The following is a 72,089-nucleotide window of genomic DNA, read 5'->3' as shown; positions in this document are numbered from 1 at the left end:
CTGACGTGAGAAATAAGGTCAGATTGGGGTCCTGGTGCTCAGGGGCTCAAGTGGAGAGAATCCCCAGGCCACGTGGCGGACTGAGCCTTGGGTTCTGTAGAACCGTCTGCCGTGGTCATCTTTGGCTGGAAGCTGAGAGAAGAGCATGGGGCCACCAGTGGCCACTTTGAGCTCATCCTCCCACAAAGAGAGCGTCACCACTCAGGGCCACCCCAGCAGGTCTGCACACTTGTCTCATTGTGCACGATAAGCAGGAAAGGCTCAGTGGAGAAGCAGGAAGGACAGGAGGGTGTGTGTTAGTGAGTGTGGACGTGTGAGTGTGTGGCTGTGGGCCAGCGATAGGCGACTAACACAAGTGCAATCTTATATTCTGGCAGCTTCTCTGGAGCCTAAAGGACATTTGAAATGAGTGCTCAGAGCAGCAGAAAGGAATCCGTTTCCCCGCTCTCCCAAAGCCCTGCCAGGGTGTGAGGGCTGGTCTTCCCAGTGCACGTGGCCAGGAAGCTCCATCCGTTCCTGCTCAAACCATGGGGTTTCCTAAAAGGACCAGCTGAGGTCAGCATGCAGTTCAGACCAGACTGCTGAGTTTCTCAGGCAAACATAGGGTCGGCGGCGAGTGTTAAGTAGAAATGACAGTTCAAAAAAAAAGCAAAAAACTCCCCAAACCAAAAATCTTCTTGGGCGTTGCCAGGCAGAATAGGTGCTCAGCAAAGCTTCCCTCCCTTCTTGCCTCCAGGACCCGTCCTCTCCCCTTGCTTCTCTGCTGTGCACAGAGCAGGGACATTGAAGGGCGCTGGGCGCTGCCTCGAGGACCCGCAACACTGGGAAGCTTCCAGCAAAGTTGCAGCTGGCGTGAGAAGGGTGCGCACTGGCTGGCAGGCTGTCTGAGTGAGGCTCCCTCCAGGGCATTCCCCCGACCCAAGTCCCAGGACAAGCAAGAAGGCAGCCAGGGTCTAGCAAGAGCTCCGGGGGCCCACGGCAGCCAGCCGGCAGCTGGGCAGGAGACGGGCATTTCCCAGCCTCCTCCCGGAATGCACTTCGCCAGACCTTGGGCAACCATGCTTTAAAGAGGAGTGCGTATAGACAAAGTAGAGAAACCTTCAACATACTCTCGGTTGGATTTTTTTTTTTCCTAATGCTTATTTCTAAATGAACACAATCTACTCCAGAACTCTTTAATGTAATAAAAATATAGCTCAGGGTCAGGTATGAAATTAATGACACAAATTCAAAGTATTAATGCTCAGTGGGATGAATCAACTTCAATGAAGAAATAATCAAGCTCTGTAACCAGACCCAAATGGAAAAAGATAGAAGCACATGAACAATTTCAACAGCAATTTGTTACGAAGGAAATTATGAAAACATGTATAAAATATTTATTTTTAATAAGATGAATGTCCTATTTCTTAAAACTAAAATAAGATTAGACTCAACGTATCAAAGCAGAGCGATGATTGCAAATGCCGCCTCTTCATGTGGATGGAAATGCTAATTTTATTATCTTAATTTGTACAACTGTGTTTCTTGTCTATTTTATTCTTTTTAAAGTTAAACAAGTAGCAATAAGAAGGCTTTGGGGTTTCATTTATACCAAATGAAATCTATGGTACCCAATATCCAAAGGAGGACATTTGAGGGATCCAGTAATTTTGAGGCCACTACAATTTCTACATCGCAAGGACACCTCTCAGACCAGGGGAGGCTTACAGGAGGGCACGTCTTTCACAATGAGAAATGCGTATCTATTATGCATATCACAACCTATTTGTCACTTAGCAGGTGACACCTGTCAGGAAAATGAAACTGACTATTGCATCACCTGGAGGTGATTCATGTAGAGAAGGATGAAAACCAGCATCATTCTTTGCAAAGCCCTGTCCTCATGTAGGAGCTTGGCCCATAGTAGGCGTATGAAAGGCAGGGCAGGCGGGTGAGCCCTGCAGGCCATTTGCACGTCATGGTCATGCGTGATGGTGCAGGGAGCTTGGCGACTCAGCCCCTTGGCCCGGGTACTGGGGTTGAGCCACTGGAGCCAGCAGAAGCACATCAGGTGGTGGTCTGAGATGTGCCCAGGGCGCACGGTCAAGGTCACTGTGCAGAGCAGTCCTCCACGGTGAAGTCTCTGTAAGCACCTGAGCAGACGACACGAGAGGAGGAGTGATTAGGATGTGCTTACCATGTAGACGGCGTGAAGCCCTGAAAGGTGCATTTTGGAGGACATGTAAAGAAATTGCAAAAGTGATAATTGTACACTGCTAAGTAAAAAAGGCAAGATAGAAGCAATGTATCCAATATATCTGTATTTACTATATTTCTCTGTGTATACACAGGGTGTATACGAACACATAAGTGTATGTATTTTATATAAGCATAAATATGAATGTGAACACACACTCCCTCGTGCCCTGAAATGGCTGGTAGGAAGAGTAAATACAAACAGTTCACCTGCGATTGATTGATTGATTCATTGATTTTTTTAGAGAGAGAAGAGAGGAGGGGCAGAGGGAGTGAGAAAATCTTTTTTTTTTTATTAAAGATTTTTATTTATTTATTGGAGGGCGAGAGAGCATAAGCAGGGGGAGGAGGGGCAGAGGCAGACGGAGAAGCAGACTCCCCTGCTGAGCAGGGAGCCTGATGCGGGGCTCGATCGCAGGATTCATGACTTGAGCCAAAACCAAGAGTTGGACCCTTAACTGAGTGAGTCACCCAGGCACCTGAACTGTGACTTATTTTTATCTTTGTCATTTTACCTTTTCCCAAAGAAAATTTCTACAATGAATTTAGGTTTATTCTATAATTTGAAAAATCATTAATCTTTTAAAAAAATTTTTTATTACGTAAGGTTAATACATATTATGAAATGTTACATGATCGCAGAATGAAGGGGTCACTTAGCATCTCTAGGCTCCATCAGTATTTTCATTTTTTAAAAAATACACAAGTTAAACAGATAAAAACGCTATTTCTTGATTGTTTATTTTTTATTGACTTGATTACCTAAGAGCCTGCTTTTGCTCTGCTCTCTTGACCGGCTCTCTCTGTGCTGCACACGACTGGACCCTCTCCTCTGCTGAGGGCTTAGTATTTTGTCTTACTAGTTCATAAGATTTTTTTTAATCGTATCTGATTCAATATTTTCTCAGTGTGTCTGCCACTTACTATTATTTTTTAAATGGGTAAATGGGTTACTTGTTTATATGGTCAAATGTATCAATAAGTATTTGCATATTTCTTCAAAATCTTATATATTTGGAAAGTCCTTTTTCATCAAGAGATGGGTGACCCCATTTCTTTCTAGTATGCATGTGTTTGCATGTTTTTGTGTTTAGCTTTTAAACTATCTTGTTATTATAATCACTAATGCCCCACTTATTTGTAAGGCCTAACCATCATGTATTAAATGCTAATATTCATATCCTGGTAAGTGTGTCTGTTTTCTTCATTTGTATATTTTGGCATCAAAGCCAAACTTTAATGATAACTCTAACCTTAAAACATGTTTTACAATCTTCTAGATTGCGTGACCTTTTTTTACAAAAACAGAGAGAGAGAGAGAGAGTGGGAGGGGGAGGGAGGGAGGAAGAGGAAGGAAGGAAAGCTGTGTGCGGTGGCTTTGTTATTTCACATACATTTTTGGAAACATTTTGTCACGTTTACTTCCAACATAGTTCCCATGCTAATTTGTTAAATTAAAACTACATATTTTCTGTTTCTTCCTTGACCCAATTTCTTCTGTATCCTTCAATTTATAAAAATACTTTTCTTTACGTGGGTCCCACTCATTTCTTTATAGATCTGTATGTATGTATATTTGTTTGGTTTGACAAATTGAATTATCTTTTCCCCATCACGTGTTCTAAGTGATCGTTTCAGTTTGACAGAAAAGTCACTGATCTGGTAACATTATATGCACATGTCTCCGCCCGTGCTCTGCTCTTCCATGTAATTTTGTTATTTTTGGTTGATTCTTTGGCTTGGTACGCAAGCAAAAGTCACAAGATCTGCAAACAAAGATCCTTTGACTTCCTGCCTCTCAGTCCCTTTGCTCGTCGTTTCTGATTCTTAGCCCTGCATTAGTCATAAGGCGTTTATTTACCTCAAAGTAGGTAAGACGGCCCAGGGAGGGCTTCACGTGTATTATATAATTTAATCCTCAGATTCTCCCAAAAGAAACCAACAATCAACAGTGCACCCCAATTGCCAGGCTGATTGGTGGCAAAGGTGGAGGTCAGACTCCAGCTGACCCGGGGCGTGAGCACCTGCAGGTTACCAGGGCGCAGGAGGAGTGGGGGAGGGCGGGGACGCATCCGTCCTTCCTCGGATTTCAGTAGAGATTCTCCAGAGTTTTGCTGTTAATTGTGTAGATTGTTGGATTGAGGCAAATATTCCTCTTTGGAATAAGTACACACTCTTTAGAGTTTTTAAAGTAATATACTCTGTAGAGTTCAAAAATTAATGACATGAACTAATTGAATATTGCTAATTAATAATATCAACATTGTATCTATGTTACATATACTGTGCTAATATCATTACTGTAATAAATGAACGTTAATGAGTCTGCCATTTGAACATCAGTTCATGGAACTATATGGCTTCCTGATACTTAACCTATTAATGCGGTATCGTATATTAAGAGTCATCTTATTTTTTTGATGAATCAATGTTGATCTGGTAGATTCGTTGAAGTCAATGTATTAGCATTTTACCCAGTGGTATGCTGGCGAAATATCTAGCTCTCTGAAAACTTATGTGCATAGTTACACGTAAGTTTTTAGACAAAAAAGAATGTATCTAAAGGATATAGCACATAATCAACAGCTAATGATAAGCTATGCCGCACTCGACTGTAAACGCCATCCATGGATTCTCAGAACATTTGAACATAAACTCTCGACTCTGCAGCCAACCTATGACTGCAGCCGACCCTCAGTTTCAACACGGACGAGATGAGTGTGAGCCGACATTGTTTTGGAAGGTCACCGTTTTGCCGGCGATGGGGGCAGTGTCTTTGCTGAATCGGATGAGTTCCCATCTACTAGGACTCCGGCAGCGTCTTCCCTCGGCGTGTTGTGCTGCTTAGCGTAAAACGGCTCAGAACTGACATGTGCTTAAGTGTAACAGGCATTTTTAACTTCTGTGAGTCTAGACGGTCAACAAAACCAAACAACTAGCCAGAGCCTCCGTGTGGCCGGTGCCGCTGTCTGCAGGATAGATAGTCCCACAGTGGTGGCCGATTCAAGCTGCCAGCATGACCTCGCGGGGTGTGGTCTGGGATGACCCGCCGTCACTAGGCAGGCTCGAGAGGCTTAGCGATTACGTAAGTAAAATAGTTGGACCGTGAGCAGGTTTTCGTATTTCCTCTTAAGTATAATTTATTTAAGTTTATACAACTTAATTTTTAATAATGGCCATTTTTAACAACTGGCTTGCAAGCCCCCTAACAGTTGAGCAGTTCGCTCTCCTGGCTGGCCTGTGACTCACACGGGACCCCAAGCTATGTTTCCCTGTCTTTCCTTTGTTCGTTTTTCATACCCAGATTTGTCGATTGGACTGTTTTCTGTGTTTTCTTTCAACTTTCTTATAATTTATATGGTATTGGAATAAAATGTTTCTTGAAATTTTGATAGAATTAGTTAAAAAATCCACCTTGTTGTAGGAACCACTATAGAACAACTGATTTTTTTCAAGTTACATATATCATTGATCAGCTCCAAGTTCCTTCATCTTGAGTTAACTGTGCTTGTTTTTATTTGCTAGAAGATTATAAATTGTGCTGATGTTTTCAACCTGCTCTGTCCTTCTAATTACAGTAATCCTTCCCAACCTCCTGGAGGCTCTCCAGCTGCCCCCCACCCCACTGGACTTGGGGTGACATTATACTTAAATTAAGTATAGACGGGGTGTAGCAATGGAAAAGTCACATTGAGCTGTCCGTATCTTACTTTCCATCTGTAAAACAGCATGTTTTATTTTATGCGGGTGAGCCAAACATCACTGAAGAAATCAGCGATGTTTATGAAAACCCAGGGAGAAAGCCCGAGCCTTGTTGGGAGCAGGTGAGGAGCTGACTGGCCCCTGCCCCGGGTGCACTGGCTCTGGCAGGGAGCCTTCTTCAAAACTGCAGCCCGTGTATCTCCAAAATCAGTGTGTCGCTGACCCTGGTGGGGGCGGGGGGTGCTGGGGTCATCCGTGTTGGCCCAGAGTTGACCATCTCTAGGAAGGTAGGGGACGTGGGTCCAGGGGAGTGCCCGGCTGTGGCTGTTGTCACTGACCCACTCGGACAGACAAGCGTCCACAGGACAGCATTCGGTGTAAAGGAGCTCTTAGAAGTGGATCAGATCTACACTCTCAGGGCAAACGGAAGTCGAATCTGAAATAATTATCTGAGTAATTTTAGATTACTGGAATTTACTCTGAGAGAATAAAGTTTATCCTGCATGACATATTTATGTGATTATTTTCCATAAGCACGTGCAGTCAGGTATCTCATAAATATATTTTATGTGCTAGTAACATCCTGCAGGAAGTTTTACTTAGAAAGTGCAGAGGAGGGATCACAATATGGCGGCCCCCACTCTGCTGGCGGAGCCCTTAGATGTCCCGCGTCCCCAGCAGCTGGGAGGGGCCGGAGGGAGCCAGAAGGACTCCCCTCCCTCAGCCAACAGGTGTGTCCTTTCACCTGACCAGGAACGGCTTCCTCATCTCAGGCTGGTTGCCTTTCTGTAAGGACCGGCCATCCTGAGGTGGGTGGAGGGATGGAGAGAATCCTCCCAGCTCCCCTTGGCCAGGAGATGGGCCACCAGAGACAAAGCCCGAGAGATGCATTTACTTATGGGGATTAACATCGCCCAGGGGGACTCTGAAAGCCTGCGCAGGGCTCCAGCTGGGACAGCGCCATCCAGAGGCCCATAAAGCTTCTTTGCCCTATAAAGGCTCTGAGCAGTCCTGTGGAATGGCAACCTATTTAAACTGACTTACCCAGGTTCCAAATTTATCGAGCAAGGTGACCTCTTTCTTCCCTAAAATACCTGGCAATAACGATGAGATTCAAACATTAATGCTCCTTTCTGCTTGGTGTTCAGAATCACAAATCATCTCCTGTCTCCACGGACCGACCTTGGCAGTGGGGAGAGCTGAACGTCTGGATTCGCTTGATCAGAAAGCTCTTGCTCTTCCGAACTAGGATCCTTCCAGCAGATGAAGTCTAACAACTTCTCTCCCAAACTCCTGCTCTGTCTACTGCTCTAAGTTTGATGGGTCCCACCTCTCAAGACACGAACACCAGCCGCTTGGTGACCCAGGCTTGTAGAAGTGGGAGGAGTTTGCCTTCCGGGGGGGTCCTGGGCCAGGCTGGAGAGGCGGGGTCCTCCAAGCACCCCCACCCCCGGCCCCAGAAGGGAGCGTTGATTTTCACGCCTGTGTACTGGAGGGGGGATTGCAGCTCGAGACAGTGGTTTCTGGAGTCAGGTGGTCCCCAGTGTAGCCGAGGTCTCCAGGGGCCCGAGCCCTCCCTGCGCCCTCCCTGCGCCCTCCCTCCGCCCCCTGTCAATGGCACCTTCTTCATCTCCTTCCTCTGCTCGCTTTCTGGGCTTTTTAAAAACAATGTTTGCACACCTTGCTCTTTAACCAAGGAAGCCCGAGGACAGCCCTTGTGCGCGATTCTGCGGGAGTCTCCCGCTCAGAGAAGGCCAGACGCCCTCGCCGGCCGGGCCTGGCTGCCAATCTATGATGTTCCTGGCCGTGATTAATCTGATAAATAATAAATATATCAATCTAGTCTTTTAGACAAGGACAAATTCTTACCAGCAGGGAGGCATGAGGCCTCCTTTACAGCTGCCTGTAGTGCTGGGATTAATTATTTAATGCTTAATTCTTCGGGAAATGAGAAAGTTTTGATTAATGCTGTCCAGTGTCGTTCCTCGCTTGTTTGATACGTGTCAGATAATTTTTCCTTGGCAGTCACTCTGAAGAAGCCAGAGGCTACTGTCACGGGGATCAGACACCAAATTTCTAGAGATTAATTGAAGAGAAAATGTAGAGGAAAGCACCATAAGTGCCCGCCTGAGATAACCTTTCCCGGGCTGCATGTCGCCGGCCGGGCTCGGGCCTCGCTGCGTCCTCACCGCGAACACGGCTCCCAGCGCCGCCGAAGGCCACAGTCGGTTTCCAGCTGATTTGTTTCTCAGCTCCTTGTGAATTTCCGTAAATTCGTGCTTGCCGCTGTCTCGCTGGTCAACGGGCACGGGTGGGCAGCGGGGGTGGGCGTGCATCCGTGGCTCTGAGCTGGGCTCCACCCGCCCGGCTGGCGGCCGCACCCAGGCCCAGAGCTTGCTCTTCCTGATCTCAATTCCTGCTGCCATCACCTCAGGCTCTTTCTTCCTCTTCTTGACAGATCCCTGCGGCCCAGAGCTCCGAATCCAAGACAGGCCGAGACGGTGTCCTTGACCGCCCTGTATCACTGCTCGACCCGGCTCGGAACACTCACTTCCGAAGCTGCTGCCCTCACACTCCTTGTCCGTCTTGCTAGGAGGTAAGAGCAGGCTCGCCCGATGGCGGGGGAGGCCCGGGGAGGCCCAGGACTCGTGGCCGGGACCGCCTGCTTCACGCCCCGGGCGGCGCCCCTGCACGCTCCGCTCACAAAGGCCGGTCTTCCTCCTTGTTCGTTGAGCTACAACAGAACGGGACGTGCTCCTGGTTTCCGGAGGCCTCAGAGCGGCTCAGCCCCCACAGGCCTCACAGGACGATCCCGGCGTCAGTCCGAGCCGGCCGTCGCGGGCAGGGTCGGTACCGTGTTACTGGCCCCATGCCCCACGCTGCACTTCCATCCCCGTGACTTACCTGTCTGACCCCTGGAACTTTGTGCCTCTTAATCCCCGTCACCTAGTTCACCGGCCCCCAGCCTCGGGCGACCCCCAGGTGGTTCTCTGTGCCTCTGGGTCTGTTTGTGTTTTGTCTTGTTCGATCATCCATTTTGCTTTTCGGTGCCCACATTTGTGAAGTCATAGGGTTCTGGTCTTTCTCTGACTTATTTCATTTGGCGTAACACCGTCCGTGTCTGTCTGCGCTGCTGTGAACGGTGTTCTTCTTCTTCGTGGTTGAGTGACGGTTTCTTAGCACCCCCACCCCCGACTGGGGTCTGAGGCAGCCCCAGCTCTAAGCCCTTCACAGGGGTTCCAGGGACCCCCGCAGCAGCCTCCGCCAGGCCCGGGACTTGCGGCCAAGAGCCAGCAGACAGCGCCCAGCAGAGCGGGTACAGTGATGACGCAGGACAGAGAGAGCCTCGCCCGCACGATGCCTGTCTGGGCCCTCGACCGCACGTGCTATCGTCCGCAAAAAGTGGACAGTGGCCTATGGCTGCCAGGGTAACCGGACTTGCAATTCTGACAAATTCGCACATCAGTTTAGCTCAGCCCTGAGCACATTCTGAGAAGTGAGAGCTGGTCCCTTGAATCAGCTGGTGTCGAGCCCGGGTTTGCCGTGGGAGCCCAAACTGGGCAATCGGCGCCGGGGAGCAGGGGTCGTGGAAGGCGGGTGGGCAAGAGGCGTCTGAATCCGTGGTGCTGAGCGTGAGGGGACTGCACCATGAGTGGCTTAGGGGGAGTCGCTCGGGAAGCACAGAAAAACCACAAAAGGAGTACGTTTCTCATGTTTTGCATGAGGTTGACTTCTAACACGAGGAAGAGTTTAGAAGTTGTCCTGGGTCTTTGGAGACGTCGCCAGCCCACCCCCTCCCCCCCCGTGGGCCCCACATGAGCATCTGATGCCGTGGACAAGGGGGCAGGAGGCTGAGCGGGGAGCCCGTGGCCCCCGCGCAGCGCCGTCCCGCCGCGGACCCCGCCTCACACAGTCGTCTTTCTGCTGGGTGTTGGGTAAAACTTACCATTTCCCAGATGAGGAACTTTACCAGGGACGATCTAGTGATTTTCCCAAGTTTGGGAAGCGGGTGGGGCTGAGCTGGGACCCACAGCAATGCTCTGACTTGGAGACTGGGCTACCGACACTGTTCTCTTCACTTGAGGAGCAAATGTGGTGGTGCTGGGGACCTCCTCCACGGAAGCCCACGCCCACAGTCTGCTTCCACGGTGCACGTGCGCCGTGCCGGGGGAGCTGGCGCCCCTGAAGCGTGTGCACAGGGCTCCCGTGCCCTGCTGCCCTGGCGTACCCTCACCTGCGGGCAGAGGACACGGAAGACTGTCCCACTCCTTCTCCAGGTGTCCCGATGGCTCCACACAGGTGGTGAAGAGTGGGAGCTGCACAGACTGGGGGTCACCAGCCCCAGATCCGAGTGGGGCCCCGGGGCCGAGCATGTGGTCCTTCCTCCCAGGGGTGTGGAGAACGAACCCCGTCATGCCTCGTAAAGCTAGACCGGCAGCTCGAGGGCGGAGGGACGGGCTCCCTGTGCACCTCTTTTGACCCGACTGTCGAGCACCAAGGGTTCACTGAGGTGGGTCCCACCTGCCCTCCTCTGCTCGGTATGAGTATTGGCGGGCAAGGGATCTCTCAGAGAAGGCTCAGGGGCACTGCTGGCCCAGGGGCTCCAGTATTTCACAACATGGTTAATGCCGGGCATCTCCATTTTTGTTTACACCATCTTGGGAGCTTCTGTTTGGGTGTCAGAAGTCCTCACCCCTCCCGTCTGAGCACCTCCGGGGACATGACCCCACAGCGAACAGAGCCCAAGCCCGCGGGAGATGCTCTGCCCAGCCCGGAAGCCCCTCGAAGGGGAATTTGTTTAGGAAATTTGTATTTTCTGCTGCTTTCTTCTTGAACCTATTTGCATTTTAAATAATTAAAACATTAAAACTGAAAAATTTATAAATGAGAGCTGCTAAGAGGAATCCTGCCTGGCAGACAATAGAAAGGAAATGATTACCCTGCTCCGTGTGTCTTAATGCTCTGTCTGTCACTCTCCCCGAGGCGCCTCTCTGCCGTGGCCGGGACCCCGTGCGGCCGGCACACGGCACCAAGACCGACACAGTCCGACTGGAGAGCACACGCAGCAGAGACAGACGTCACAGCCGCGAGCTCATGGGCTCTCTGTCCGTCTGCGTCCCCCGCACACGCCCGTCTTCTGTGGCCTCTCCAGCCTCTGCCCCTTAAGGAGGCTGTTTGGGCAGGACTTTGGTCTCACTACGTACCTAACCCAAACAGTCTCCTCGGGCCACAACACCGCGGTCCCCTTCATCCCCATTTACTTCTTCACTGGAAGTTCGCTTGGAGGAAGGGGAGGGCGGAGGGGTGGCGGGCCGGCAGAGTGACAGGCGCTTGGTCCAGCGCGGCTTTGCCTGGTTGTAACAAGCGTCGGGACATTCGAGCCACAGCAGCCGGGCCGGCCGCGCCATCAATCATCGCGCTGACAGCGCCTTCAGTTTGTTTGTTCCACTCTGCATAATAAGTGATTGGATCAGGTTTAATTAGATATTGGGTAATCAATCATTGCCAACAAGGCAACTCGGCTTGGGATCTAGATGCTGCGAGGGGAAAGGAAAAAAACAAAACCCGGCAAATCTCATCTTGTGTGCATAAATCCGCCCGCACGAGAGCACTCGCCGTGGCGTGACCGAGGAGAGGTGCGGAGAGAATAATTCACATCTGGGCCGCTGTTCCCAGACAGCGCCTGGGTGACATTTTACTTTTGCTGCATAATTACTTTTCAATATAATATAATATGCAGACCTGAGGGAGGAAGGAAAAGCAATTAAATTATGCGCCGGCCCTTCCTCTTGCTACCGTCCCCACAAGTGACCAGATGCTGTGCTCGGTGCAGACCCGCTGAGGGGTGGGGTCTGACACCAGGTAGGGGACGCTGCCTGCTCAGGCTCGCCGCTCACTGCGGGAGCCTCCAAAGTCCCCAGTCCAGCATCTGCCATCAACTCCAAGCTCTCAGATGATTGCTTCCTGCTCTCGTGTCAGTAGCCGGGATCCCCCCAGCTCAATAGGTCTGCGGAGATCACTGACCTGAACTGGGGGCGACGTATTTATTCACTTTGAAAACTGCACTGAACCTCACGGGAGATCACAGGGAGCGTCACTGCAGTCATTATGTGGATGTCCAAGGTTATGTCAATTCTCACATGAATCTATTAGACACAAAGCCACTGGGTCTATTGTGAAAGTGGGGGCTCTGAGTGTTCATTAAGGGTCAGCAGGCAGACCCCTGTGGTCCCGGCTGAGCACTGTGCCAGTTTCACCTCCAGGAACTTCTTTGTGTTGTACAATGGAGACATCCATCCTGACTCTGATTCCTTCTACACAAGAGGAACGGATACTTCCAGCTCCCCGAAGAGCAGACTCCTTGACGTCCCTTGAGGGACGGGGTGGGGAAACATTTTCCCCTTTCTTCCTGTGCTCTCCACATTGTGGGCAGGATTCTCCGCTCATTAGAAGGCACCCATACAGTCACCTGGAAAAAGGAACGGGTATGGTAATGTCATAAGTAGACCAACAGTTCTGTTCTTTGGTGAAAATTCCTAAGTGGGTGTGTAGATGGATGGATGATGCATGGATGGTGGATGGATTATGGATGGATGATGGATGGATGGTGGATGGATGGTGGTGGGATGGTGGTGGGATGGTGGATGGATTGTGGATGGATGGTGGAGGGATGGTGGGTGGATGGTGGATGGATGGTGGATGGATGGTGGAGGGATGGTGGGTGGATGGTGGATGGATGGTGGATGGATGGTGAATGGATGGTGGGTGGATGGTGGGTGGATGGTGGATGGATGGTGGAGGGATGGTGGGTGGATGGTGGATGGATGGTGGATGGATGGTGGGTGGATGGTGGGTGGATGGTGGATGGATGGTGGAGGGATGGTGGGTGGATGGTGGATGGATGGTGAATGGATGGTGGATGTATGGTGGGTGGATGGTGGATGGATGGTGGATGGATGGTGAATGGATGGTGGATGGATGGTGGATGGATGGTGGATGGATGGTGGAGGGATGGTGGGTGGATGGTGGGTGGATGGTGGATGGATGGTGAATGGATGGTGGAGGGATGGTGGGTGGATGGTGGATGGATGGTGAATGGATGGTGGATGGATGGTGGGTGGATGGTGGGTGGATGGTGAATGGATGGTGGATGGATGGTGGGTGGATGGTGGGTGGATTGTGGATGGATGGTGGAGGGATGGTGGGTGGATGGTGGATGGATGGTGAATGGATGGTGGATGGATGGTGGGTAGATACACAGATGGTGGATGAGTGGGTACATGGAAAGATGGGTGAGTAGATGAATAGATGGTTGAATGGCAGGTGGGTGGGTGCATAAAGGACTGGGGGGTTGCTAGGTGGATGAGTGGATGGGCAGGTGATAGGTGAGTGAGTGGGTTAAGTAGACGGATGGGTGGGTGGATGGGCCTTGCTCGTCTGGTGGATCTCACTGCCATCTCCTTGCACAAGACATCCTTAACCCTGGACAGATGTTTCAGCTATGAGAGAGCCAGGATGGATGGGAATGTCAGTGAGGGTCGGGGACATTACTCACCCACATCCATGAGTTTTTTCCTCACTTAGAGAAAAGGGAGAAACAGGCCCCCTCAGATAGTGTAGCCATTTAAAATATAATTTTAGAATAATAATCTGCTTTTGAGAGACAGCGTGGACATGGAACATGTCTGAAGGGAGGAGGGATGGGTTTCCCCGCTGCCACCTTGACTCTGGGGAGGGAGGCCCGATTCCAGGTCCCCAGAAGCAACCCCTCCTCTGCACTCACCTTGTTTATTCCAGGACATGACCCCGGATGATGAGAGAATGTTCCGCTTGTTAAGGGAAAGAGCCCTGAGTGGGGTTAGGGCACGGATGACAGAGGTTGAGAAGGTCGGCAGTTTAGGACAAAAGCCCAAGACAGACTAAAGCTGCGCTCACAGCAGCCTGACCTGCTCCTCGGGGGGCCCACGCCTGCGTCTCTGCCAAGCTAGCTTCAGACCATGTGGACCACTCATCAGTGGCTTGCTCTTCTAGCGGCCATGCCGTGCCACCAGGGCCGGGCCTGGGACGGGGGCAGAGCCAAGGGCTGGAGGGCCTGAGAGCAGGCAGCCCCTGCCCCAGGACAGGTGCCCGGCAGGTTCTGTCCGAGGCAGACTCTGAAGGTCTGAGGACCCCGGGGGGAGGAGGGCGGAGTGGGGGTGTCCATGAGGCACAGCACACATGTCAGCCGTCACGAAGCCCAGCCAGTCTCCCGTGAGCCACACCCCGAGACCAGGATGGGGCTCAGGATGCAGGTCTCCCCATTGAGCAAGGGCAGCAAGAGCAGGACCCCCTGCCTAGGAGCAGAAGCAGGGACCTGGGCTCCCAACTCGGGCAGGTGGGAACAGAGCCAGGGTGGGGCCGGCCAGGGGCTCCAAGAGGCAGTGAGGCCCAGGTGGCCCAGAGAGCAGGTGTCAGGGCCTGGTGAGCCCACCCCATGGAGCCCAGCCCAGGGAGAGACGGAATTATCAACCCCCAGGGACACAGAGCTCACCTTCAGCACATGTCTGGGTGAGGAGGGCAGAGTGCTCTTCCAGAGTTGGCCTGGCACCACGTGGGTCCCACCACCAGGGAGGCCGCGGAGCTCTCAGGCCCAGCAGGGGAGGGCAGGATCTGGAGGACAAGGAGGTCCGTGGGACTGGAGATAGAGCCCCACGGGATGGGGCTTCCCAGACCGAGCGGAGCGTCCGCAGATACGGGAGGGGAGATGGCAGGGGCTGCAAAGCCAGGGTAATCTTCTGAGCTGCCTCGGCTGGGAGGAGACAGACATGCGGGGCCCTCGGCACCCTCACCTGCCGCACTTGTCACTTTCCACCGATTTGCTTGGTTGAGGGTGAAAAATGGAGACCCCATTTCAGACTTGGGGACCGCTCTGCTTGTGCGGCCACTCCCTCCTCTCCATCTACCCCTCCACCCAGGATGCTCCGCCCATGTGTCTGAGGGTCCTGTGCACCTGGGCAGAGGGAGGGAGAGGGCTCCATGGGGGGGTGGGGCTCCCTGGGGGGGGTCTCGAGGCCCTGCGATGCCCCCATGTGCCTGCTGTGCGATAATTCACATCAGTCATCGGGGCAGAGAGCAGGCCAGGTGCAGTGTGGCCCTGGGGTACCCCGTGTGCACCCCGACCTCTGACGTTGCTCAACAGTGTTTTAAAAGCCTAATTTGAAAGGCTCTAAGAAGAGGTCTCTCCTGAGCTCTTTGTGGACTGGGGGCCGGCCCCCACATGTCTGGGACAGCTGGAAGTCAGTGCCACAGGGGACACGTGATTTCGGAGGCCCTTGCAGTCATCGGCCTACGAGTTAGGGATGGGATGCGATGGATGGGTGTGCAAATGGGTTTACGACCATGGGTCTGAACATGGGTTTGCACACTGGGAATTTTCTTCTAAAATGCAGACCCCCCTCTCTCCTTTCTGGTGACAGGTGGAGACAAGGCAGAGCTCTGGGCTGCGTGTTCGTCTCCTGCAGATGCCCGGGCTGGGGTGGGCCGGTGAGCAGACCCACCTCCTCTGCCCCGGACCCTCAGCCTGTGTCCTCGCCCAAAAGTTCAGGACGGCTGCCAGCCCAAATTCGATCAGGGATGAAATCTGTGGACGTGACATCTTGCTCTCCCTCCTTTCCAGGGACAGTCATTAAAAATGAAGGACGGCACAAAGAGGCCCAGAAGGCCCCATGTTCTCTCCAGATACAAGAGAGAGACAAGTTCCACACATGTCACAAGCAATACCCATTTGTGTTTGCTTTTCAGACCCTCTGAGCGGTGTCTGAAGGGTCCAGAGCCCAGGACCCTTCGCCATGCAGCCCCGTGGCCTTTGAGAACATCTGCGGGGTGGAGGGGCGTGGAGCGAGGACTCAGGACGGCCTTCTCTCTCTGCTCGTGGAGGGGAAGGGTCTACACCCTTGAAGCGGTCTGCTGTGAGCGCCCTTGGACAGAAACTGCAGGCTTGTACGCTGTGCTAGGGACCAGGGTTCAGTGTCACGGATTTCTGCCTTTGATAATAGATTGCCGCGAGCAGCTTGGCCACGCCAGGCAAAGCCTCTGCACAGAGAGTCAGCTGTTGGAACGAGGCACCTGCATCTGGCCGAGTGCACTCAGGTAGCTGCCCTGGCCGCAGCCCCTGCGCCGAGGGCCCGGCCCTCCACCTGCCGGCCTCGGGAATGTTCGCTGGGGGCCTGGCCACGGGCTTACAGAAGCAGCAGCTGGGGGACCACGGTACCCGCAACCGGCTTTACAGAGGGCTGCGAGCGGGCTTCCTGGGGCCACGAGCTGTAGCAAGACCTGCTTCGGATGGTCAGGGGGTGCCTAGAGCCAGCGGAGTCCCAGAGCAGCCTCCAGACCCCCCCTTTCTGCTCAGTACCTTCTCTTAAGCTTGTCCCATTTCTTCCCGTGTTTTACGGATTCCTTGGTCACTTTTCCAAATAGCTAGATTAGTTCCCAAACCTTCCAAGTGCAGCCTTGGAGAACTCCTCTCCCTCCTCCCCTTCTCCCCCTCTTCCTCCTCCTCCCTCCCCCTTCTTCCCACTCCTCCTCCCTCCTCCCATTCCTCCTGCATGCCTCCTCCTACCCCCCACTCTTCCTCCTCTTTCCTCCTCCTCTTCCCCTTCTCTTGAGTGTGGAAGAGGAAGAAACCCAGAAAGAACACTCACTGAAGCTTCTGACTTGGCAAGTGTTGGCCAGCGTTTCTGGAGTGCTCTGCCAGGAGAGCTAGTCTTCAGATAGGACCCCCCACCCAAGAGGCTTCTTGGCTGACCGAGCAATGGAAGACAGGTGCCTAAGACTCGCGCCCCGGTCTCTTCCCCAAAGCCTGGCCCCACTCACACCTGCGACCAGCCCCTTCCTCTCTCTGTACGTGCCTCTGCCCCATCTAAAAAGACAAGCAAGCTTCCACTCACCCTTGATTCACTCTGGGACCTTGATTTTCTTCCAGATTAGGGGCTCACTGCAGACTGGAGCTGGGTCCCTGGGGGTATCAGTGCTTGGGGTAAGGGGAGCCCTACCCTCCACGACCACAGGTGCGGGAGGAAGGGGTGCAGAGCTTGCCTGCCCTTTCCCTCCCCACTGTGATGCTGGGACTCACATCTTGGGTGTGGGCGTTGGCCGCGAGCCTGTGGCCTTCATCTCATGGAGCTCCAGCCGCCTTGCCACATGCACCCCAACTCCAAGGTCATCAGCCCTCTGCCGCTCAGACAAGATGCCCTCCCTGAGTCGGCTCTGTCTGCTTCTGAAGCCCCGTGGGAGTCGGCCCGCCTCCACGCTGGTGGGAGTGAGCTCTCCGTGCACAGGGAGGCCCCCTGTACCAAGCTCAGGGCTCCTGCAGGCAGGCGGGCAGGCTTGTCTGTGCAGTTTGCGGTGAAGAGCAGGGACGTGTGAACAAATGGGGTTCAGCATCCTTCTGCTTCCATACCTGCTGTCTTCCTGAACTGGGCCTGGCAGCCCCTGGGCACCCACATGGGTAGAGGTCCCTGGGTCTTCATACTGCCGCTGCTCTCTGCCCTCACTGACCTGGCCGGGTAGAGTCGTGGGCTCAGGTCTTCCTTGCACAGAAGTGAGGCCTTCGGCACCGATCATGGATATTTTAAGTCCCTCATTTATTCTGTTTAAAACAAAACCTCCCGGGAATTAGTCCAGAGATGGGGCAAGGTAGGGAAGGGTGTAGGTTAAAGCACATTTGCATGAAATCTCCAGAAAGTGGGAGGGCCAAGGATGATCCCAGCAGAATCGGGGGTAGGGTGGAGGCTCTCCCTCGTCCATCTGGGCTGAGACAGTGGGTCCAGTGAATCTGAAAGCATGTGCTCTGTGTATCTTCATCTGCAGTAAATTTAAATGTTTCTTTAACTGTTGATTTGTAACCTGTTGACACCTTTGTGGAGAAGACGTCAGTGAGGAAGCATTTCTGTGGGTTCCAGTCCGTCCTCCCCTCTGGGTCCCGGTTTTACTAACCGAGGCTGAATGTAGGTAGAGGCCCCGGGGGACAGCGTGCTATCAGTTCCTGCGTGCGTGGCCTCACCCTCAAACACACCCGGGTGGGCTGTGGCCAAGATGTCAGCGTGGACACACACACGGACACTCGCAGGGTTTTGGTTTTCGGCTCTCCTTTCGGGGCAAGTGGCAGGAGTCATGGGTTCCGGTTTCCTAAGGAGGGACCAACGCTGGCTTCTGAGCCTGCAAGGAGCCGCTCATGGGACGGCAGCAAATACCCCTGTGATCCTTTCAGGATGTTTTTACATCAAAGTGCCGCAGGATGGGTTTTATATTCAGAGCAGGAGGCCCCAGACCTGCCCGCCAGGACTACCGATGGGGGGTCCGTGCGGTGCACACAGTGTGTGTGGGTACGCCACGTAACTTCCCCAGACTCGGTCCTTAGAATGCCCAGCTAAAGATGCAACAAACGGGGGAACTTACAAAGTCTCCTTCATGGGGGAGAAAAAGGCATTCTGTTACTCTAACTCAGACGCAGTTTCCTGTATTTGGTCATATTGACCAGCTCGCATCTCTCTCCCGTCACCCTCTCCAGCCACACCGACTACACCGGGTCCGATCAGCGGTTTCGCCACGCAGCTCCTTGGCGCCATCCCGGGCAGCGGACGCTGGAATATTCTCCTACAGCCCACTGCACGCACTCCACGAAATGGTAAAGCAAACTTAGGCAAATTGCCAGACCAGAGGTTTTCCCTGGACTTACCAGACTGACAGGGACGGCGAGATAAAACCCAAGAGAGTCGGTCCTGCCACCAGCAACGGCTCCCGCTGCGCGTTCGAGGGCTGGGGGTCTGCGGAGCCTCTGTTTGCTGTGCCGGAGTGAGGGGCAAGCTTGTTGCCCCCTGCAGCCAGACCTGTGGGCGGCCACCACCTGATCCTGGACGTTTTCCTTGTGCCTCCCTGAGTGGTGTGGGGCACGTGGGGCAGGGGGACTGTGGTGTGCTCCCCAACCAGGGTCCCAGGCCCTGGAAGCCCACGGCCTCTCCCTACGTCCTGTGAAAGGACGCCCCCCCCCCCCCCACTTACAGCCGGCTGGGAGTGCCAGCGCTTCATGAGCCCCTCCTCTAAGCGCCATGCCTGATGTGCTGCAGGGAAACTCCTGACGCTTCATGCAATAGCCGGGCACCTGCAACGGGACACAGTCAGCCAGCGACCGGCAGAGACCTGCACCGGAGACGTCCACCCTGGGCTGGGTCGGGGTCGGGGGAGTCAGGGGCGGGGAGACGGGCCGGCCGGGTCCCGGGGACTCAGCAAGGGCGGGCTCTCAGACCGTGGTTTCGAGGGTTCTTGCTGACATGGGAGCAGGGCTTGTCCACAAGGGCTCAGGAGCCCACTGAGGCTAGACAGGGCGTCCCCACCTGGGTCAGGGCGAGCACACCACACACAAGGGTCTGATCATCCCACAGTTTCACCCACAACACCCCCTTTCACTCTCGGAGCTGGGGACTCTGCCGACACCTGTCCACAGGGGGGACTGCCCTTCCCTGGGACGGCCGGCTGCGGTCACTCCGGTTAGGAGGGCCACGTGTCCCACAGGACACACCACAGCTCCGTGGACCGCATGCGTGTGTGGAGTTAAGGCAGCCGACGCAAGTCTATTCCCACTCGGTCACCTAGCAGCCCGACGCTGGACATGTAAGTGCGTACTTTGCAGAGAGAGAGGAGTCCACGCTGCGGTCAGAACGGAGAGGAGAACAAGCAGAGGTACGACTAAACGCACGCGCACAGATGCGTAAGTTGTAAGGATGTCGGAAACGAGCGCGTTCCTGCTGCTGTGTTCGTAGGAGGGAGGTTTTCCCCCCTCGTGTGCAGCTTCCAATGGTGGAACGTGCGATACGTTCCGCCGCCGGCCTGTCCCTGCAGCCTGCACTCTGCACACAGTGTGGCGTGCTCCGCGGCTCTCTGCGGTCTGGCCACCCCTCAATGGGACTGAGCGGGAAATACGTCGGCCGGGGATGAGAACCCCATCGCACGGGGGTGAGGAGCTTTCCCAGGTGACACGGCCGCGCGCGCAGAAGCCACCTCGGCAGTCACCTGTTCCCTTGAAAACTACGTCCATCCCATGTGTCTCCAGATCTTCCTGTCTCCTGTTCCCCTTCCCTGCCCTCCCTGCCCTGCCGTCCTCATCACTGATCTGCCTCGCCCTCTTCTCCCCTCCTCTTCTGCCCTTCCCTTCACCTGCCCTACCCTCCTCCTCACTGCCCTCCCCTTCCCTTCTCTTCTCTTTTCTCCCCCATCCACCTCCTCCCCCGGCCCCAGGCCCCAGATAAGTGCTCTTCTTATCTCCTTCTGGCCATGACTGAGCTCCTAGGATTGGATTCTGGAACTTTCCCATTGTGTGGGAAAACTCCCTCTGTGAGCAGGGAACCTGTTTCTCTGCACCTGTCCCTCCCAGGTGCACCCTCCCTCCTCCCCAGCCCCTGTCTTGCTGTCCTCTTTCCCGTAACTCGCCATCACACGAGACTGAAGAGTCCCTTGTGAGATAACTTTGTGGCAACCAGGCTTCCCAAAGCAGGGGAGTCGTTTTCATTCTTATTGAAAAACAAGTAAACAGATTAAAATGTTAAGCAAGTTGTCTCTGTGCATGGACATTGGTGTCCTTATGTGTAAGGGATCTGCCATGGAGAGTGAGCGCGGTGCCTTCGGGCAGAGTCCCTAGGGCCCAGACGGGGTCTCGGGCAGACTTGTCTTCTCCATCTCACCTGGAAACTCTCCCAAGGCCCAAGCCAGTGACAGTGAGTGACACACGTGGGCACGTGCGATGCATTCTTCTCGGAAGCTCCACAGCAGACCTGAGTCGCAACACAGTACATCTATGCTGGAATCAACAATCCCCAGCCATCCCCCAAACCTGGACATGACCCCCAGGGCCGCAGGGGCCCTGTCCCCCTCCCACACACGCCCAGGAAGCAGCGGGAAGCTTTGTTGAAGCCCCTCTTGGTTTGTCAGCAAAGAGTGAGTGGTCCTAGGGCGCCTGGGGGCCTCAGCCGGTTGGGTGTCTGACTCCGGCTCAGTCATGATCTCAAGGTCTTGGGATCGAGTCCCGCGTGGGGCTCTCGGCTCAGTGGGGAGCCTGCTTCTCCCTCTGCTCCCCACCCCCCTCGTGCTCTCCCTCTTTCTCTCTCTCAAATAAATAAATAAATAAAATCTTCAAAAAATCTTTAAAAAACAGTGAGTGGTCCCTGAGCTGCTCGCTTTAATTTAAGAAGTGTGGGTGAGGCCCCTCTCCACCTTCCAACTCCCTCCCAAGAATGGACCGCCATGATTATAAGTTAAATATGATTCAAGTCTGCAGGGAACCGTGACTCAATAAGCGTGAAAAAATTAATGAAAAGCTTAATTATTATAATAATACCATTAAAATCTAATAAAGAAAGAAAAAAGTTGATTTCATTTTATTCTAGCTCAGGCATCTAATATCTTTTTTCCCCCTTTAGCAGAACCATAATTAATTTAGACTTGGATTTTTCAGAAGAGCTAAATTAGAGGCTATAGTACTTAAAAGTATCTAGAGAGAGGATGAGGAGCACGAAACTCGCACGTGGCATGACATGGGGTGACCATAGAGCTGCCCACAGACTTGGTCGGGAGGGCTGATGCGCTTAGTAGGTGCAATCTTTCTGCTGCTTCTAATTATGTAGGATTCTTCCGGCTGCTCTGACACCTGTGTTGGCCTCCAGAGCCACACAGCATGGAGGTGTTTTAAGGCTCAGGACATTCGTTCAATTAACAATAATGCAGAAGTCCCTGGAAGCTCCGCGCAGCATGAAGCCCCCGCTGCCCGCGAGTGGCCACACCGTGCACCGCGCAGCCAAAGCTGCAAGGCCAACATTTGCAGCTTAGTTTTCAGATGTCGGGAATATAGTTCTACGTTGATAATGTGTTCGGTGAACACGAAGCAGGTGCCTCTCGCGTGGCCAGTGTGCCAGCCGGGGCGTGGCTGGAGGCTGGAGCACCAGTCTCAGCCCCACGGGAGGGACTTTGTTGGAAACTGTTTATTTTTGCAATAATTCTCTTCTACCACTAATTCATTTTGCAGAGCATGTCTGCCCAACTCCTGCGTCCACTTCTCCTTAAACATTCAACGAAGGCTTCGGGGTTATTCATCCAAGACACATTTCCTGAGCACATACTATATGGCAGAGCCCATACTAGCCCCTGAGAAAGTCACATTTAAATGAGCACTGATTAGTGAGAAGGTCCTTACCTGAGCACCGCAGGCACCGTGAGATGCTTGCAGCTCTCTCCTCCGTGCAGGGTCTATCAGAGACCGTTTATTTCGGTTTGACAAGAGCAACAGCCGATCAGTAAGTGCGGCCAGTTCTAGGTCTTCATCTGCTGGAACGTTCTGCACGGTCTGTTCTAAGTTCCACCTCCAGGCCCAGTGGCGCAGTTGTGCTGCTGGCTGAGCCCACCCTGCGCCACGCGGCTACCAAACACCCAAGCTCAGCGTTCGCCTGAAGCAAGTTGGCACAGCCTGGCCGGGTCCTGGGGGCCTGGGCTGACCCCGGGGACCGCATTTGCCTGGGGCTGTGCGGGTTTTAGAGCCGGAAGTCTGGCCCCAGGAGCGCGGTGGGCCTCTGCAGTCCTCTGGGACCCCTCCCGCTCCCCTCCTCCACCCCTGTATCACCCTCTAGAGGAGAAATGCCCCGGGGTTTCCCTGACCCTTTCCAAGCTGGTTGTGCTCTTCTCGGGCCCAGCCCCGGCTTCTCAGATTTCAGGGCTTTGAGCCCGAAGACACAAGGGGACGGCCGCCTCAGTGACAGGTCCATCCTGGTTCTTTGTGAACAGGGCCCTCAATGCTACAAAGCAATCTCCGCGTGACCCAAAGCAAACACGGTCGCGGTCGGTGTCCCCGTCCCTGATCGTTCACGGCAGGTCTCAGCGCGGGCGGCCAGTTAACATAAACACGTGGAATAATCAGGGTGAGCCCCCGAGGAGGGCGGAGCCCCCAGTCCCGGGAGGACAGCGGCCCGAGGCCAGTGGGGTGCTTGCTGAGAGGACTTTGGCAGGGCTAGGGGGCAGCCGGCTGGAGAACCCCGTCCTAACAGAAGTCACCGCGTTTCTAACGGGCTTGCGCGAGGAAAAGGGGAGCGTGGAGCAGACACGCTTCCCCACCGTAAATTCTGAATCCCCGTGGTTCTAGGCAGGGTCCGCTTTGAGCAGTTTTCCTACAGATTCTGTACTCCTCCGATCTTGGCGTTTAAATCAGTTGAGCTTTCAGAAAGTGCCCGTTTGTAGAAACCAGTATGCGCGTACGCACATGTGTCCAGAGCCGAGCCTTAACGACCGGCTCTCACACGTCACATCGGTTATTTGGGGGAAGAGTAGTGGGAACACCAAGAAGGTTTAGATTTTGGCAAAGGACTCCGGCATTTGGGTTTGGAAAAGCTGAGAGCACTTTGCCAAGCCCCTTCCCCTGTAATTCCGAATCATGTGTGTCTTAAGGGAAATGAGGGCCATGTGTTCAGGCCCCATTTACACATAAGTCATCGGAGTATTTTGTAAGAAATGTTTGGTGCTCAGAAAGCTTCTCAGTTAGTTTCTACAAGTTTAATCTTTGAGAAAGGAGGTTGTGAGTGACCAGACAGTGATACCCATTCCTCAGAGTTCACACGTGCTGTGAGACAACAGAGGTTCCGGGCTCCCGAAGGAGCCTGATGAAGCAGACGGCATCCCAAGTGGGAAACTGCAGACGTAGACTCTTCTCTCCCCTTCACCACACAACGTGGCGGAGGACGACTTTGTTAGGGACCGTCAAGGGAAAGACTCACACTGTTGGAGAGAGGAGCACAAGATACGTGTCGTGTTCCTGTTTCTTTGGAAGCGGTTTATCTAATATAATAGCAGAACGGGGAGTGTGGTAAGCTCCCCCTCTGCTGTTCGCACTGAGGTGACAGGAGGGGAAATGGCACGAAGTAAGGACTTTGCTTCTTCGGGAGCTCTGCTGGGGCACCTGCTCGTACTCGGGCTCGGCCGAGGCCAGGTCTCAGCTTGGAATTTACATTTCTCCTTTTAATGGAGACACAGTGGTTCTCCTTCTGTGAATCTTCAAGCCGTTGGCTTCTGGCCCAAGGTCACCCCACCTTCCTCTTGGAGGAAACCTGAGGAATTGGCCGCCTGGGCTGTGCCCAGATGCACTCGGGGTGTAGGTGCTGGTGTTTACGAGTGTTTGGAATGCAGACCAGGGCTGGAGGTGTCTGGGCCCCGGGTGTGGAATGAGAACACGGGGCTGCAGGAGCAGCTCGCACCATCTGGCTCTGCTCTCGAAGCTCTCGAAGCTCCCCCAGCCCCGAGGAGACCTTGCCAAGCTGGGGAAGAAGCGTATATGTGTTTCTCTTCCCATGTTGCAAGTTCACCGACACGAACGTAAGGCACTTCGAACAAAGAGCCCACTGAAACGAAGGGGTGGTAGGCGTGCTGCTTGGTCACAGCGTCCTCGTGAGCCGGAAAGGAGAGAGGGTCATCTCGGGGTTGAAGTCACAGCCTTCCCCCAGAGCTCCAGAGAGTTCCCGAAACCAATGTCACCTGCACTCAGGTCACGGTCGGGGAGGCGGACCCTCGCGTACCAGGAGCACTCTCATGTCGACACTGGCGAGCACTTCGCACCTCGTGGACGTCATGGACACGGACCCCGTCTGTCTGAGGGCCGTGGCTCAGACGAAGGAACTGGCTTGCAGCCCGCGGTGCTGGAGGAGGCAGGTGAAGGGCCGTGATCCCAGTTACAAGAGAATTGTGCTGCCCTTGACATAGCCTGGTTGAAACCAAAGCCTTTGGGGTGCCCGCCTGGCTCGGTCACAGGAGCGTGCCACCCATGTTCTCAGGGTCATGAGTTCAAGCCCCATGTTGGAGGTAGACTTTACTTAAAAACAAAATTAAAAAAAAACAAACCCAAAGGCTTTAAATCAAAATATGAATTTTTAAAAGGAGAACAATCACACCTCCTACCTGTTCTTCCAGCTCTGGGGCTGAGCAAATTCTTATTTTGTTTTGTTTTGTTTTATTTGTGCTGAATATTCTTCACACACACACACACACACACACACACTGCCTTTCATACGTATAAGTAAATAAAACATTAACATCATAGTGTGACCGGTTTCTACTAAACCTTTCCCATGTCATTACTAACACTTCCCTACCGCTTCGAAGGGTGACCTCTATCTGCAAGTGGCTAAACCCGGTCCCGGCCTCCAGCAGTCCCTCCGCGTGGGAGGCGGCCCAGCCCAGGCCTCCCTGGAGGCCCGAAGCCCCGAACACTCTCTCTGAAGCCAAGGGAGGCCCCGCGGGTCTGCTCGGTGGGCTGGGGCCTGTCCTGCCTGCCCGGCTGGACAGAGGGCAGCCCCCACCTCAGCCGAGACAATTCTCTTGTTCTCTTTTCTTGCACCATTCTAATTTTACTTCGTAGGCCGTTTTCTGCGCTCCGCACGCACCCGCCTTCCACCGTCTTACTCAGTCCTCAGCCAGCTGGGAAACAATCCCGACCTTGAAAGCACAGGCTCTCAGCTCACACCCGCCCTCCACAAGCAAGGAGGGAAAGCCGTGACTGAGAGGACTGAGAGGTGTGCCGGGGGCGCCCTCGGGAAGCTTCGGCGGCAGGAAGAGCCGCGGGCGGGGGCGGGGGCGTCCTGCGTGAGCCCTGCTGAGCTCTGCTCAGGCGACTGCCCGTGCACCTGCCGCGGCCCAGCCACCGAACAAGGCGCGGCTGCCTCCGGAGAGCCGAGGTGCTTCGTGGGCCGCGAGGAGCACAAAGGTCTGTTGCCAGGTCGGCCGTGGTAACAAAATACCAGACAGGGCGGCTCCGCGGCACGCACCTCCTCACTGTCTGGGAGGCTGGAAGTCTGGGACGGAGGTCCCAGCAGACCCAGGTCCTGGGGACGGCCCGTTGGCCTGGGGACAGCCGCGTCCTCGCGGGCTGTTCCTCAGCAGGGGCCCCAGGAAGGAGGAGCGCCCGGCATCCCTTCTTGTAAGGACACGGACCCCCTGGGATCCGCCCCATCCCGCAGCTTCCTTTACTTAGATGACTTTCTCAGGGCCCCGTCACCACCTGCAGCCACAGTCAAGGGGGTCCCACATACAAATTTGGGGGGGCACAGACATTCGGTCCTGAACAGTAGGCCTCAGCTATTTGTTATTTCTGGTTCTTGAAAGATACTCTGGAGATAAATTAGGAGTCATGGAAATTCTCAAAAAGAAGTTTTCCAGGAAGTCTTTCAGGACTTTGTGTGAGTTTCTGCTGCCAGCTTTTGGTTGGGAATGTTCTAGAAACACCCTTTCCCCTGGGATCGTGACTTTACATGTCCAGCTTTTCTGGGGCTGTCCGCCTCATTGAGAGCCAGGAACACATCAGAAACAACCGCCATGCCGTGCAGGCCGCGTGAGACACAGGCTGTGGGCACCATGGGGGCCGACCCAGACTCATCGCGGCTGGACAAGGACAAGGTGACACACAGCGTGTCTCCCGAGGCCGTGTCCCGACGCAGGGGAAGCAAAGCCATCGCTGCTCAACCTCAGCCCTGTGGCAAGAGGCACAGGCGCGGGGAGTGTCGGCAATTATCACAGACACAAGCGCAGTCCCCGTGACGGGACAGCAGCACCTCGTGGAGGACGTACCCACGCAGGGCCCTGGGCGGCTTTCTGAGCGCGGCATGGAGGGGACAGCTGGCCTGGGTCCCCGGCTGCACCAGGACCCTCTGGCTCATTCAGACGGTGGTGCCTCCCTCAGCCAAAGCCCAAGTGGGGAATGAGGGGATCGGGGAGACGAGCCCTGGTCGCTGACGGAGCCCTGACACCAGGCAAAGGAAAAGGAACCAACAACAGGCCTCCTCCCTTGGCGCCTCGAGAACCAGTGTCGCCGTCCCCTGGGCAGGCGGCCACCACCCTCTGAAGGGGAGCTCCCTGCTTGGGGCAAACCTGCCGCACTAGCCCCAGGGAGCCACCTCGGAGACCGCCCCATTGCTGCTGGCCGCCACGCGGGCGACCCAGTCCTGGCCCAGGTGAGCGGAGCCTGTTATGACAGGTGCTGAGGACACGTGTGGGACTCCTTTTCCAGTGATGGAGCAAAGCCACGTTGAGCCCACCCCGAGCTGCCGTCCCCACAGACAGCCCACACTGGCCCCAGGGTCATGGAGCCCAGGGACCATGCTGCTTTCTCCTGCACCTGCAAACCAGCGTTCTGTGTCTTTGCACGGAGGCCACAGGCGGCCCGTTCGATGCCGTGCTCGCATGTTCCCCATTAACTCCACAGAAACTCCTGGATTCTGAATGAAACATCTTTTGCCAGGAGCTTGGGATGCTCTGAAGAGCCACGAGTCTTTTTAACAGCTGGCTGGATTCTGACTGGGTCCCCAAGTCAAAGAGTAGCATGAACCAATTTTAACCACAACCAGGGCCAAGCATTTTGGGGAAGACATGGATGAGTGACAGTGGCCAAACGTCGTAAGAAGACAAAGTGACAGGACATGGGTTTCCTGACGCGCGGACGTCCCGACGAGAAGCTCTGGTCACCCTGGCTCATGTGGGCCATTTCCAGAGAGGCCGTTTCTCGAGCATAAGTGGGCAGGAAGGGTGTACGGGAGCAAAGGGAGTGTGTATTCCCTGCACACGGTCGAACCAGGCTCGAAAGATGGGTGAACCTAAAAATGGCGTCGGGTCTCCAGGGCTGTTGCCCACCTCAGACGATGCTCGGCAGAGCGCCTCCTGGTCCCCAGCAGGATGGCCCTTGACGGTCGTCCCCCTCTCCGCTCGGCCACCGGCATCAACACCCTTGGGGCTGGCTGGAATGCACGTTCCCGGGCCTGCCCCATGACTTCTAAACTGTAATTGGTGGGGGGTGTTGTAAGTTTAGGGCATTTATTTTCAATGGACTGAATTTTGAGAATTACTGCACACCTTGGGCAGGTTTTCCAGCTCATTGGAACATGCAAAAATATATTTGGTTTGAGAGTGACTTATGGTTTGGTGTTTCTCCACGTAGAACCTTTCGAAATAAGGGACCTTTATACCTTCACGGCCATTTTTGTAATGGCTGGAATTACTGGGCCATTTTGAAAACACTGTAAAATTATACCCCAGCTTTTTCCTCGATGCTTCCCTTCGGAGGTCTGTGCCAGCTGGAGCCCGGGGGTTCCTTGGCATCACGGCGATGCTGGTCACCGTTGGCCAAGGATTGGAACACGCCCACGCCAAGTGTGGAGCCGACGGCAGTGACGTTAGATTTAGCTCACTTCGCGGAGCGCGGGCCATGTCTCACTGGACGTTGTGGATGAGAACACGAAAGGGAACAAAGACGGGGTCATCCCGCAGCCACGGAGCCCTGGGTCTGCAAGCTGCTTGCACTCTGCTCTCTGGGAGGGCTCGTGTCTCCACTTAGGGCTTTCAGCACGCCAGCATGTCTTCCTCGTGCTCACAACGGTCTCAGGAGAGACCTGGGGAAGTATTTGGCCGAACCTCCCTGTGCTGTTTCCATAGACTTGCCCGGCGCTGCCAGGAGACTCCAGCCAACCAAGAAGCAGTGTGTGTGGGCCCTCACTGGCTCTTCGGAACGTCCCCTCTGCCATGTCCTCTGACTCTAGAACCAGCCCCAAGGTGCTGCCACGGCTCACAGTCTTTGTGCCACTGGGATGACGTGGTGCTCACCTCCAGCTCCCTGTGTGCACGTATGTGTCCTGTGTCACCCCGCACGGCTCCACGATGCACTGAGGACATCCCAGTGCAGCGCTGTGAGGTTCCCAACACTGTGCTGGTGGTGAAAGATAGACGTATGACTTCTAACACAAAGTGTGACCCTTACGCTCAAGCACCCCAGTCTAGACGAGGCGGAGGGAGGCAGGGCAATTCCAAGCACTCTTGGGGATGAGCTATGGTTGGGAAATTTCCGGAGAGCAGATCTGTGGGCCCCCACTACCACCCCCCTCACTTTCCCAGTGAGTAAAGTGCATCCAGAGAGGCAATGTGCCCACAGCTTGGAGCACTTACAATGTGTTTCCAGAAATGATCAAAAGCAAGCAGTCAAACTTCTCCACTCCATTTGTAGGGATGTGTCCGGGGAGACTGCCCTACTGTTTACAGGGTGCTGGGGTCCCTACAACAAGTGAGGGCTTGGCTTGCAGGAGCCAGCGCTCTGCTGCGGGAGTGCCTGGGGACATGGCGAGGAGGGAATGCAGGACGATCCGGCACCGATCCTTCCAGCCACCCAACATGAGAACGATACTCCTGGGCAGGAAAAATGAGCCAGTTTTTGGTAGCCACCGATGCCCCTAAACACCTGTTGAAGACCGTGGAAGCCACGTGAGAGTGGGGGTCCTTCCCTCCCTCCCTGCACGCTGTCCGCCTCCTCCAACCCCAAACATAAACAGAGAGGGAGAGGGGTCCTGCTCCACCTCCTACTTCCGTGTGGCTTGAGTCTTCCTGCTCCTCAGACTTCCTGGCAGTAATGCTCCAGGTCTTATTACGGTCACGCTCCGATGTCCTCGTTTGCTCATAATCCTGCTGCTTTTCTCTGAGCTCTTCTCGGGTGAATAGGACAATTTTTTAAGAGGACAAATATAAAAATTAATTGAGGCAGGTGTGGGGGCTGTCTAGTTTTCTGGTGCTCACAGCAGTTTTGACTCTCGATATCTTCAAGATAATTGAAGAATTTGCCTTTTTAGGCTGCAAGCCAGAGTGATGCTCTGAATGGATGCCACGTCAGTCACTTGCATCCGGACTGCCGAGTGTCCCGTGAGACGCAGAAGGGCGCCTGTACCAGGATGGGGCTTCCGTCACTGGAGGAGTGGAGCTGTGGAGCGCCGTTGTGAAGACGATGGAAGCGCGTCCCAGCTCCCGCCACTGTTAGATTCTGCCCCAGGGGACAAGGAAAGGGAGGACGTCCCTGTCCTTGTGCCGGAGTGTGATTTGTTGGTGGGCGGGGGGCTCAGGGCTGACTGGGACCGCTGTGTGAGCTCACCCCTCCTGGGGGGTCAGGACCTGGTCTCCATGAGTGCCCCTCTCTGCAGAGGCGAAATGTGGCCACACAGCATGGCCCAGGGGGCAGTGGCCTTGAGTCTCCCGTGTCTGCCCAACCCCTCCACAATTCCTTCTCTGTGCCCCGGCTTCTGAGGCACATTGCTGCAAGCGGGACAAAGTTCTTCCCCACCTGCCCTCTGTGTTGAACAATCTCACCCTAGTCTTGCTTCTCTGAGCCCAAAGAAGAAGAGATACAAACACTTTTGTAGAAAGAAGACCACATGGGTATTATGCCAAAAGTTCCTAGGAACTTATGCAATCACTTGGTCAAATGGTATTTGTGTGCTTTGTCCTTTAAGAAACAACAAACCGTCTTCCAGAATGACTACGTCAATTACATTCTCACCAGCAATGTGTGCGTGATCTTGCTTTTCCACAGCCTTGCCAGCATTTGGTGCTGACACTATTTTTTAAATAACATTTCTGATAGATGTGCAATGGTGTCTCATTAGGGTTTCAATTTGCATCTGCCTAATTGCTAATGATGTCGAATATAATTTTAGGTGCTTATTTGCCACCTGTATATCTTCCTTGGTGAAATGCTTGTTCATGTCTTTTTCCCATTTTCTACTTGGATTGTTTTGTGTTTTTTTTTTTTTAACATTGAGTGGTGAGAGCTTCTTATTAAATCAGACACTTACTTTTGGTGGCTCTCTGGTTTGCACATATATTCCCCCAGACTGTCATTTCATACAGTTAAAGGGTTTTTTTTTCTTCACAGAATTAAGATTTTTAATTTTGATAAAGTCTTATTTATCAATTTTACCTTTCACGAATCATGTTTTGGGATCTATTTGCCTAGCCAGAGATCTCAAAGATTTTCTGCTGTTTTTTTTTTCTAAAATTACAAAATTTTATGTTCTATATTCAAATCTGATATATTTTCAGTTACTTTTTGTATCCAGTGTGAAGTTTAGGTCAGGGTTCATTTTTCTGCATGTGGGTGCCCAATTGCACCTAACATCATTTGTTAAAAGACTATCCCTTTCCCCCATTCCGTGGGCAGCCTCTTAGTTTTTTTGATGGTTTCCTTGGCTGTGCAGAAGCTTTTTATCTTGATGAAGTCCCACAAGTTCACTTTATCTTTTGTTTCTCTTGCCTTTGGAGATGTGTCATGGAAAAGTTTGCTGTGGCCGATGTCGTAGAGGTTGCTGCCTATGTTCTCCTCTAGGATTTTGATGGATTCCTGTCTCACATCGAGGTCTTTCATCCATTTGGAGTTTATCTTTGTGTATGGTGTGAGAGAGTCGTCAAGTTTCATTGTTTTGCATGTAGCTGACCAATTTTCCCAGCATCATTTATTGAAGAGACTTGTCTTTTTTCCACCGGATGTTTTTTCCTGCTTTGGCAAAGATTAGTTGCCCAAAGAGCCGAGGGTCCATTTCTGGGTTCTCTATTCTGTTCCATTGGTCTATGTGTCTGTTTTTGTGCCAGTACCATGCTATCTTTGTGATCAAAGCTTTGTAGTATAGCTTGAAATCCGGCAACGTGATGCCCCCAGCTTTGTTTTTCCGTTTCAACAATTCCTTGGCGATTTGGGGCCTTTTCTGGTTCCACACAAATTTAAGGGCTGTTTGTTCCAGTTCTTTAAAAAATGTCATTGGTATTTTGATCGGGATGGCATTGAAAGTGTAGCTTGCTCTGGATAGCATAGAATTTTAACTATGTTTATTCTTCCATCCATGAGCATGGAATATTTTTCCATCTTTTTGTGTCTTCTTCAATGTCTTTCAAGAGTGATTTGTAGTTTCTAGAATATAGATCTTTTATGTCTCTGATTAATTCCGAGATAATGTATGATTTTTGGTGCTATTGTAAATGGAATGGATTCCCTAATTTCTCTTTCTTCAGTCTCTTTGTTCGTGTATAAAAATGCAACCGATTTCTGAGCATTGATTTTGTATCCCACCACATTACTGAATTGCTCTATAATTCTAGTAGTTTGGGAGTGGAGCCTTTTGGGTTTTCCATATACAGTATCATGTCATCTGTGAAGAGAGACAGTTTGACTTCTTCTTAGAAGGTATTTGCAAATGACACTACAGATAAAAGATTAGTATCCAAGATCTACAAAGAACTTCTCAAACTCAATACGCGGGAAACAAATAATCAAATAAAAAAAAAATGGGCAGAAGATAGGAACAGATCCTTTTCCAATGAAGACATACAAATGGCTAACAGACACATGAAAAAATGTACAAAATCATTAGCCATCAGGGAAATTCAAATCAAAACCACATTGAGATACCACCTTATGCCAGTTACAATGGCAAAAATTGACAAGGCAGGAAACAACAAATGTTGGAGAGAATGTGGAGAGAGGGGACCCCTCTTACACTGTTGGTGGGAATGCAAGTTGGTACAGCCACTTTGGAAAATGGTGTATAGGTCCCTTAAAAAGTTAAAAATTGAGCTACCCTATGATCCAGCAATTGCACTACTGGGTGCAAAAATTACACTACCCCAAAGATACAGATGTAGTGAAGAGAAGGGCCTTATGCACCCCAATGTTCACAGCAGCATTGTCCACAATAGCTAAATCGTGGAAGAAGCTGAGATGCCCTTCAACAGATGACTGGATTAAGAAGATGTGGTCCATATATACAATAGAATATTACTCAGCCATCAAAAAGAATGATTTCACAACATTTACAGCAACATGGATGGGACTGGAGGAGATAATGCTAAGCGAAATAAGTCAAGCAGAGAAAGACAACTATCATATGGTTTCAGTCATTTATGGAACATAAGAAGTAGGAATATCGGTAGAGGAGAAAGGGAAGAAGAAAGGGGAGGGGGGTAAACAGAAGGGGGAATGAACCACAAGAGACTATGGACTCTGAGAAACAAACTGAGGGCTTCAGAGGGGAGCGGGTGGGAGGACGGGATAGGCTGGTGATGGGTAGTAAGGAGGGCATGTATTGCATGGTGCACTGGGTGTTATATGCAAGTAATGAATCATGGAACTTTACATCAAAAACTAGGGATGTACTCTATGGTGACTAACATAACATAATAAAAAATTATTATTAAAAAAAGACTTTCCCTTTTATGTTGGATTACTTCTGGGCTTTTGTCAGTAAATTGTGCATATCAATGGGGGTCTATTTCTGGGTTTCGTACTTTGTTCCATGAATCTATGTCACTGTCCGTCCACCCATAGTACCCAGTCTGGATAACTGGAGTTTTAAAAAATGAAGTATGGGAATCAGACAGTTGATTACTATTATCTGTATCTACAAAACCTTGCTAGGGCTCTGATAGGTATTGCACTAACCCACCCCTTTACTTTCAATCTGCCTCCATCATTATGTGTGAACTGAGTTTCTTGTGCTCGGCATAAAGTTGAGTCATAACTTTTTTTCTTAAGCCCACTCTGCCAGTCGCTGCCTTTCAACTGATGTATTTAGATCACCTATGTTTAATATATTTATTGTGTTAGGGATTCATTCTGCCTTTTTGTTCTTTATTTGTTCTCTCTGCTTCTCATTTCTCTTTTTCTTTTTTCTGCTTTCCTATGGGTTACTTAAATATTATTTTTAGAATTCAGTTTTGCTATATTTACAGTGTTCTTTAGTATAGCTCTTTGTTTAGGCTTCATTGTGGATGCTCTCGCTGTTACATAACCTACATAATTTATCAGAATCTATTTGTGGTTTTTTATCAGTTCAGGGGAAGCATGGGACCTTACCTCTCTTTATGCCCCTTTACCCCCCTTGTCTGTAATATAATTGTCTTAAGTATCTCCTCTACCTACATCTAGAATAGAATAAACAGTGTTAAAAGTTTTGTTTCAATCATCAAATATAATTGGGAAACTTAAGAGGAGAAGAAAAATGTGTTTGCCTTAATTTTACTCTTTCTGATCTTCTTTATTTCTGATATTCTAAGATTTTTTTCTTTTATCATTTTCTTTCTGTTTAAAGCAATCTTTAGCCATTCTTCCATGGTACATCAGCTTGCAGAAAATTTTCTTATTTTTCCTTTATCTGAGAGTATCTTGATACACGCTTCCTTCCTCAAGGACGTTCTTGCTTGGTTGGGATTCTGGGACGATAGCTCTTTCCTTTCAGTGGTCAGAGGAGGTCTTCTCACCTGTCCTGGCCTCCACACTTCCCATCCAGAAATTTGCTGCCATCTGGATCATTTTTTTCCTAATAGGGAAAATTTCATCTCTTCCAAAACTTTCCACTGCCTGTAGTTCTCCGAAGTTTGACAACGATGTGTTTTGGATAAATTTGGGGGATTTCGTTCTGATGGGTGTTTTATTCTGAGCAAGTGTTGCTCTGCCTTTTGCAAGTTAATGTTATGCCTTTGCCGTATTCGGGGAATATTCAGCTGTTATCTCTAGGAGAGCTTTCTGGTGGCCGTCCTTCTGAGACCTGCAGTGGCGTGAAGCTCCCACAGGTCCCTGCGGTCTGGTAACTGTTGTTCTATTTTCTCTCAGTTATTCAATTTGGGTAATTTCTAGTACTCTATCTTCAAGCTTACTAAATTTGTTCCCTCCAAGTTGGTGTCAAGTACAGCCATTGATTCTTCTCTTCATTAAAAAAATGTATGTATATTTAGTTCTAAGATTTCCATTTGGCCCTTCTTTATATTTTCTTCTTATTTTCTGAGATTTTCATTTTCTTCTTTTATTTTCCACTGTGTTCATTCTGTTCCCGGAAGCACTTTGATCAAGGAAGCTTTAAAATCTTGTCCAGGGATGCGATTACCGTATCGCCCCAGCAGGGGCATCTGCCGATGGCCCGTTTTCCCATTCAGTTTGAGACCCTCCTGGTAGGTGGTGTGAGGAGGGATTTTTAACTGAAATTCCGTGTTTTCCCAGCATGTCATGGGGCCATGGGCCTTATTCACACCGCTGACTTAGCTGCTTTCTCTGGCACCAGGGGAGCACAGGGTGTGAGGACGTAGAAGTCCAGTGTCCTCGTGGACATCTCAGGGGTGGCCTCGTTACTGCTGGGAGTGATGGAAGTCCTGGCCTCCCCTAGGCCGCCTCCGATACCACCCCCGCAGACAGGGGAGCCACACGCCCCGGTTACCACTGACAGCTGTGGCAATCTCTCAGTCTCTCGACTTGCTTTTCTCCCACAGCACCTGGCAGGGGTTTGGGGAGTCTCATTAGAGCCCATAGGGTGCAAGTCCAGGCTCCCCATTTGGCCCTCGTGGTAGGGGTCAGATAGAGCCACAACTTTGATATGGCCTCTGGCTGCTACTGTGTCCGGTGGACTCTCCTGCTGGCAGGCTCCTTTCCTGGGCATTTGGCTAGAGAGAGCAGACTTTCATTGGCCTCTTTCTGCCCCTGTTGGCAGTCCTGGGTTGCTGGCGTCTTTAGCTCCAAGTCTGGACACATGAGGCGGAAGGAAACCCAGCTAACACACCACCGTGTCAGGTCTTGGGTCCCCAGGCCCTAGCCAGTCTCTCCTAGCTCCGCCTTTTGGAGTCGGTGTGGTTGTGTTTCATATATAACACCCAGAGAGTTTGTGACAGGAAAAGTGCATGTACTCCGTCTTCCCAGAAGCAGATCTGCAGTCATTCATTTTTCTCTAAAAGGATTTCTTTTATGAATCTTGGGGCTATCAGCATCTTAAAAATCAGTCTTCACTTCCCATATGAAAGGATATTGATGGACTATTCCACTTTTGTGACATGACAACCCGTCCAGTATAAAAATGTTCCTTACTTTTAATGTCCCAAATTTCTTAAAGGCACATAGTGTTTGACGGTGATTTTTCATCATTTGTCAAAAACTTCTGTCGTACCAAAAATGCCATTTAATAGCAAAATATACACTACTCGTCTTTCTTTTGTATTTTAAATTCTCCTCCTCCTCCCACCACTTCTCGTCTTCCTCCTTCTTTTATATCCCATCCGAACCAGTGGACACTGACTAATGCAGTGTGGCCGGGAGCTGGGCAGCCCCCGTGACGACAGGGCTGGTCCTCGTGCACTCAGCAGCTTTGCGAGCAGAGAAGGTGGCCAGGAAAGGCACTTTCACACCCACCTTGTCTCATGTGCAGAGCCTGGTACTAACGAAGCCAGCAGCCCTGAGGAGGGCTTAGACTATGACCTTGCAAACACTTCGTGAACTGCAGAAGCCAGGGTTGATGACCAGCCAGGCATGAAGCAATCGACAGACGATCATTAGGAAATGACAAATCTGCATTTGCAAAGTTGTGAGGAGATTGCTAAGGGCCTTAATCAGGACCCGAAATTGTACTTTGTGTCTCTTTGTTCCCCACCTGTCTCCTCCATCTGTGTACCTTCCATGAAAGCTGGGGGCTCCTTTATCACATTTATGGCTTTACCTACAGCACCTGGGACCAGGTAAGCACTCCATTCTTTGGGGGAAAAACAGAATAAATGAGGTTTTTTACCTTCAAGACCAAGGCATTCTGCAACAATGCGTTTCCTTTTAGAAGAACTTTCTGGAATCTGAACAGCACTTATGGACTTGATACTCTGCTTACTTCGATGCAAACACCTTGTCCTCACCGACACTTCTAGTCATTGTGGTCTCACGGCGGGACCCAGCAAGCTTTCACAAACAGGTCTGAGACATCAAGTGAAGCGTCCAGGCCATCAGCCCAAAGTCGAATCACCAAATTCAAAAGTTTTCCAAGAATGAATTCCAATTACACCCAAAAATATATTCTTAAAGGGAGATAACGATCTATAGTCCTATGAAAATTGTAAATTTATTCCCGTATTTCTTAGAATTGTTTTCACGCCCGCCATTCTGAAGACATGGGCATGCGTTGAGCCTCCTCGCTGCACAACACTCAGACATTGGTCAGAGCAGGACCACGCAGCTCAGGAGGGCAGCATCTGCTCCCGAGCAAGCTGGGCGCTGGAGTAAGTGTGTAGGTCAACCAGACTGGAGCATCCCAGGGACAGAACAGATCCAGATACTGAAAAAATAACTAAATATAAAAGGCAATTTCCCATTCCAGGAATTATTTCATGTCGGACAAAGGTTATCAACATAGAATGTGAAATTTTTGAAATTTTAAAATTAAGTAAAGAAATGGCCCCAATGCCAGGAATTGCTTTATGGGCAGGTGATCAGATGGATACTTTCTGAAAGGGTTCCCTGCTAACAAGTCACATGGGACTCCGTGATTCCTGCAGGCACAGAAGTGGAGCATTTGCAGGGACCCGAGAGCTTGCTGGGCTGCTTTCTCCCTTCCTCTCCTCCTTGGCTTGAGTGAATGTTTGGTAATTTGCAAAATAAATAGCCCAACATTTCTGAGTACTCAATTCTGAGCTGACAGATATACAAATGTGGAGAGCATTAGGGAGGCATCCAGCATTTTCAATAATGCATGCTCTCCATCACTTAATTATTTTGAAAACATCTGTTGAAGAAAAAGATGTTCCAGAGGGGAATTAAAGAGTCAAATGCACCAGTCGCTGTGTTAGCCACGTTTCACTCTCTGCAGAGACCCAGAGACCAAAGGGGTGCAGACCCAGGGCACCAAGTAAGCCAGAGAAGAAACCAGCCAGGGTTGGCCTTCCCGTGCTGGATCCATGGGCCCTGCTTGGAACTGACACTCAGGGTGGGTTGAAAGAGGTCAGCACTGTGGGCTACCGTGTGTGCCCACAGCCGGCTTTCCCCACGGTGGCGTCTCTCCTGGAAGGGCCGGGCTGTCCGTGGTGTGACACAGGACTTGCACAGCATAGGGGACGATAGTGTCTGTGGGTGCAGCAGGGGACGCGACCATGGAGCTCAGAGGCTGGGGGAGGCCACTTAGTCATGGGGGTCGGGCTCTGCAGTTACGCCGAGCTGCCATAATACGGTTTCCTGGGGTTAGGGCAGCCCAAACGCTCACCAGCAGTATCAGGGAAATGAGACAACGGGGCTAACTGCCTCACTTGAAAAACCAAGACCAACGTAAACTATGCCAAAGGCTGCCTGTGCCAGTGTCTGTTTATTGGCGACTCCGGTTCCAGTGCCAGCCGCCTTCCCAAGTCTCCACGAAGGGAGACAGCAGTCCAGGTGCAAATTCACACCGTTCGCTCTCGCCGGCTCTTTACGGACCATCCAGACGATCGCCCTGACCCCCCTGACTGACCCCCTGACCTTCAGCGTTGGAGTTCCTCCCTGGGTGCGGACCATACAAAGGGAAGCTTCCGCTCCCTCCCATCCCAGCCTCTGCCTGGGCCTGAATGTGCTCCGGGTCCAGGCACGCGGACCGCCGCGGGGGATGGGGCACGAGGGTGGGGCCGGCCACACGCCCAAGTGTCCTGTCTCTGGACTTCCTCCTGCCACTCCCTGCTGCCCAGCTCATGCCCCGCTGCTCGGCATTCAGTTGGAAAGTTGAGATTTGCTTCAACGTAGCCTTTCCGGAGGGATGGATAAATAAACACTCTGGAGAGGGAGATGAGGGGGCGGAGGGGGGTGAACAGACCCAGCGCCAAGCTGCGCAGGTAGGACCGTGGGGAACACCGGCCGTCTCCTCGCAACAGCCGCGGACTTCAGCTTGGTACTTGCTCTGCAGCGGCCCTGACTGCGGCCGCACGTGTCCCGCCCCCTCCAGTGCAGACCGACCGCCAGCTTTGCCCTCTGCCACCTCCATCACGTTCGCCCCGGCGGGACGCGGGACGTGTGCCTCCGTCACAGCAAGCAGAGCCGCTATCCTTGTTTGTCCCCTTAATGATGCTTCCGAAGCTCCCTTGGTAACTTGTTCAAGTATCAAATATGTCCTAACCCTGGCAACTTCCTTTTTTATATTTGACTTAAATGTCTTCTGTTTCAGTTTATTTTTGTTTTATTAGGATTCAATGAAGGAAATGTAGGTTTTAAAAATATTTGGGGGTTGGGGCACCTGGGTGGTTCTGTCAGTTAAGTGTCTGACTCTTGATTTTGGCTCAGGTCATGATCTCAGGGTCCTGGGATCCAGCCCCAGTTGGGCTCCCTGCCCCACAAGGAGTCTGCTTCTCCCTCTGCCTCTGCCCCTCCCCCTGCTCATGCTCTCTCTCTGTCTGTCTCTCTCTCATGTAAATAAATAAAATCTATTAAAATATGTGGGGGCAATGGGACTTATTTTTTTAAAGCTCATAATTTTATTTCATAGTCTCCTCTTTTAAAAACTATTATTTAATGTTGATCTTCAGAGTGTCTCCTACAATAACAAATTTAACCACGTTACAGAATTGGTATTCCAGAAAATATCTGTTGTGCCGTTATAGACCACATTCACACCAATGATTAACTAAAACGTGGGCCAATTAACAGGCAGCGATTAAGTAAATGGTACAACACTGAAAATAGGCACAATGCAGTTTAACAAAGAATGTGGTTTTCTATTTTCCATGTCTTTAAAGTTCTGGGCTGGGGGAATGGACACCTGACAGATGATCACTGCTGGAGGTGAGCAAGCTCGCTGCACCAGACCTCAGGCCAGCCCTGGGGTAGAAGGGCCGCCGTCACCCTTCCAGCTCCCCAAGGGAACAGTCCCCAAGAAGGACACATGGGCCTGTTTGTCTTTGCTATAGATGTCTTCAGTGGACAGATTATTTGAGGGGAAAAAAGAGGGAGGGAGACATCAGTTAATGTAATTAGAAGTTAATTGGAAATTTGAAAATTCAATTTTATAGAACTCTTAAATATTTGGGTGAATTTCTAAAGGGAAAAAACTGTGTGTAATATATTTATATATAAATAAAATAGAATAATACTTACAAGGTGCATTGTGTGACCACACAATACAATATATCACTTATGAATTAATATTTAATATGATATTTACATGATATTTGACATATATGTTAAAATGTCCATTAAACATGCATTTAAGGATTACGGTATTTTTCATATATTTGAAAATCAACTTATTTTAACAAATCAAATCCATAAAAAATTAAATAATTCTAACTCTTCATAGTATGAAAGGAAGGACATCTATTTCATTTCAAAGTCCGAACAGAAAATGTCAGAGGTGGTCTGGGCCACGTGCAGCGTGAGAGGAGGGTCTGTGTGTCGGGCGTGGCTGGGAGCCGACCTCATCCCGGTTCCGGTCCGGGGCCTGCCGGCGGCAGAGCCAGCACCACGGCTGCGCACGGAGCAGAGCCTGTCTACGGGGGGAGCCAGAGACTACGGAAGGATGTGCGGAGAGCTCGAACAGTGCTGTCCCTGCTTCGGGGCTGGCAGAGCAGGGCACACAGTGACCCCCAAACGGACACCCCAGCAGACCCAAGGATCAAGTGCAGAGAAAGGACAGTGCAAGGCTGAAGACCAAAGAAAAATCAGAGAAACACAGTGAAGAGCTGCCTGTAGGAAATTAAGATACAGAGACCTTCACTGAAGGGGGCTAAGGACAGACCAACACGTGGTGAATATTGGAAGGAAGTTGGGTGCCCTGTCAGCCTCACTCCCTGGACATATCACAAGACAAATGCTGGCTTCTGGAGGTCCCATCAGAGATGTGCGTGTGTGTGTGTGTGTGTGTGCACACCTGTGTGAGTACATGCATGCGTGCGTGCATGCACACGTGTGGTGCATTGTGCTGCCACGTGCAGGTGTATGTGCATGCATGTGTGTGCATGTGTGTGTGCTTGCCGGTTCGGGCAGTCCCACCGGCAATCAGGGAGGGAGGGCCCATGTGGAAACCAGAAGTGATGCAGGAGAGCAAACGGCCACAGAAGGACATGACCGTCTTTCTGTGTCTGTCCGGAGTCTCCACGTACAGGCAAAGTTTGTTTTGTCAGAACACAATGAAGAAGCAACAGTGAATTGAAGCACACATTTCCTTTGTTTTCCAGGGTAAATCAATGTCTTCAACACATCAGATTTCTTTGCACAGACGTATTTACATCTGCTCTTTCTTGGAGCTCTGATAAAGTTGGAAAATAAAATACGCATGAGCTTATGAGACAGAATGACCTTCGCAGGCCAGTCAACACAGTTCTGGAAGATGGAAGTGGGCCCGACCTAGCCGGATGGAGGGCATGGCAGCAAAGCCTGGGAAGTGAAGCTGGCTGACCCTGCCAACTGCAGGAGAAGACTGAGTCTCCAGGAAGATCTGAACTCAGACCTAAAGTTAGGGAGACCAGTGGGAATCTTTGGACTTTACAAAGAGAAGATGAGCAGATGCTCTCCTGCTCCCTACGCAGAGTGCCTGCCCCACCCCCGTACACACACACGGGCAGGAACAGGGAGGCCCACTCACTGGAGGGGTCACTGGGAAGGGCTGCAGCCCCTGGGACACCTGCACCACTGAGCATGTGGTGAGGGGTCTTTTGGAAAACAAGAGCCACTTGGGAGGCATCCCAGGCATCTCCAAGCTCAAGGCGTGCTGCTAGAAATGGGGAAAGGGACCAACCCAAGCAGAGAATGCCGAGCTCCTCATGTTTTCAGACTGGGTTTCTTTCAGCTGGAACAATAACTTACAGACACATTGATTCAGTCATTGCTAAGTACTCCCCAAGTTTTAAATGTGAAAGCAAATTTCAAAATTGTTTTCAAATATTCAGTCATAGTAAAGTCTTGTTCTTGTTCCCTTTTTCCTCCTGAAGCTACTAATGTTGTGTTTCTGATAAGAGGCTGAGATGTGGATCCAGAAGACAGCATCTAACCCGGAGAAAGTCGGAGAGTGTCGGGTGTAGTGGGCAATTAGGAGAGCTCCTTGGGGATAGACCTTGGAGGACGGCCCCTTGAGACAGCGGTGGCAGGACCACAGTCCTTAAACAGGACTGTGCAGAGCCTGGGGTGCCCGTCCACCAAGAAGAATTCTCTAGCTGCACCTGAAGTTTGGGCATAGATAGGTGACAGGCAGAAGAAATTTATGGAACCTATGATACAACAAAACAAAACAAAAACCTAAAAGTCTGTACCAAAAAAGGAAACCACAATCTACTTTGTGTGTCATTGCGAATGTGTGTACATGTTCTGGGTTGGGGGACAAGTCCACCGAGTCCTTGTCTTTCACAGTAGAAAGAGAGAAAGTCAACACAGTTTCTAATTCTAATGAATCAGAAAGCAGTGGTATAAGTGTGTTATTTAAAAATATAAAGTTGATGCTAGGGAAAATACCTAAAAGAATCAAGAGCTGTTTCTTTTACCCAATGTAGCAGGAGTTGGGGGTCGGGGTAGCGGTGGGTCGGGAAGAAGGATGTGTACAATCTTCACCTTGCAGCATGATCCGACATTCGAAACTGCATGCATTAATCTGATTTTAAGTCAGCAGCAGATGGGCCGTGGTAGGGCGGCTGGTAGCTGGGTGCTGTTCCCCCAGATTCCATCTCCACACCCATACACAGCAGCACGGGCAACCACGTGGCAGGCAGCCCTGCTATCTGCTTTCTAAATGTAGGGCCCTCGCTGCTCCCATGATGAACTAATGACTGATGTCTTCTAACTACCTAGACTCCCGGGTGGTTGGAAAACAGTGTCCATCATTTATCCGATGGTCTCCTGGCGCTTTGTCAGCAAGATACAGCAGAGGAGAGAATTACATTTGTTGCCAACAAAACCAAGAGAAAGGAAAGAGCTTTGTGGATGGGGTTGGTGGTTTTCAGCATCGGGGGTTTATATGAATGTAAAAGCTCACGGACAAAGGGGTAACGACAGAGCCGCTGTCTTAGGCACCTTCGTGCGACCAGCCTGCCACGATGCCCAGAGACATCCACTTTCCCCGTAGGATGAACAGCTGGAACCATGGGGGTTCTGTGACTTCCAGTGAGCTGTATGGTAGGTTTTCCTACAGTTGTTTGTCATACCTGAGCGTGCCGTCGTAATAACCAAACTTGCCAACTGTTATTTAAAAGATAAAGGCTGAATTTGAATAAAAGGTGAGTTGTTGTTTCTCTGAAGCCTAACTTCAACGCAATCAGTCAAGATGAGTAGATTTAACAATCTCTTGGCCTCTTTGAAGAAAGTGAAATGAGAGACCGTCCAGGAACTTCGGGTTTGGTATGCGGGACAGATACGAGGAAGTGTGGGCAGTAACCACTGAGGGGGCCCGCAGGCCAATTGCTCAACAATGTCCAGATAACTCGGGTTGAAGTGTGGCTGGTGAATCAGGGCAAATGCATAATATGGACACGAAGATTCTAAGGCGTTCTGTGCTTATCTTGAGAGAGAACCAGGTGAATCAGGTGGCCCTTGCTATCTTTGTTCGTTGATGAAACACTTATTTCACAGAAACTCTTACTGAAAGGAAACTAGTTATTTTGTTGTGGTGAGAAAAATGAAAGTGTTCCTAAGCTAAAACGTCTTCTCCTCAAAGGGCTACACGTGTTTAAAAATGGAATACAACCTAGGACATGCCAGTCTTCCCCAGGAACGTTCTTTATTTACCTAACTTCTTTTTTTTTTTTTTTTTTTTTTTTTAAAGATTTTATTTATTTATTTGACAGAGATAGAGACAGCCAGCGAGAGAGGGAACACAGCAGGGGGAGTGGGAGAGGAAGAAGCAGGCTCACAGTGGAGGAGCCTGATGTGGGGCTCGATCCCGTAACGCCGGGATCACGCCCTGAGCCGAAGGCAGACGCTTAACCGCTGTGCCACCCAGGCGCCCCTATTTACCTAACTTCTTGAGTGTTTTCCTCAGTTACTCGTTGGGTTACAAGAGTAGGAAAATAAAGAACAAAAAAGACTGCATAGTTAGAGGTGTCAAACCCCACTGCAATGGGGTTAGTATAAAGGTGATTGAGTCCTACTGAAAATTTATTTGGATCAATTGATATGAATTTTCATCAGAGTAAGACTGAGACCTGTAAGGAATAAACCGAGGAGACCATTCCAAAGATTGTCTTTTGCAAAATATTTTTATCTGGATTATAATTCTGTGCGATTACATACTGTACTATGAACACTGATATTTTTAATTGGTCATTTTAATACATGCCAAGCAATGCTTTTAATGTTTTATATTTGTCTTGCTGAATCCTTGCAACAACCCCATAAGGCAGATAATATTAAAATCCCAATTTTGCCAGTGAGAATCTGGGAGTGTATAAGTAACACAATCAGATGATAAACATGGTAAGTGGTGGGGAGAGGGTTCAAATTTGAGAAGTCTCCTTTTCTAACCTCTCACTCTAACTTTAAGATGTGAGACAAGTTCCAAATGCCTAGTCAAGATCCCTTCTCAAGAATCTTTTAAAAATAGCTACAAATTTTAAGTATACAATGCTTTCCTGAAATCATTCTTGCTTGATCTCCCTCCTTCTCCCTAAAGATGTCTCCCATAAGCTGGGGAGGTGTATATGAGTTGTATGTACGGGAAACATAGAAATACATTTTGGAAGTACATTCATTTATTTATTCTTTTTTTATCTATGTAATTTAAAATTTTTTTATATCTATGTATCATCTATCTATCTAACCATCTATCATCATCATCTGGTATCTATATATCTATCTACCTATCTCCCCCTTGCCTACCTGTATTTTATTTCATCTATCTACTATCTATCTATCTATCTATCTATCTATCTATCTATCTATCTATCTATTATCTATCTATCTATCTATCTATCTATCATCTATCTATCTATCTATTATCTATCTATCATCTATCTATCTATCTATCTATCTATCTATCTATCTATCTATCATCTATCTATCTATCATCTATCTATCTATCTATCTATCATCTATCTCTATCTATCTCTATCTATCTATCTATCTATCTATCTATCTATCTATCTATTATCTATCTATCATCTATCTATCTATCATCTATCTATCTATCTATCTATCTATCTATCTATCTATCTATCTATCATCATCTATTTCTATTTGGATTGGCTCAGTGTTGGAGATAGAGTGATGGACAAAAGAAAGATGTCTTTTTTCTCAGGAGGCTTAAATTCTAATAAAAAAGGTACTAAACATCATTATAAGAATAAAATGCTGTGTGTGGTTATAACTTATGGTAATACCCATGAGGAAAGTTTGCAGGCTCCCAAGAGAATGTGCAGCAAGTAGATACATTATTGTATGGGAAAAGAGCTTTCGGAAAAAGGCTTCTCTGTTCTGCATTTACGATGACTTAGTAGTTATGTTAGCCCATCTTTCCTTCTGCAAGTAACTGAAAAAGCTGGATAAAAATACACCACCACCACCACCACCACCAGCAACAACAACAACAACACAAACCAGGCTGATTAAAGGTTTTGGAAGCTACCAGGACAGCTAGGCTTACAGGGGCAGAGGCCCTTGATAAGAGGAGCACAGCATAAAGTGCTGTGGCATTAAGCATGACTTTCCCTCAAGACACTTGCAGATTCCAGGACGGCTTGGACTCCGAATCAGGAAAGTGAGTAGAGTTCCCAACACTCTTCATAGGCAAAGCTGGGAGTCAGTTTTTGCCTTATATATTGCACCACATACCTGCTGTTAGGTGCATACGTGTTTACAATTGATAAATTCTCCTGGAATATTGGCCCTTTTATCATGAGAAAAGGAGCCTCAGTGTTTCTAGTGATGCTCTTGGACAGAAATCCCTTTTGTCTGATATTAGTAGAGACAATTTGGTTTTCTTGTGCTTAAAGTTGATATGTTTTCCCCCCTAATTTTTTGCTTTAGTCTGTTTATGTCCTAGTACTTAAAGCACATCTCTGATAGACAGTGTATTTGGCTTTGCTTTATTATTCAGGCTGACAATCTCTGCCTTTATTGAAGGGTTTAGTTCATTTATATTTAATGTAATTATGGATAGGGCTGCATTTAGGCCGCCATTTTGTTATTTGTTTTTTTATTTGTCTCATCCTTGTCCCTCTGTCCCTTTCTCCCACCCTTCATTAGTGTTAAGCAAATATTTTTTAGTCTCAGTGGTGGCCATGAAAATATAGCTCTCAGGTCTCTAAGTGCAGAGAGTTAATAGACTGGCCACTCCAGTCAGTGAACATGAGTCCATCACTGTGCTTGTGCCTGGGCCGTGCTTCTGACAGCCAGTTCCCAATCAACGAGTGTGGCTAGCCCACTCCTGCAAGACAAGGGTCTTCTCTGCCCTGTGACTTTTCCCTGTCGTTCCAGTCACAATTTTCTTAGGCTTGCATTACAGAATAAGCCTTCTACTTATTCTTTCTTCCTTCCCCCTCTCTTCTGCATCATGGTCTGGCAACTCTCCCAGGCCAGTATTCCTTTCCAGGCATTTTCTCCTAAAAACCTCTGAGATGTCTAATCCTATCTTGGTGTTTGCTTCTTGGAGGTGTCAAACTAATATAACAGTGTATTTCAATTCCTTTACTGGCTTCCTTGCTGGATCTCTTTGCATTCATTTTTAGTCATTGCTTTAGAGATTAGAATATGCATTTTAAGCTTAATGCCATCTGCTTCAAGTTAATACTCAATCACTCCAGGTAAAACGAGGAAGCAAAACATAAGGTGATACATGGACGAGGCTACAATTTAGCAAGAAAAAAGATGGAGAGGAAAACATTGCGGAGAAATATTAGAACATACAAAACTGCCAAGATAGAAAAGAACTTGGAGCAGAGTGGCCAAGAAAAGTGGCCTCAGAGGTTGGAGACGAAGCAAAATACTGAAATTAGCATGTAGGGAGCACTTAAAACGTGTCCTACACCACACACTATTCCATTCTATCTCCACAGGAACTATGAGAGGAAGGGGCCTCTCGTGTTTCCATTTTTGCAGGTAAACAGAGGCTTACTCACATTCTCATGGTCACACAGTGATGGTGAGAGCCAGGGTTGACCCTGGTCCACCTTCATCATAAGGGGCTGTTGATCATGGTTTGGGACTCTGGGGAGCAGGAACCATATCAGGAACAATGAGGTAAGACATCATGTTAAGGGCACACTGATGCCTTTGTGACAAGTGCTCCGAGTCCTTGGCTTGGCCTTCTGTTGTCTGCCCTATCAGTTCTCATAGAGACCTAAGGCTGAGGCTGGGAAGTGAGGGTGGCTGGACGCCTCTAGGCTGAGCTTTGAGCTGGGGCATTCTAGGGCTCCTGCATGACCTGCACAGCTCACCGCAGTCATGGGGTCCCGTAGAAGTATCTGGAGCCAGAGGCTGGTGGTGAAAGGAATGTGTGTGTGCTGACAACCCCTTTGCAGCTCTGGGCACCCTCTGGACCCAGCAGAGGAGCATTCGGCCACCAATTCAGAGACAGGTGCAGGGGCTCAGGGCGCTGGCTTGACGTCCTTCAGCTCACTGTGAATTCAGCACTAACTAGTCAACGTGCCAATGGGCCTGATTTACGTGTTTAAAAATAAATAACCTTGGCCTTCCAGCAGACACCAGACCCTAGAGAGATGAGGGAATTGCCTCCCAAAATTGCTGTGGCCTCTCTCTTTAACTTGGGAATGTAGTAACGTGTGCTGGTGACACACCGGTGTCACCAAATACAAGGACCTGTGTAGCAGCTGTCCCCACGTGTGCCTTGGTACAGAATGCCATCCATAGCGGCTTGGCAACGGGGTGGGCCATGGGCAAAAATGCCCAACACGCTTGGAAAAAATACGTCAGCAACTCAAAAAGCTCAACCATTCTGCCTTTAGAATTATTTGTTTAAAAATATTCTTGCATATATGTCCTACCAGTACAAGTAAAATCAAAAGTTTTCAGAAGGAAAGGATATCGTAGCATGAAAATGTTGATTATTTGAGTTCTAAATTTAAAAATCTCATTCCTAGACCTGCAGATCAGCTCCACCCTGTCTCCCATACCCTAATGAGGGGATATTTGGCAATTTTAAATAATGCAAGTTCACCAAAATTAAAATAAAAATGACAATTGTTGCAAATCACTGCCACTCACAACTTTTATGTGTGTGTTACCACCAGTATCCCCTAAACAGTGATGAGAATAAGGGCGATGTCCTGTGTGTGGATTGCTGCCCCTCACTGGCCCAGCACATTCCGTGCCCTTCTTTTTGCCTGTGTCAAGCTTTCTGTCTCTTGCAGAAATGGCCCACTTCCTCCATCTCTCTTGATCAGGGTGTAGCCCAGGCTTTGGTATGTGGTAGATGTTAAATACACATTTCCTGAATGAATGAATGAATGAATGAATGAATGAATGAATGAACGAGTGAATGAATGAATCCTCCTGTTAGGGAATTTGGAGACCAGCAGGGAGGTAAGCAATCCATTCAAATAGCTAGTCCAGCAAAGAGAAGATGCTAAGTGCTAAGAAAGTGCTAGAAGTGCTGTGGGCATTTTGTACCTGCCGGAGAGGATCACGGGATGCCCTCTGGAGAAGATGGCCATGGCCTGGCTGGGGAAGAGTGGGTGGTATTGAGATGTGGGGACAGTGGGAAGGACTTTCCACTCCACAGCAAGTGCCAACGCAGGCAGCCAGAGCAGTCAGCAAGTCCTGGGCAAAGGAAGTTAAAGTGTGTGTGCCCGTGTGGGTGTGTGCACACGTGTGGGTGTCCCCACGTGGAGGTGTGCACACATGTGGTGCACAGAGTGGATATGTGCTCGTGTGTGTGCACAGCGTGGGTGTGTGCACATGTGTGTGCACGTGTGTATGCACGTGGATAGTGGTGGTGTGGGGAGGGAGACAGCGGGACAGCAATCGGGAGAAGGAGGAGCGCATCTCCCTGACAACAGTCCTCACGTATTCAGTCCTCCCTCGGGTGCTGGGAGGGCAGCACATCACAGAAACGAAATCTGGAGCAGTGCGTTTGCCACCTTCTCCTTTCATGAACGCTCCCAAGATCCAAATCAAATGTACCATGTCCAGCATGAGCCTGGGAGGGGACGACGCACGTGCAGAGGGGATGACAGGAACGTGCTGGGGAGAAGGAGGCGGCATCAAGCACATCGAAGGGGCCGCATCTCAACACTCTTGCCCTCCCCTGGGAAGTGGCTTCCAGGTGTTCGCGCACAGCGTCACTCCATCCTGTCTCCGGCGGCTGTGGTTGCGACCACATGCTGAAAGCCGGGGACACCACTCTCCCTTCATTAGAAAAATAATTACACACGTCTTGGCGAAACTCCAAGCGAGCGGCCCTGAGACAGCTCCTCAATTAAAGCATGAGCTCTGACTCCAGGAGAGGAAGAGCCATGGACACATGCCTGAGACGGGTCGCCGGGAATCGTGATGGAAAACAGAAATGTCTGAAATCTTGTCTTGTTGCCAAACTCAGAAAGACGGTAATTCTAACTTTCTGCAGAAATAAAAGCATGTCTTCAGCTATTAGTAAGTTTCATCAAGACATACTTTGGACTTTAAATAAATGAATTGTTTTGGCACCTTATTCAGGTCCCTAGGTCATGTCCCCCCTCATCGCTGCCTTACCTAGTAAGCCACAGTCACCCCTCAGGCAAAGGGCACGTGCACGTGCCTTTCATGCATGCACACCCACGTGCACACCCACGTGCACACCCACGTGCACACCCCCATTCTTTATGGGCATGTTCTGCTCTTCTTCATGGAGAGTCCATCCATGTCCAGTTTCACAGGGACCGGGTGACCCACAGATGTGCTCCTACGTCTTCCCGTCCCTGCCAGGTGGAGACCCAGCCACACCTAGAGCCCTGCCTCGCCCACCTTGTGTCTCCTGCTGAAAACGTTATGGAAGGCACGGGACTCTGGCCGTGCCCAGGAGACCCCATTCTCTGGGCTACTGGCAGGTGTAGAGGCCCTCGTTCTGCCCCAGGTGGCAGCCCCTGTGTGCAGAAGGCCCTTGGCAGTGTTGACTGAGGGAGCCAGGCAGCGGCAGGTTCCTTGCTCACTCGAGGGCACTGGGACACCGCAATTTCAGAGCTTCCTGGGAGGGTGGACAGCGCCCCTCAATTCTCCATTTGCCACTGCTGTATTTTCTACCTTCCTGGCAACACAGTCCGTGCAAAACAGTGTCATGTTTACAAGACCCCCCCACCCCTGCCCACCCGCCCTCTCATCACCTGCCTCGTTTCTGGAAGCCACCATGCTCAATAATTCAGAAGGAGCAAGAATCAGCATATCTTACAGCATATTTGATGTGCCAACACACAGACTGCAGACTGTTTCATTTCAATTAGCCCCGTTGTTGCCAACAAAAGCCAGGCAAACACCCTGAGCGCGGGCCAGGCACACGGTGCTCGGCCCAGCGCTGGGTTCCTTTATTTCCTGCTCCTATGGGGCGCTCCACGGCCCGCCACCCCGCGCTCCCCTCCCCTCTTCTGCTGCATCTGCCATTGTTCTCGCTGTATCATCTTACCTGGGATCAAGTGACTTCCCCCAGTCCAGGACTCGGGGCTCAGCTCCGTTTCCAGACCTCTTCTGATCTCCCGGGCTAATTGGCTCAGGCGTAAACCCAGCCAGCAGGGCCGTGACTTTGAAGTGGCGGTGGTGTGCGGGGCTTCACCACATCCCCGTCTGTGCGTCAAATACCAGCCGGCCGGGCCTACGGCTCGGGCCGCGGGTACACTGCGAGGAATCCTGGCGCATCGCAAGGCCCGAGTCCACACTGGAGCTCTACTGCAAGCCCGTCATTAATTTTGCAGGCCGGGCCTGGATGCAATCTGACCCGTTCGAACAAGGGGACCGTCTCTTGCTGGAGTGCACGAGAGGCGTGGGGGACGCCAGCTGGTCCTACTTCCCATACGCAGCCTCCCCATGCTTTGATCAATAATGCCGTTTCACTTTAAAGGGGGCTCATTTTGTAAAGTGCAGGGAAGGCCCCCGCCCGCGCCGGTGGTCTGCTTGTCCAGCATCCACAATTACGGAAAGGTCAGCCCGCAGCACAGGGACACTTGCTGCTTTGTCTGACGCCACTTTGTCTTGCCCTCTGAAAGGGCGCACCCGCCACAGGGCCCGGGCCTTGGTCCACGTTCTGGTTATCAGTGACGGTGTTGGAAGGGAACCGAAGCAAGGAGATGCAGCTGACTCTTTGATTGTGCTCAGATCCTCTTCCTTTTTAATATCCAAACCTATTGTGTGCAAACAATACACAGAATAAGGTCCATTCCAGAGGTGCCCGGTCACCGGAAGATTCCACAGATGCGTGCTGGCATTCTGGCCCCTCTGCTCCCCCCTCGGCCTCTGGTCTGTGGGTGCAGGGTGCACAGAGCTCCCTGCCGGCTATGCAGGCAGCTCCTTCCAACCGCGTTGCTGGATCAGCCATTTGGAGAACGAAGCCTGTGCGGCTGTCACCATGTGAGGTGATGCAGCAAAGGTCGCAGACTCCAGAGTTTCGTAGGCTCGTGGGCAGTGCACCATGGGGCTTCCGTAGGCACCCAGGCCCCTGGAATGCACGTGCAGGCAGGGACATTTGAGGGGTGTGTTAGCGTGCTTGACACCAGAGACAGCGGCTCCGGCAACAGTCACTCTCTCGCAGACCTGGGGCTGGGCGTCCATGATCCAGGTGTCTGCAGAGCTGCTTTCTGCTGAGCCTTGTCTCCTCCACCATCTCCTCCCTGTGTCCTCACGTGGCCGGCCCCGTGCATGTCTGCGTCCTGAGGACGAGGGCTACCCTTAACAGCCTCATTTCACCTTAAATTCCTCTTCAAAGACCTCTCTCCAAACACAGCCACATTCTGAGGTCCTGGGGGTTAGGACTTCAATGGAGGAATTTTGGGGGACACAATTCAGCTAGGAACATGGGAAAGTTCGAGAAGCACGGAGCTGGAGAGAAGACTCCCTGATGTGAGGTAGCTGTTGGCGCTGTCCGCTCACCGGGGCAGGACTCGCACACACAGGGGACCGGAGGCCCGGCTCCGTGACCCTGAGACCCTGGGTACTCCAAGAAAGGGGCGGTTCTCCGTCTCGGTGATCTCTCTCCTCCAGCCCACGCTCCTGGACTCTGCCTGGTGTCTCCAGAGGAAAGACTGTTGAAAATAAGTTACGTATTTCCCCCAGTCCCTGCGTTACTTGGGAAGGTCAAGCTTTCAACCGCTCTGACGTCAGCGGATTCTCCGGCAGCCGGGGATTTCCCCATCACTTCCTTAAATGTAGATGATCCCCAAACAGCAAAACCTGAGTGAGCAGCAGCATTGCCCCGCGTGGGAGGTGCGACTACTCCCAGCACAGCGAAGCTCACGCGGTCGAGATGTCACCGCGCGAGGAATTAGACGCACACGGCCCCCACCCCTGTGTTTCCGCTGTGTGGATGAGAGACACCGTAGCCTCAAAGCCATAGAGAGTAGTGAAAGGCAGTAAGATAATTAGGAAATGGTGGGTTTTGAATGTTTACTATCGACATTTGGAATATGATCCCCTTAGCTATACACTGATATCATTTAATCTTTAATAATGGCTGTTTTTACAACCAGTTTCCCAGATTTCTGGAACTCGGACCTTGGCTTCCGGGAGTTCTTGTGCACCCAGCTGAGTAGGCCCCACCCCCACCCCCACAGCACCGGGTGCGCCCCTTCCCTGCCCTCCGCCCCCTGCCCTGTGTGAGCGTGTTGTGGTCTGTGAGGGCAGGACTGGGTCTTCGGCCCCCAGCCCAAGCACCCAACAAGGGTCTGGCACACAGTAGGCCCACTGAGGACACCCGCCCAGGGTTGCACACTCAGGTGACCACACCTCTCATGATCTGGGGAGAAGCACTGGTCAGTTTGCAGGTAGGAAATTCACCTGGGGAAGGACCAAGGCCCAGGTCAGCCTACACTTCAAGAGAAGGGGTCAGTGTTCTGAGAGGCAGAGGCCCTGGGCAGGCACTGGGGAGGCTCAGCTGTCCACACTGGCCCGTGGACCTTGCTGGAAGCTACTGTCCATCATTGAAGGCTTGTTTCCAAGAGAGAAGCATTTCCTAGAATTTGGTACAAGTTAAAGAAATTACTGCATCTCCAAACATAGGCTATTTGAGAGTTCTAAGCATTAGCACCTACACCATAAAAGCCACTATAAATATAATACTAAATATAAAAATAATAATGTAAATATAACTACATCATAAGTAATCATAGTAATGATGTAAACAGCTTGCTTAGGATGCAGTGGAATGAAGACCAAGTGGGGTCTCCGTGTTCCTCGTCTTCCTAATGGAGATCAGTTCTTTTTTGTCTTTAAAATGACTGACTCTTAATCTTGCAAGGATGGAGCAAGTAACCCAATCATGTAATGGAAAACTCTAGAAAAATGCATTCCAGCAACATGTCTCACCACGTGCATGGTCAGAGGATAAGATCGTATTTTCAGGATCGACCAATGTTCTTACAGTTGGTGTTGGTTCGTGGTTTCAGCCACTACAGGGCATCAGGCTTGCCCACAGTGTTTGTTAAACACCGTGCCGGGCACCAGCCTCTGTCTTCAGGGTCTGTAACCCGCAGGTGGGGCTGAGGATCTGCGTCTCCCAAAGGTTCCAGGTGAGGCTGATGCTGCAGGTGCAGGGACCCCACCTGGAACCACTGCTGGGGATGTGCACGCTGCTTGACTCAGAGGCACATCTAAATGTGCCGACAAAAGTTCATTTGCTATCGACCTCCAAGTATAAACTCAAGGTATTCACCGGTCAACCGTATATGTGATAGTATGTATATACTTCATACGTAAACCTAAATAGTTCAGTTTCGCAAGTTTGTAACACCTGGGATAAGTATCAATTTTCATAACTCCACACAAGATACAATTTATTCTGCAGAAAGAACACTTCTGGGAGAAAATGTTACATGTGTGTTGGGAAAATATTTTTAGAATTCACTTTAATAAGACAGAACTGTCGAAGCAGGCATGCGCCTGGCTTCACTTTATAATTTTCATCTGTAGCTCTTGTTACAAATCATGTAGAATGTGATTATTCACTTGGGTATTAAGAAAATAATCTAGTCTCTCCTTAAGTGATGCATTTTACGTGTAGTTCCGGGGTTTTTATGGTGGCTGTGACCCATGCATTTCCCCTCGACGTGCATAACTTCCTCTTACTTGGTCATTTGAATATAGAACTCATTTAAATTCTTGAAGCCACATCCTGAGCCTGCAAACTTTCCAGAGATGCTTTGAAGAATCACACCTTGTGCACTCTTGACATTTCCAGGGAAACTATGGACCGTGGTCTCTGCAAAATGGTCTAACTATCTGGCCCTTGGTTTTTAATTATTACTGAGCGAAGAAGTGTGGGGAGGGAGGAACGCCTGTAACCACCCAACTTCACCCCGAAGCTCAGCTAATTAGTGAACTTCGGCTGACCGTTCTGGACACAGTGGGGACGGGTTTGGGAGAAGGCACGCAGACAAAAAGGAAAAGAAAAGTTAAAGCCGCAGCTGCTCAAATCTGTAACCATCCTGCCTGGATCGATCGGCTGGTGCAGGACTTAAATAAAGACGTATGTGTACAGAAGTTTATTTAAATTAAAGAAAGTGAGTTTCCCATTGAAAATAGCATTAAAAAAGCTCACAGCGCCTTTGAGGTTTTTCCAGATAACTGTTAAAATCTGGCCATGGCGTGCTCCTCTTGGCTTTCTGTGTCTTCTAGCCCATCCCCCCCAGACCTGCACTGTGGTGGGAGTGCTGGGAATCTGCCGCAGAGTCCGGGGAGAGTCAGGCTTGCTCGCTCATGCCACATGCTTGGTCCCCAAGTCCATCAGAACGGGCGCGAGCTCGGTGAGGTTTCACAGAGATGCTGAGCGAGTCACAAAGGGCAGTGTGCCTCAGCCTCGGGAGTGGAGGCGGGAGCTGGCTCGAGGTTGGCCCGACCCACACATCCAGCCTCCTTCGCTCACTCCCCCACGTGCTGTCTTAGAAAACTGAGAGGGGCGCCTGGGTGGCACAGCGGTTGGGCATCTGCCTTCGGCTCAGGGCGTGATCCCGGCGTTATGGGATCGAGCCCCACATCAGGCTCCTCCACTATGAGCCTGCTTCTTCCTCTCCCACTCCCCCTGCTTGTGTTCCCTCTCTCGCTGGCTGTCTCTATCTCTGTCAAATAAATAAATAAAATCTTTAAAAAAAAAAAAAAGAAGAAAACCGAGAGAAGCAGGAAGGCAGGGTGAGTAACCATGTGGCACCAGACATGGAACACGGTACTTGCTGGAGTGCCGGATCCCCACAGCAATCTACCCACTTCACAGACAGGGAAACTGAGGCAGAGTAGTCAAGGTGCGTGCAGAGTCAGATCGTCGAATCACAAGTATATTAGAAAACCTGCCAGTCAGCTTCCTGCCTCCAAATGGAAACCATTTGAGGATGTGGCCCCAGAGACACCCGCTCCTGGACACAGTAGGGACCGTGCGTCCTCTCTCTGGGGCTCGTTAGCGTGACTTCGGGGCATCACATCTGTGCCCATCACATCTGTGCCTCTCCAAGAGCTTTGGAGCCCTTCTGAGTAACACACACACCCACGCACGCATGCACACGCACACACACACACATGCACGTGTGCGCACGCACACACACACACAGTGCTTGCAGGAGTCTGTTCTGGTCCTTGGCTCATGTGTGTGTGTGTGTGTGTTTATTTACGCTCCTGTTTATAAGCATAACCTTGAGATGCTGTAAATGAACCGAAGACAAGGACTGCTCTTTTCCTAACCGTGCACGAAGAAGGAGTTCACCAAGAGTTTGTTAAACACACAAAGGAAGGACGATTTAGAGATACCTGTATACGAAGCCCTCAGCACAGGTGCTGGGCGGAAAAGAGAGCCAGACTCCCTCAGGGGCCAGACGACTTCCGGGCTCCTGTGCCGCAGAAGAGCTGCTCGAGCCGCGGCCACGGGGCTCTGTTTCTCTGCATAGCACTAGGACATCATTATAACGCCACATACGACGCACCTGGCCTGGCTACTCCTGAGGACACCGTTATAATGAGTCTCCCTGTGTGGTTTCGCAAGGATTATTTTTTAAGAAGCTTAGAGTTCATTACAGACATTATCCTGCAAATTCTCCAAGCACCCAGAGAAGTATTTTAATGTATTTATTCCTCTTTTCCAAGTCCCGGCCATAGAGAAGAGCTTTGCCTGAGAGGAGAGCTCACTCTTTGCAGACTGGTGCATAATTATATTCCCAGTTAATTTAACCCAAATGATGATCTGGGTGACCCAGGCCTGAAACATGATTTTTCTAGGTATCACGTTTTTGGTCTGAGTTTTCAAGAAGTGCTCACACTTGCCATTTTATTTTTTATGTATCTGGAGCACATCAGTAATTCTTGATTTAACACTTTGCTGCTTGCAAGGAGTCTAAATACCAGTTATCTGGAAGAAAGGGATAAAGAAAGAGGGGTAATCAGAAGGGGGAATGAACCACCAGAGACTATGGACTCTGAGAAACAAACTGAGGGCTTCAGAGGGGAGGGGGGTGGGGGAATGGGATAGGCCGGTGATGGGTAGTAAGGAGGGCACGTATTGCATGGTGCACTGGGTGTTATACGCAGCTAATGAATCATCGAACTTTACATCAAAAACCAGGGATGTACTGTATGGTGACTAACATAATATAATAAAAAAACATTAAAAAAAAAAGAAATATAACTGGTTTAAGCAAAAGAAAAAAAAAGGAAAAAAAAATACCAGTTATCTTTACATTGCATTAACGCAGTAATATTTGGCTGAAAACACGCCTCCGGGTTCTTTTCTCCATCTTTTGTCCTGGGCTTCTCATTTTCCTGTCCTCTTCATGCCATCTCCCCTAACCTTCCTCTGCCACCACCCTCATCCCTTGCCTCAGGCTGGTCTGGGTCCCCTTGCTTACGGCACCTGGAGTCAGTCACCAAGAGCAAGGACCCACTGAAGAAGCACCATCAACAGACCAGACTGAGGCTGACACCCAGGCCCACTTGCACGCTCAGGTGAGCCCACGGCCCCCGTTAGCCGATGACTGCACAGGCACAGTGTGTGTCGGGAACGACTCTGTTCTCTACATGGACTAACACATTGAACCTCTATGGCCCTCCAGTGAGGAAGGTGCTGCCATGAACTCCACCTTTACAAGAAACAGATACAAAGAGACTAAGTCCCCCGAGGAGAAGAGTCAAAAGCTGAATAACAGGAGTTAAAGCCAAAGGAGCCCAGGCTGCCCAAAGGACCTTTGCTGACTCTAGGCATCAGAAGACATGAGCTTTATTGTCCCGTTTTCCCGCACAGCCAAGGTCTGGATTGAGCAGTGGAGAGAAGTAGACTAAGGCTCCACGTCCAGCTGAGTCTGTCCGCGGGAGGCTGCAGCCCTCAGAGGTCCTGTATGACTGCATGGAACAAGAGCCACACCACTGAGGCCCACGTGACTAGGGCTTTCTTTTGCCTCGTAACAAGTCTAGAGGTCATCAGTCCAGGGCCAGGAGGGTGTCTAGACTATTCTGTGGAAGACTTGGACATCACTTCTCTCTGCATGTGCTCACAAGATGAGCCCTTCTCTCTCGGTCAAGGAAACGACAGCTTCCCAGGAGCTTCTACGAGGTAGAATCCCGTGCATATGCCATTGGCTGGAAGGGTGTGGCATTAACCATCAGTATTTGCAATGGAGCCTGAAAATGTCATTTTTTAGTTGTATGGGAATATATATATGCCCAAGGTTAAGTTCCTTAAGTAGGGAAGAAGAGAAAATAAACCCTGGATGGGCAAATACTAGTATCTGCCACTGGGGGGAATGAAGCCATAGGTCTAGGAGGGAAAATGATGTAAATTAGAAACGTGTATCTGTTGTGCCTGCCGGTAGAGTGGCTTTCCAAATCTGAACTCTTTGTCACATATAAGAAATCCAAACCAATACACTGAATTTAAGAGATGTTAGGTTGACATTCATCCTAGGCAAATGATAGAAGCAAATAAAATCTCTCTAGAAAAAAATACTCACAACCCAAGCACTTCAGAACTCCCTAGATTAAGATAAATCAGTACATGGGGCCCCTGGGTGGCTCAGTTGGTTAAGCGTCTGCCTTTGGCTCACGTCATGATCTCGGGGTCCTGGGATTGAGGTCCACATAGGGCTCCCTGCTCAGTGGGGAGCCTGCTTCTCCCTCTCCCTCTGCTTCCCCTACTTCTGCTTGCTCTCTCTCTCCCCTGCCCCGTTGCTCTCTCAAATAAATAAATAAATAAAATCTTAAAAAAAAGAGAGAGAGATATCAGTATAAGTTACAATTTAAAAATATAACACATACACAAATTCAACATTTGAACACAAATCAGCAAGAAAAAATAGTAAAGGACTTCAGATGTTTGAATATTCATATACGTAATATAAAATGGTCATTTAAAAAATGCTTACAGAAATAACCATCTTGTAAAAGGAAAAAAAACAAGAACCTATTTGGAAAAGTACCCAAAAAACCCCTTACTGGAACTAATAATAATAATACTACCATTGAAGTGAAAAAAAAAAAATTAGTGGATGCTCACAGAATTAGACACAGCTGAAGGTGAGATGGGCACCTGGAGGCAGTTGTGAAAGACCTTGCCCAGAACACGGCCAAGAGAGGAAGTGAGAGAAAACTTAGCAGAAGACATGGATGTCATGGGAGCGGGTCTAATACACCTGGTTGGACTTCTAGGAGGCCACAGAAAACAGGACAGAATGATATTGAAAAAAGGACAAAAATTTTTCCAGAGTTGATTACTTTTACTTACTTACTCTTAGATTCATATTTAGAGCAAAATCCAAACAGGGTGAATACAACAGAATTCTAAGCCCCGAGATGTGCCAGCAAAACTGTAGAATCTTGAAGACAAATAACAAGTTTTTTTAAAAAATCCAAAGGCAGAAGAAAACAATGACTCAAAAGTTGGCTTTCTAACTGATCGACTAAATTGATAAAAGTTCAGCTGGATGGAGCAAGAAAAGACAGAGAAGACACAAATTACCAAAATCAAGAATAAGGAGGAGACATTTCTACTGATTTAGAATTTAAAAGGGGGCACCTGGGTGGCTCAGTCAGTTAAGCATCAGACTTTTGATTTCAGCTCAGCTCATGATCTCAGGGTCGTGAGATCGAGCCCTGTGCCGGGCTCTACACTCAGTGTGGAGTCTGCTTGTCCCTCTCCCTCTGCTCTTCCCCCTGCCCCCCAAATAAATAAATAAATAAATAAATAAATAAATAAATAAAGGGGTGCCTGGGTGGCTCAGCCGTTAAGTGTCTGCCTTCGGCCCAGGTCCTAATCCCAGGGTCCTGGGATCAAGCCCTGCATCAGGCTCCCTGCTCAACAGGGAGTTGGCTTCTCCCTCTCCCTCTGCTCCTCCCCCTGCTAGTACTCTCTCTCTCTCTCATGCTCTTTCTCAAGTAAATAAATAAAATCTTAAAAAAATAAGTAAAGTCTTTCAAAAAAAAAAAGGATTTAAAAGTATATAGGAGAATATTTATGAACATTTTAGACAGCTTAGAAGGTGGAAAATTCCCAGAATGACAAAGATTACTATAGCGCTGACTCAAAGAAATAGATAATTTGAACAGATCTATAACAACCAGAGAAATTAAATTAACCTCTAAAATACAATGCCTTGATTAAAAAAAATAAAAGCCCAAGTGAATTTATGCATCAATTTTATAAAATATTGAAAAAAGAAATGAATTCTGCTCTGTTGTATGAAGACAATGCTAAGAAATGACAAGAGAAGCAAAGAGCTAGAAAATAAATGGGTTTAGAGAGGTTGTATTTTATGAGGGTAATATGTAAAAATCTGTTGTATTTCTATATACCAACGGTGAACACTCCAAAAATGAGATACAAAAAACGATTCCACTCACAATAGTGCCACAAAGAGTAAAACACATGGCAGTAAATTTTAAAACCACAGCAATATAAAGTTCTGGACCTGCATATTAAAAACTACTGCATTCTGCATAGAGAAATTACTGAAGTCTCATGTAAATGGAGAGGTATCCAATGTTCATGGACTGGAAAAGTCAGTATTGCTGAGACGGCGATTCTCTGTGATGTGCCTGCCCCAGAGTGTAAACACAGTCCCTGCTGGAATCTCAACAGGGTGCTTTGTCAAAATTAAGATGCTGACTAATGTGTCTACGGAAACACAAGGAGCTTCAAATACCCAAGACAACTTTGGAAAAGAAGCACCGAGTGGGAGGCTTACACTGCCATATTTCAGAATTTACCGTGACTAAGGGAGTCGAGGCAGCCCAAACGTCAGAACTTAAAATTGCGGAATTTCTACAAGAGAAGTTTTGTGACCTTGGAATTGGCAAATACTTCTTAGATCTACTTTGATATAACATGAAAGGCACGATCCATGAACGAGAATTGAACGCCTCTTCTCAGAATGCATCATTAGATACACAGGAAGACAAACCTCAAAGTGGGGGAAAGGTTTGCAGACTGCATGTCGAACAAAGTACTTGAATCCGGAGTATAAAAAGGAGGCTTATACTCCAACAGTGAGATAAACAACCCAAATAAAAAGCAGGAGAAACAGACATTTTATTGAAGATGAATGGGTCGTTAATAAGCATTTCTTTATCCCACAGCTGTAAGCCTGCGTGGCCCTCACCCATCACTCACGTCTACACAGGATGTCCTTACTGTGCACGTACTATGTATGCTTGATTTTAAGTCTCTGTGTGGTGGTGGTTAGTTTTATTTGTCAAGTGGGCCATGGGATGCCCATTTAGTTAAGCAAATTTCTGGGTGTTTCTGGATAAGATTAGCATTTGAATTTGAGACTGCATAAGGCAGAGGCCCTCCCCAGTGTGGGTGAGCCTCACCCAATCTGGTGAAGGGTTGACTAAAATGCAAAGGCTGAGTAAGAGAGAATTCTCTTTCTCTCTCTTCCTGCCTCCCTCCCTCCACCCACCTCTCTCCTGTGCTCCATCCCTTCCTGTCACAGAGCTGCGACATTGGTCTTCCCCTCCCTGTGGACATGGACTCGGGTTGGAACCTTCACTATTGGCCCTCTTAGCTCTCAGGCCTTCAGACTCAGAGAAGAACTATACTGACGGCTCTCCTGGGTCTCCAGAAGGATCCACAGAGTGTGAGACATTCCGGACTGTAAATCTATCCATCCATCCTATGTGTGCCCTGGAGAACTTTGAGTAATAAAGTCTAAAATGCCATCCACCCGTTGAGCGAACATTCTGGAAGAAGACTGACATGTGGTCCTCGAGTGCAGATGCAGCTGCCATCACCGGGCAGTGCGACCCCGAGCACGTGGTTCATTCTGCTGGAGTCCATGGCAAGAAGACACACACACCTGTGTCTACACCCTGTGTCACCAGACAGTCACTGGCATTAGTCCAACAGTCCGTTTGCAGATTCCACCACCTCTCCAGGTCTGCAGTGTGGCATGAACAGGAGGCAAAGACCGCAAAGCCTCTCTGGTGTGGGCAGTCCCCTCGCCCTCCCCCGGTCAGCCCACTCCCCACCAGCACAAAGAAGGTCTGAGCGAATTCCTCCCACGTCAGCTGGGTGATTTCTGTGCACAGAACTAAGTGCTGGGAAGGGTGGTGACGCTGTCCCTGACTCACGACCGTGGCAACAGCTCCTGAGAAGCTGAAAATATTTATTCGCATGTTCAAACGTACTTAGGAGTTCATATCGCTTTTAAGACGACCAGTCAGAAATCTGCCCCAGAAACACAGCCGTGGGTGGTTTGCTCCCCACTGCTCGTACAGCTGTTAATTATTTTCTTTTCCATTATTTTGAGAAGCCAACAGGGCAGTTTGGGGATTGAAATCAGCACACAGTCTTAAAGCAAAGTGGAGAGAAAGAGAAGCAGACCTTTTGTGTGTTCAAGACTGGACAACTGGGTTCTGTCTTGACCATGAAGCCACAGGGTTCTTGGGACCCTAGACAGGTAGTGGTCCCTACTCCTCCAGCTCCTTGCTTCTTAAAAACAAACAAACAAACAAACAAACAAACTCTAAAATGAACTGGTGTTTAGATGCATGCCACCGTGTGGATGAATCTCAAGCACTGTGCTCAGTGAGAGAAGCCAGACACTGCAAGGCTCCGTGTTGCATGCTTCCATTTATTTGAAATGCACAGAATAGGTAACTCCATGGAGACAGAAAGCAGATGGGTGGCTGCCAGGGGCTGCAGGGTAGGAGAAGGTGGGGTGACCGCCTAAGGGGTTCACGTTTCATTTGGGGTGATGAAGGTGTTTAGGGAATTAAAGGGGATGATTGCACAAGGCCGTGAGTGTACTAAGTAACCCCGAAATGTACACATTGAAATTATTGTATGTTGTGTGAATTTCAGCTCAATTAAAAAAAAAAAACTATGAAAAATAAATAAATAAAATAAAATAAAATAAAATAAAATAAAACCGGTGGACCAGCAAAGACCTTCCCAGCCCTGGCAGGTCCGCAGTGTTCTCCGAGTGGCTCGTTGTGGTGGGCAAGACAGACACCAGGATTTCCCAGCTGGGTCCCGTTGTGGCCTAATGTGATGTTTGTCACCAGCACCTGCTCTGGGCTGGGAAGTTGGTGGGACATCCTGTTCGCTAGGGTTACGATGCCAGTGTGACTTGGGACATCCCCGTTTCCATGCAGCCGTGGAGTCCCTGGATTAGCCATCTGCCTTAGTGTGAACCGGCTGGCCGACCGCTCTAGTCCACTGGACGCCGTGACCTGCTGGCCAGGCCCCTCCCCACTGGGCGTCTCTGCGGGAGCCCCAGGACAGGGCTTGCCTCTGCGTCATCGTGCCAGGGGACACACTGGCCTGAGCAGGATGGACTTCCTGTAAACCTTGGCTGAACTGAACTGAACCCCCCACCCTCTCTGCACTGCGAGCCTTTTCTTGTGTCCGTTCCCCTTTCCCCAGTCAGTGTGGCCAGGCCGTGGCGGGGTGATGCGGAGCCGTGGACTGCAGCACACCTTCCCCGACAGGCCTTCCCAGCCCCTGCCTCTGGCCCCTTGGCCTGCCAGAGGGCTCTGCTGACCTCTCCTTCTATTAGGAAAGGCTGCCTCAGTTCAAACTGACCTTATACCTGCATCATCTCGGCTGATGGCGACCCATCTGAGCTCAGTGTTCTTAACAGCAGGAGAGGAGATAATAATTTCAAATGCAAGTTATTTATAAAAATCTCACTGCTGTGTAGTGAAGAGAAGGGCCTGATGCACCCCAGTGTTCATAGCAGCATTGTCCACTATAGCTAAATCATGGAAGGAGCCGAGATGCCCTTCAACAGATGACTGGATTAAGAAGCTGTGGTCCATATATACAATGGAATATTACTCAGCTATCAGAAAGAACGAATTCTCAATATTTGCTGCAACATGGACGGCACTGGAGGAGATAATGCTAAGTGAAATAAGTCAAGCAGAGGAAGACAATTATCATATGGTTTCTCTCATCTATGGAACATAAGGACTAGGAAGATCGGTAGGAGAAGAAAGGGATAAAGAAAGGGGGGTAATCAGAAGGGGGAATGAAGCATGAGAGACTATGGACTATGAGAAACAAACTGAGGGCCTCAGAGGGGAGGAGGGTGGGGGAATGTGATAGACTGGTGATGGGTAGTAAGGAGGGCACATATTGCATGGTGCACTGGGTGTTATACGCAACTAATGAATCATCGAACTTTGCATCAGAAACCAGGGATGTACTGTATGGTGACCAACATAATATAATAAAAAATATTATTATTAAAAATAAAAGGAATCTCACTGTTGCAGGTGAGACCATCATGCCCTCCCCCGCCCTCTCTTCCCATCTGGACCCTATCACAGTGTCTGATCTACTCTGGCTTTTTCCAAGCTCACCATCTCCAGTGCAGCTCAGAGGATGGGATTTCCTCCCATGGAAACCTCGACTGCCCCCCATTCCCCACCAGGCTCCCCCGCTCTTGCGGAGACTTCTTGGCAGAGCTCCTGGATTCCTCTCTCTGCCCTGGCTGCCCGCAGAACTGAGCTCCCAGAGCTGCCGGAGCACTGCCCATGCTTGTCTCCTACCGGGAACTCCCTCAACCGGGGTTGTGAGGCGGCTTCCCGGGTCCTGACCTGCCAACGCACTGCCCATCGCTCAAGGCTGAGTTCGGTGGTCCGTGCAGGGAGGGGGCTCCTCAGTCGTCTGAGGTGGCCACGCTGTGTACCCAACTGGCCACAGCTCTCAAACTATGCGGGGTGCGATTCTGGAGTGTTTTCTCTCCCCCCGACTAGATAATAAACACTCAAGGTGAACGTCTCCAGTTACTCATCTTTATAATCCACAGTGTCCAGCTCACAACAGGCTCTTGATAAATTTCTGCTAAATGCCGCTGAAACCCGGCTGCTCGACACACACAAACATCTTTCTTCCGGGAGATGCGTCCACACGGTCATTTACCCCAATTTATTAGTCGCTGTGGCAGGTCACTGGTTAATCAGTAAGAGTGAGGGGCTTCTGTGGGATATTGGGACGTGCGAAGTGACTCAGGTTCATGAATCCCCGGCCCCGTTCATGCTCAGACACAATGGACGGGTTATTTTCGGAGCCCTCTGGAAGGAGAACACTGAAGAAACTCGCTTGCGGAAGGTGTGTGCTAAATTATATTCCTCTCGTGGCTCCCTATCCGTGCCCCATAATTGTATATTCAAAGCAAATGCATTATTTAAACAATAATATAGTCTCTATTAGTTCCTTGCTTTGGGTTAATGGTTGGCTAAAGCAATTATAGGGCCCCAGGGAGGGACTTGCGGAAGAGGAACCAAGATGTACCGCTGATAATCCGTGCCTTTTCTTTATTGCTGTAATTAAAGATTTTTATATAGTGTACTAAGGGATTGTAAGAATGTTAAGGATGCTGTAATGACCCACAGACTTCTATGCTAGTGTAGGCAAGAGAGCAAGACGCACAAGCCTGAGCCCCACAGGAGACCTGAGCTTGCGTTTTTTCCCAGCATTCCTTAACAGGACTCGCCCGCAGTGCTGTGGTCATTCAAAAGCCATGATCTCACAGACTGATAGGAATTAGCTTCGAGGCAGGGGGCAGACATTAGGTCTATTGGAGGGGCGTAGATTCCACTCCTGTGCAGGTGTGGGCGTTTGTGACTGAATACACCGGGGAGTTACCTAAAATGTTGGCCCACCCGCACAATCAAAGCAGGATTTAGTGACCGTGGTATTGGGTGGTTTTTAATAAGAAAATCATTATTAAGGAGGGCACATATTGCATGGTGCAATGGGTGTTATACGCAAATAATGAATCATGGAACTTTACATCAAAAACTAGGGATGTACTGTATGGTGACTAACATAACAAAAAATTTTTATAAAAAAAAAAGAAAATCAAATCACTGAGGTCATGAAAGCAGCAATAGAGAGCTTGTTTGCAGTGAGTCTTGTGCAAAGTGACCATCCCAGTCCTTGGGTACAGATGTCTCTTTTCCAACCTCAACCCCCACACCCTGAGCCCCCGTCCTCTCTCACCAGATTCCTGCCCTCCTTCCTGCCCCCATCTTCCCCTTCCTCTCATCCGCCTCCCTCCCTCCGGTGTTCCCCGTGTAAGCGCACCTGCTTGTCTCGCCTTGCTCCTCTTTGGCATTGATGCCTTTCGTCACCCTCCCAGACCATCCCCTATCCTGGAACTTCCTCCAAGCTCTGCAGCCTGACCCCAGCTCATGGACCCAACTGTGCCTCAGTTTCCCAGCTAGTATTGGTCTTTCTGTGCTCACCAGGGGTGTCAGCGGCAGAGCCAGCGAGAGAGCCCAGGTCTCCTACCAGACAACAGTCTTTCCCAGAGTGTATCCGGGGATTTTCAAATAAAGAAGTTGACATTTAATGGAGCTAAAATGCATCCTCATGTGCCCACGTCTGTGAGATTCCGGCATTGACTCTGATATTGTTTCCTCAACAGTAGTACGGAAGTTGCACCTCAGGGGGTCCCTAATGAGTGATGCCTTTGCACAATCTCTTTCCTTGAGTACAGGGGAAATCCTCAACTTGCTTTTAACCAACTGCAGGGACAGGACTGGAGGGATGTCACCCCATGATTAGGTTGCATTGCAGAAGACGCCCCTCAGCGGACCAGCAGGAAGGAGACCTGCACGGCTTCGAAGACGCAGGCTGCCATATGGCAAGACGCCTGTGGTGGGCTCTCAGAGCTGAGCGGTTCCCAGCTGACAGTCCGCAAGAGCAGGAACACGTCTGCCCCACAACTGCAGGGAGATGATCTACTAACAATTTGAGCTCGGAAGCACGTCCTTCTCCAGCTGGGGCTCTGGTGAGCTTGTGGATTGGTCAACATCTGGACTGCAGCTGGGAGAGAGCAGGAACTGGAGAATTTGGGTAAACCACACTCACACTTACGACCCACGGAAGTGGTGAGATGATAAACACGCGTTGTTTGGAGCCTCTGAGTTTGCAGTGACTGTTACACAGCAGAGAGAGCGAATATGGGTCCCTGAAGAACGTCAGGGAACAAGGTCTAGCGCCCGGCATCTAGGTTCAGGTCCTGCCCTGCCACGGACTCGCTGCAGGAGCTCGGACAAAGTAGTGTCATGCTCGGAGCTTCACGGAACGCCCTTGTCCGTCAGGTCTAGGCAGGACTATGCTGTGAGGAGCAAAGACACTTTAAAAAGGCATACATGGAGTAGACGCTGAGGGACCTGTAGCTGCTGACACCTGCACGGACGAGAGACACATCCTAATAACCAGTCTGAATGTTGATTTGGAAACCCGCACGAGCTTGAACTTTCATAGATGACTTGATTTGACCTTGTTCATCTGGTTGAGATTTAGGCTAAGTACTGTGCAAACATTATTTAAAACTGCTTCCCTGCCTTCTAGTTTATAATTTAAAAGAGATAACACTGAAGCAAATACACAGATGAAAACATAAAACAAATCTGTAAACTTTGTGCAAACATAAGACATAATTAAAGATAACGTTTTTAGTGTGTGTATTGGGTGGTATTTCTCTAACCGAGAAGAAGAGTAGGTTTCAGTATTTGTTCAGGGATGACTTAGTGGTTCTGGCTGTAGTCGGCTGACGGGGAAGGTGGTCCCGGGGGGAAGAGAGACGTCCCATGAGATCCCGGTGCTTCAGTGGGGCTCGTCAGCTGATAGGCACGATGAGCAGCTCTGGGAACAGGCTACTCGCTGTGGGATGTCAGTGGCAGAGTCCACAGCCTGTCACTGAGGCTGGAAGTGATGAGTTCATGATGGCACTTTTGACCAAAGAGAAGAAAACAGAGACCAAAGTGAAACCCTGAGCAGGAGTTCAGGGGCTTAGTTTCTTCTGGTGGAACCAGAGTTAGCAGACGGGGCCATTGCACTTTTGGAAGCCAGTCCGCAATGTCTAGTTCTGACAATTCCCGCTCAGCGTTCTCTGCACCCAGCACGGAGCCCGATGGGCAAAGAGCAGCATCATGAGGGGGAAGAGCCTTGTTTTCCTTTTATTCTTTTTGGTACATTTGTGTTTGTTTTGTTGTCACAATAAGACGCATCTTTAATCTGCGGCTCTGGGATGGAATTCGTCCTCATCGGTGAAGGTACCACACTTCGCTTGCTCTCCCGGATCCTGCCGTTGGGCTCGCGTTCCCGTGGGGAGTCCGCTGCCCGGCCGGGCTTCCTGCAGATCTGGAAGGTCTCTGAACACACTTCCTCTCTAACCAAATGCTCCCGCAGGGCTTGGGTCCCAGGCCCAGTAAAGTTCCCAAAGTGTGTGTAGATGCTTACAATACACCAGATCCCTGAGGTGGGAGAATCCTTAGTGTTTACAGGGTGTTTTCTCCTAACTCTCTAGGCCCTTTGAAGACAGCAGCAAGATAGTCTCGATTTTTTGTTGTTGTTGTTGTTACATCAAACACACACGTTGAGTAGACAGATTCTGCACAACCGGAAAATGGCATGTGGCCAGAGGCTGGCTCGCACTGGTGCACCTGACAGCAGAGGGCACTCCCCGGTCCTTCCCAGCCACACGTGATATGGAGAGAAACAAAAGTACAACAGAGGAATCTGTTATAGCCATGATTCTAGACTCTGGATCCCATGAGGAATTGCAAGAAACACTCATGTGGGGCCTCATTCCCAACCAGTTCAGTGGAGGTCTTTGGATGGGGACCAGGAATTGGCATTTTTAGGAATTCCCCAAGTATTCTATGGAGCAGCAAGGGCTGAGAAGCGGAGTTGAATATTCATTTCAAAAGGATGTCATCTGGGGCGCCTGGGTGGCTCAGTCGGTTAAGCGGCCCACTCTTGATTTCGGCTCAGGTCATGATCTCAGGGTCGTGGGATCCAGGCCCATATTGGGCTCCATGGTGGGTGCAGAGTCTGCTTGAGATTCTCTCCTTCTCTCTCTGCTCCTCCCCCTGCTCACACCCTCTTTAATAAATAAATAAATTTAAAAAAAAAAAAGAAAGGATGTCACCCAAATCCAAACAGTTCCAGTCGTACAATGTTACAGCCCCAAATTCCGACTTCTGTCCTGCAGGTGTGCATGACCGTGAGGCACGCATAGAAGGTACCTTCAAAGGGCTTCCAGTCAGAACCGTCAGTTTTGTTCAGGAGCAGCGACCACACGTGGAGATAACTCTTACCCCCGATGCAGTGATGTCTGACAGTCTGCGATACGTTTGTGAGGGGAGAAATCCAGGAACAGACTGATGGCTTATTTTATTCTGTAATTAAGTGGTATTATTTTTATAGATAAAGACATTGGAAAAACTGCTTTGGGGAAAATTAATCTGATTAAGTGAAAATAACGCTTCAAAAGAGTAGAAATAAAATACCATAGTCTATTTCTTTAACATTTTAATATCAAAAAATATGTTTCAGGTCATTGAAAATTAAGTTTTAGTTTACATGTATCATTGAAAACGAGATAGCAATTTGGGTTTATGACATAAATAATACTTTCACAAGATCAAGATGTTAGTATGTATCTAGCACCACCCGATGATTGATTAAAAAAACTCCACAGTATTCCCGAGAGCTGATATTTACCGCCAACTGTCCGCATGTCAGGCGTCGTGACGCCAGACGTGCTCCAGGTGGTCCCTGACAGCCACGGCGGGAGGAACCCTGGCCGCTGGGTCAAGCCCTGCTCTCGATCCTTGGCAGCCCCAGCTCTGGTCCAAGACCAACGGCACCAGCAGCGTGAGGGTCACCTGAGAGCTGGTTAGACACGCCCCACATGCACCCACCGCAGCAGTCACCATGGCAACACGCCTCCCGTCACCTGTGTGCACATCAGAGTTTCCGTGGACGTGTTTGCTCTGTGCCACTTCAGGGCCCCTTTTCTGTTTTATAATAAAAATATACCATGAAATACACAAAGTGCTTCTACAATCCAGGGCTCCTTGCGTTGGTTTAGCGCTTTGGCGTTTGAGCGACGCGTCCTTTACTCTCCTATGTATCAGGGGTATTTGGGGAAAGGAGGCTCCTCCTTGTGCCAGAGGATGTGGCACATTTAACACTCCAGCAAGAATCTCGACTCTGGCTCAGGGGTCATTCACTACCGTGGGTCCTTTGTGCGAGGTCTTCGTTCCCCGTTTGTGTGCAGACAGAGCGGCCGGGTCAAGCCCGAGTCAGTGCCGGTGGATCAGAGGTCCTATCCATCGGGGGGGTGGTCACCCCCCCCCCAACGGCCCCCGGACGTGACCGTAGTGAAGGAGAACTGCTTCCGTTCAACTGGCTGCTTGCTGGGGACGTCCCGTAATTTCGCGTTTATTACCTACTGAAACCCTTAATCTTTGTGCGTTTTCCTCGTGAACTTCGAATGCCAGGCTATTCTCCAACTAGACATTTCTGGGTGGACTGTGTTCTGATCGTCTTCTTCCTCAACCAGCCGTCCACAGTGCAGCCACGCTGTGCCCTGATGACTTTCCTCCGGTGAGCCATTACCCCGTCGATCACCTTTGCTGACCACCGCAGGTTAATCGTGGTTCTCAATTACTTCTGCTGCTTGAACAAGATTACTTGGCATTTAGAAGATATTTTGTTTCCCGTTTCTGCCTCCCTCCTTCCAGGCCTCAGGTTATTCTTAATTGTGTCTTTCTGGCGTCTGCGGGATTCAATTCTGCAGGACGGCCTCCGAGATGTGCTTCTAATTGCCCACGGAATCCCTCCAAGCTGCCACGAAGCGCTTACCTCCGTCGCGGAAAGAGGAAACTGGCAGGGTGGCTCCGTGGAGAAGCAGGTGCGTACACCTCCTCCCCGGCAAGATGGAGAGGGACAGGGACAGGGTGGCAGGAACACAGCGTGAGGAATGCCCGGTGGGGTTCCTGGTTCTCCACGCAGAGCACTTTTCCTGAGAGAGCAAAGGAAATGGGCTTACAGCCACCTCAGGGTGTCAGGTGGAAACGGCCGCTGTGGTCCTCTTGCCTGTCGAGTGGACAGGAACGTGGGCCGTCCTGTGTCCGCCACGATCCTGGTGGCTGCTCCAGACAGCACGGTCACAGGAGTGTGATGGAATCATCAGCATGGCGCGGCCTCCCATGACGAACACAGGTGCACACGTGTACCCACACGCACGCGCGGAGACACAAAGGCCATCCCTGCCCCGGGCACCCTGGCCGAGCGCGGCAGCAGCAGTGGCAGCCACCTAAGTGACCCACGCCACGGCACATCCCCACAGCCTTCAAACCCAACTGTCAGCTTCTTCCCCGCCAAGCGGGGCTGCCAGGCGATGGGGTTGCTAATGAGCTGGCAGCTCACAATGTCATTAGGGGGCTCGGGGGGCGGCGGCGCGGGCCTGCTCAGGTGCTCGAACAGATCGCCTCTCCCCTGCGCTGTGCGCGGGCTGGGCAGGGCAGCTCTCCTTTCACTGATTTCCCCCCAAAGTGGTATTAAAAGTAGGCGCTTAATGATAATGAATTGAATTGTTCTCATGGAAAGTGGACTGACTGGCAGACTTCGGAAACCGAGAGATCCCTGATGCTGGCTGAGAAAACAAAAGTAATTGGATCTCACAAAGAAAATAAGATAAACATTCATTAAAATTACAGTAACAGGCTGTGATGAACGAGCTGGCGGAGGAGGGCCCAGCGCGCGCCCGGGCCCGCACAGCCCACCTGCTGGGGCCTGAGCTCTGTCTGCGCGTCTTTCCCGGGGACTTTCAGGGGACAGGCACTCAGCTTCCCTAAAGTTTCTGTTTCCCGCCTTTCCTTTTTATTACCACGTTTCGAAAGTGGTTTAGTGGAGTTAAGACCTTCCAGATGGAACACACCTTTTTTATCATTATTGTTCTGAATCTGCATTTCCGGACGTGGTAAAGACGCTGGCAGTTTGGGCAAAGACGGATCCCGCGCGCCATCCTGTCTTGACTCGGGTGTCCTGGGTGTTCTCGGGAGGGATTCAACTCTTACCACAACTTCCACAAACCAAGAGCTCACTTGAGGGAACACGTCAGAAGGCCTGAATGGAAGTGAGGCCCCGGGGTGTGGGGTCCTGCGTGTCGCCCGGCTTTCTGAAGACTTCTGCTGGCTGTGCCCGCTGTCCTGCCCTCAGCCTCCCCCCCGGGGCAAGCACACGGCCAGTCACAGTAAAGGGCACGTGGCTGCCAGTGACACGGTGTCTTGTCAGGCTGGCACCGGGCATCGTGAGATACACCGCAGGCTTGTGACCTCGGAGAGCCAGCTGTCCTGGGGGGTCAGCAGCTGGCTCCTGTCAGAAAGCACAGGGACGATGTTTGCGGCTCCCGGCATGGCCCCACGTGGCTGAGCCCGGGCCCTGGGGGGGCGGTGGATGCAGTCTACGTGGAGGCCAGAAAGGTCCCTGGGGACAGACGGGCTCTGGGCCCCTGCTGCAGCTCCGGGACAGGTGCACACGGAACAGGAACAGGCAGAACAGCGAGCTCAGGACAGTGAAAGTGGACCCTGGGCGGAAGCAGCCTGAGAAAGGGCCCTGGCCTCTGTCTCGTCGCGTGACCTCGAGCAAACAGCAGCTCCCAGATCGGAGCCTCAGTCTGGATCTGTGTGGTGGTCCTAACAGCTGGGCGGCTCCCTGGAGGCCAGCGCTGCTCAGAAACACCCCGGCCGTCTGTCCAGCGGTGCCTTCCTCCCCTGTGGTTTCATGGTCTGGGCCGCGTCACTCCAGCGTCTTGGCTTCACCCTGGACGTCGTGGGGTGAGAGTCCTTCACCCAGCCTGGACCGTTGTGCCTGGAATCTGCTCCTTCCCAGCAGGGCTTGTAGCCTTGCTTGCACTAGGACCCTTGCTAACCAGCAACAACAGCCCCCGCCTCTGCCCCAGAGTGTGGCGTGGTGACAGAGGGCCTTGCCGGGGGACCTCCTGTGTGACTGTGTTCCTGCTGGCCCACCGCCCAGCAGGGCTGACTGGTCTCCTGCTCACCCCGTCTGCCCTTCCTATCGGCCACTTCCCGAGAATGCATCTGGCCATCAGGGAGGAGTGAGCCTGACGCCCACATGTGAGGCTGAGAGTGAAGGAGACAGGGATGGCGGCAGGACAGCTGGTGAGAGTGGGGACTGTCCAGG

The sequence above is a fragment of the Ursus americanus genome, chromosome 15 (assembly GCF_024610735.1).
Source record: "Ursus americanus isolate L20-20 chromosome 15, mUrsAme1.1.p, whole genome shotgun sequence".
In the NCBI taxonomy this organism is placed as follows: domain Eukaryota; kingdom Metazoa; phylum Chordata; class Mammalia; order Carnivora; family Ursidae; genus Ursus; species Ursus americanus.
This window is presented reverse-complemented; position numbering follows the sequence as displayed.